At 40.1% G+C, this 62,351-nt stretch overlaps 1 protein-coding gene and 2 pseudogenes across 1 annotated transcript; 2 read left to right on the top strand and 1 right to left on the bottom strand.

Moving 5' to 3' along the window:
- Positions 1-5,246: 5,246 nt before the first annotated feature.
- On the top strand, positions 5,247-8,601 carry LOC146693620 (uncharacterized). Its single transcript, XM_085478624.1, has 2 exons — positions 5,247-5,760; positions 5,903-8,601. The coding sequence occupies exon 2, from the start codon at positions 5,948-5,950 to the stop codon at positions 6,731-6,733; it is 786 nt and encodes a 261-aa protein (XP_085334750.1). The 5' UTR covers positions 5,247-5,760; positions 5,903-5,947; the 3' UTR covers positions 6,734-8,601.
- Positions 8,602-11,405: 2,804 nt separating this feature from the next.
- Positions 11,406-41,377, top strand: LOC146693619 (polypeptide N-acetylgalactosaminyltransferase 17-like; annotated as a pseudogene).
- Positions 41,378-50,287: 8,910 nt separating this feature from the next.
- On the bottom strand, positions 50,288-52,606 carry LOC146693618 (spastin pseudogene; annotated as a pseudogene).
- Between the last annotated feature and the right edge of the window lie 9,745 nt (positions 52,607-62,351).

Here is a 62,351-nt window from a genome sequence, read left to right as displayed (position 1 = left end):
CTGTGGTGCTCACGGTCAGAGTTCAGTCACAAAGAGGGTAACAGAGATGAATTTAAAGTTAAGGTGATGGTGCTTAGATTCATTCACAGACTGAAACCTTCACACCAACTTTATCCTGTGTCTCTTAGTTTTAGACTAGTTGTTTAGTCTATTTTGATGTTTTAAACCATATCACAGGGTTTTTACTTCACCATTTACGGGGTTTTAACAAGCAAACAAAAGACAGATCGTGATGTTTGAAAATGTTTTGGAAATATTCTTTAAAGATTAGATGTAAAATACGCAGAGGATAAATTCAATTGGTTTATTAGTTTATTACATAAGTTGAAAAAAAGTTAAACAAGTAAATAAAGAAACAACATAAAAGAAAAGTAAACAAAACAAATCGGTAAATAAAGGAAAATGGTAATAAGAAGGGAAAAAAAAAGAAAAGAGAAAACCCCAACAATCCCCTCTGAGCAAGCACTAGGCGACAGTGGGGAAGAAAAACTGCCTTTAAACGGGCAGAAACTTCCGGCAGAACCAGGCTCACGAGGGGCAGTCAACTGCCGGGACTGGTTGGGGTGAAAAAAGATGAAGGAGAGAGGGAAGAAGTGTTAGGAGAGAAGGGGAGAGGAGAGGTGAAAATTAAGATGGAACAGAGGTGGAGGGAGACGAGGTGACGTCAGCAGTAGAAAAAATAGAAAAAGTAGAAAAAGCAGGAGTGTCCCTCCTCCAGAAGAAGCGGAAACGTTTTTTCTTCTTTTCCATGAGCTTTTCCACGACCACTTTTTTCTCTAGGATGAGGGTTCTCAACTGATCGGTTGTTTCTTCAACTTCCTTCTCAAGTTTCTGGCATCTTTGCTCCATTTCTTTTAATAGATTGCACTTGTCTGTATTTTGCTGTTGTTTTTCCTTGTGCATCTTTTCTAACTGCTCATTTCTTCTTGTGATTTCTTGAAGCTTACGCTGCAGGTCTTCATTTATTTTCTCTTGTTGCTGCTTTTGTGCAAGCATTTCAGCGTTTTCACACTTCAAGTTGTCTGAGTCCTGGAGAATACGTTTTTTTTCTTCTTCCTGTTGCTCTTTCTCTTGAAGAAGCTCTTTTTTTTTGCACTCTGTTTCATCCAGCCTGACTTTCAGCACTTCGTATTTTTTCTTTATGCCTTTGAGTTGGTCCTGCATTTGTGTGACCCCTTCCTTTTTCTGTCCGAGGATTTGTGCAGTTTGTTCCATAGCTTCATCAAGCGTTCCTTGGAGCGCCTGATTCTTTTGCTCCATGTTTTGGAGATCCCTTTGCATCTCCCCAATAGTAGCATTCGCGCGTTGAAGCTGGGCAGACGTTTCTTTTAATTCAGCACTCTTTGTCTTGTTTTCCTTCATCAGGAACAAAATCTTCTGTCGTGCTTCACCAAACTTTCCTTCCCAGGCCTCACTAATAATTTTTGTGTAAGGCTGGCGTTGCTGTTGTTTTTCCAGCTCTTGATTTCGTGCTTCCAATTGTCTGCACTTCTCCTCCAGTTGAAGCTTCTCTTCTTCAATTTGTTTAATTTTTGCATGTAGGTCGGAGTTTTCCTGTAATGTCCTTTGGACTGATGAGGCACCAATGGATCGTGTCATATCAGGCTTCCCTCTTGAAGTGAGTGGCCGGCCAGACCTCGAAGGAGAGGCAGCAAGATTGTTTATTCTTTGTTGGCATTTTCGTGGATACATTTTTAATCCTGTGCACAGTGACTCTGAAGAGGTTTACAAATACTTTCAAATATAGCTCTGGTCGAACGTTTGAAGGCTGCGAACAAACTGACTAAAACTTGCTGCTCCTGACCCCTATTTATAGAAAAGGCTCAAAGGCATGTGCTTGTGACATCATCACATGTCCTTGTGACATCATCACATGTCCTTGTGACATCATCACTCTTCATGAATCAGATTGTCACATGACATTTTAGAATGCGCCCCCTGCCGCCATCACAGTAGGCCAGACAAAGGATACAGCTTCAGCTATGGTGGTACGTGTGTAGTCGGTTGCAATGTTAGATCTCACGATCGTGAAGGCAAGAAACTGGATTAATCTTTTAATCGTTTTCCATCCTGGCGGCAACGTGAGGGATCCCATGTATCCGATATCACCAAACAAAGACGCCAGGCATGGATTGCAGCGGTGAGACGAGCGGATATCGAGTTCCGTGCAATCCCCAGCTTTTTGTTGGTTTGCTCGCGGCATTTTCTCTCCGGTGAGTTCTAAAGTAATTCATATCACTATCCGATTGTTGAGTCTGACGTCACTAGCCGTGTCTGGGCCTAAACTCTGCTGCAGGTCCATATATCAAATGATCACTGTGGCATTACTGAGAGTTAAAACACTGTCTTAAGTCTTTCATCTTTAATAAAATTATCAGCGTTCTGCTCTACCAGGTGTAACAACTGAGTTAAACATCCAGGCATCCATGACAATGGAATTTATGACATATGAGTTAGAAGTTAGCAGCAAGTTAGCTCGCTAGCTTCTATCTAAATACAATATAGCATGTCCTGACTGCGGGGTTTTGGAAACAAATTAAAACGTACAGCTTTCTTATCACTTCCAACATAAATGAAGACAGAAAACTAAACAGCAGTGACAGTGGCTGCAAATTTTACCAGGGTTTTAGTCAAATGCCCCCCTGTGATTTTACCTGCACCCTGCGATTTGATTTTTAGTTATTTTAACAGCAAACTGAAGAAAAGCCTTGACTCCGTTGCTCCACTCACCACCAAAAAGATTAACGTAAAACATGCATCACCCTGGAGAAACGAAGAAGTCAAAAAACTCAAAAGAAATTGCAGGGCAGCAGAAAGGAGATGGAGGAAAAATAAAAATAATATCAACCATCAAATATTTTCCGAGCAATTTAAAATGTACAATAATACATTAAGGAAGTCAAGAAATTCATACTTCGCCAAAATAATCAGTATTAACAAAAATAATCCCAAGGTCCTCTTTTCCACCATAGATCATTTATTTAACCCTGATTTTAACAGCTCCCAAAGAACCCCCACAGACTCGCTCTGTGAGCAGTTTGCAGACCACTTCAGGGGAAAGATCAGCGCCATCAGATCTGATATTTTATCTAATCGCGATATGATTGTAAACACATCTGAGGGCTCGATTGTACCTGAGGAGACACTGGACAGCTTTGTCCTGGTTAATGCTGAGAACTTTCAGAAGGTTTTCTCCACAGTGAGACCCACCACATGTCTTTTAGATCCAATCCCCTCTTCACTCTTTAAAACACTTTATGGATTTTTTGAGGCTGAGCTTTTATACATGATGAATTGCTCTCTTCAGTTGGGTGTCTTCCCTGCTGCCTTTAAAACGGCGGTGGTGAGGCCCCTTCTGAAGAAGAGCAATTTGGATTGTAATGATTTTAATAACTACAGACCTGTATCCAACTTACCATTTTTAAGTAAAGTCTTAGAAAAACTTGTTTTTACTCAGATTACTGATTTTCTCAATGATAGACAGATCCTGGAGATATTCCAGTCTGGATTTAGGGTGAACCACAGCACAGAGACGGCTCTCCTAAAGGTTTTAAATGATCTTAGATGTAACTGGGACGCCCAAAAGCTCTCAGTCCTGGTGCTGCTGGATCTAAGCGCAGCCTTTGATACAGTAGACCACGCTATTCTTTTAAACAGACTAAAACACATGGTGGGCCTCTCTGGTGCTGTACACAACTGGTTCACTTCCTATCTCTCTGACAGATCTTTTATGGTGAGTATGGATACATGCTCCTCTAAGATCCATAAAATGACATGTGGTGTGCCTCAAGGGTCGGTTCTAGGCCCTGTACTTTTTAATTTGTATATGTTGCCTCTCGGCAGTGTCATCAGGAGGCATGGAGTGAACTTCCACAGTTACGCTGATGACACGCAGCTGTACATCTCCGTGTCTCCTGATGACACCAGACCAATGGATGCCCTTTTTAACTGTATCTTGGATATAAGATCTTGGATGGCAGAAAACTTTTTACAGCTTAACCAGGACAAAACTGAAGTTTTAATTGTCGGTCCTGAAGCTCAGAGAGAGAAACTCTTGTCTAAATTAGAGGCATTTTCACTATGTCCTTCGCTACAAGTGAAAAACCTGGGTGTTATTTTTGACTCTGAGCTTGGTTTTATCCCACATGTTAAACATGTAACCAAAATTGGATTTTATCATCTAAAAAATATAGCCAGAGTCCGCCCTATTCTCTCTCGGGCCAACACGGAGATGCTGATGCATGCTTTTATTGCCAGTCGCATTGATTACTGTAATGCCCTGCTCTCTGGTCTTCCTAAGAAGAATATTTCAACTTTACAACTCTTGCAAAACTCGGCAGCTCGTGTGCTGACGAAGACCAGAGGGCGGGCCCACATTACACCGGTTTTAGAATCGCTGCATTGGCTCCCCGTGTGTTTCAGGATCGATTTTAAAGTTCTTTTATTGGTTTTTAAATGTCTTAATGGTCTTGGGCCTTCTTATCTCTCAGATCTGCTTTTACCATACGAACCCTCGCGGACCCTGAGGTCCTCTGGTACTGGCCTTTTGATTGTCCCTAAAGTCAGGACACATACTCACGGAGAGGCAGCTTTTCAGTGGTATGGTCCTCGTCTGTGGAACAGCCTGCCGGAGGAGCTCAGGGCCGCAGAGAACGTACATGTTTTTAAGAACAGGCTCAAGACCCACCTTTTTAATTTAGCTTTTACTTAGCGTTTATTTATTTTTTATGCTTATTTATTCTATCCTGTTATTCTATTATTAATTTAGGATTTACCTAATATTTTTTGATTTTATTCTTATTCATTTTTTAATCTTCTTACTCTATTTATATTTATATTTATATTGTATCCTGTTCTTATTTATTTTATCATTTTACCCTGTATATATCGTATTGCGTCATATCTCCAGTGTTTCCTCGGAGGGCGCTCTCTGCACCGGGGCTGTTATTGACCGTGGCTGCTGGTCTCTGGGGTCCTCTCAGCCTGGTTGGGGGGCTCCTTGGCCTCCCTCCGGCTGTGTGCCCAGCCCGGAGGCTGCGGTCTGTGACCGGCTCCCGGTGCAGACGGCTCTCTGTTATAATGTTTCCTCACTTGGCTCATGCGAGCCCAGCCCAATTTTTACTCTTTAAGTGTGCGCGTGTGTGTATGTGTGTGTGTGGGTGGGGGTGGGGGGATATATGTGTATTGAGAGTGTGGGGAGTGAGTTGGAGGGTGGGGTGGGCTGCTTTTAACTATGTAAAGCACTTTGTGCTACATTTTTTCTGTATGAAAAGTGCTTTATAAATAAAGCTTGATTGATTGATTTGTAGGGTTACTGAAGTTGGGCTAGCTGGTATATAATGATGTGCTACGTGACCGCTAGTAACACAGCTATGTTAGCACAATATAAACACGCTAACTTTTTTTCCACTCGATAAAAGTTAACGTGAGTGTTCTCGGTGGTCAGGAACAAATGTAATCGCATGGCAGGATGCTGTAAAAGGACCAAACCAAAAGGCTTTTAGTGGGGTTTTTTTCAATGCGCTGCGGTCATAGATAATGAGATAAAACATGCTAATGTGTGATGCTGCAGAACCACGTCATGTCGACTGAGTAGCTTTTGATTTGGCATTATTGCAGGCAAACCAGCATATGAAATGGATGTAACAAATCCAGACTGGGCACCAACACTGCACATGGGGCACGACGACAAACCTGTGTCAGACTCGGACCGGCACGCAAGGCGTATGCAACGGAAGCGAAAAAGAGCACCCATTGCAGGTAAACACCCCCCTCTGAAAACATACTAAATTGCTCTTATGGTACACTAATCCGCACATAACTTAAAGATGAATCACACACCTGTCATTGGAATATTGGTGTACATTAACCTTAAGTCTATGCACTATTTTTTATCTTACAGGCTTGATGATCGATGAAGGTCTGACAGAAGAACAACAACCATGTCATGGAGGCAGTGGACAGCAGTTGTGTTGGACAAGTGGAGGTTGACGTACCAGCTGCAAATGTGGACAGTGGTGATGGGAGTGACAGCGTCACGGAAGCTGAAGGGCAGACGAAGGACTGTGTGTGCAGTCAACAGGGCAGAGCAGAAATAAACCGGCTGTTGGAGGAGAACAGACTGCTTCGAGCACAGTTGCAAAAGACAGAGCTGAATGAAACTTTCTTAAAGGACGATACCGAAAAAGTAAGATATTACACTGGACTATATTGTTATGCTGTCTTAATGTCCCTCTTCAACACTGTCAAAGATTTCCTGCCAATACCGAAGAAACTGACAGGTTTCCAAATGCTCTTACTCACACTAATGCGTCTGAGACTTGATCTTCCAGTCCAGCATCTTTGTCATCTATTCCATGTGTCGCACAAAACACTGTCTTCTGTCTTCACCGATACCATTGATGTTTTGTATGCCCACTTAGGAGCACTGGTGCACTGGCCTGAGAGGCACTGTCTGCAGGCGACAATGCCTCCACAGTTTACTGAAACTTTTGGAAAACGAGTAGCAATCATTGTTGACTGTTTTGAGATTCGAACAGAAAGACCATCTAATTTAAAGGCACGCGCACAAACATACTCTCATTACAAGGGTACACAGACCATAAAATACCTCATCGGGATTACACCCCATGGAGCTATTTCTTTCATTTCCAGGGGATGGGGGGTCGTGCATAGAGCAGGGCGATATGGCCAAAAATATTTATCACGATATATATTTGAAAATTTGCGATAACGATATAACCGACGATATAATTGATGCGAGACAAAATACAACTCCACAACATTACTAGCGCAAAAAGACAACCTTCCATTTATTTTCACCTAAACAAGAAGCTGGTTTTTATGTACATTAAAGCTTTATAAAAATGTAACAGTGCAAATGCAAATTCCTTGCTGAAAGTTTAACCAAAAGGCATTTCCAGTAGAAATGGGCTGACATATCCTGAGCATAACCATGTATAATATCCACTGAAGTTAAAAAGAGGTGCTTTGCAACATTAAACTGCAGTGTGCAGTACGCATTTTTCGGACCATAAGGTGCACGGGATTATAAGGCACATTAAGCGAAACAAAGCAGTCAGATAAATCAAACTTTATTAAACTCATTCTTCTTGCTTCCTCCACTTCTGTACCATTGATTCATTAATGTTGAATTCTCTGGCAGCTGCTCTATTCCCATGTTGTTGCAGTATATTAATGACTAACCTGGTATTGTGGATAGATTATCTCAGTTGTTCTCCTGACTGAAGTTTGGTCCGTTTACAGCATCCTGCCATGCGATTGCATTTGTCTCTAACCATGAAGAACCTTCACGTTAACTTTTATAAGTGGAAAAGTGTTAGTGTTCGTCCTCCAGCTTCACTGTTTATGTTATGCTAACATAGCTGTGTCGCTAGCGATCACGTAGCACATCATTATATACCAGCTAGCCCAACTTCAGTAACCCTACAAACGTCACTGCTGTTTAGTTTCCTGTCTTCATTTATGTTGGAAGTGATAGCAGAGCTGTACGTTTGATTTTTTTCAGAAATCTCTCAGTCAGAACATGCTAAATCATGCTTAGGTAACTAGCGAAACTAGCGAGCTAACTTCCGCTAGCTTCCTGCTAACTTCTAACTCCATTAAATGTAATAACTTTTTGTTTTCATGGAAGTTAAACTTTATAGTTACACCTGGTAAAGCAGCAATGCTGATCGTTTTACTAAAGATGAAAGAATTTAGACAGTTTTTAACTCTCAGTGATGCTGCAGTGTTGTTTGACCTGAAGCATACGGAGTTTAGGACCCAGATTACTCCCAGATTTAAGAGCATCTTAGTCCGACAAATACGACAATAACGACGACCGCTTGCATGTTCTGCAAAAAAATGTGCTTTGTCGTGTATCTGACAGACAAACACCAAACCAGTTCCACATCACGGAAGTTGCACCATTTTTACAAACCAATTCTGGTTCATCTGTTTCACTCAACAATCGGCCATGTGCGTATGAAAACAAAGGCACTGCGCATGCGCGTTTTACTCCCATTCTATCGCGATATTTCATTTTCCTATCGTTGCCTAACATTATACCGGTATTACCGTGAATGGTATAATATGGCCCAGCCCTAGTCGTGCATCAGATAAACACATCATAGAGAGATGTGGCATTCTTCAAAAGCTGTTACCAGGGGACGTAGTATTGGCTGACAGAGGCTTTGACATCAGAGATGCTGTAGGAATGATGTGTGCGGAGGTCAAGATTCCAGCTTTCACAAAAGGCTACTGTCAACTTGATGCAAGGGACGTTGAACAAACGAGAGCAATTGCCCACCTGAGAATTCATGTTGAGCGAGTAATAGGTAGTTTGCGCAACAAGTTCAAAATGTTACACACAGTCTGATTACTCTTATCATGTGAGGCTGAAGACACAACACTTCTTGATAAGATCGTTAAGGTTTGCTGTGTTTTTGTTAATATGTGCCCCAGTGTTGTTGTCAAACCAGGGCCAAATGACACTTGCTCCTGTTGAGTATTCTTAAAGCTGTTCTTTTGGATGTACTGTACATTGTAAATAGTTGTACTTTGTGTGAAGTTGTTTTAATAAAACAAAAAAGAATAGTATATTTGTTTGTTTTTCTTTATTATAGATCTATTCACATGTACACAGCAATCACATAAAAATGAAATGCAAACTATTTACATCGCACCACACAGCTGTCATCAATCTTTAACCACAACATGAAACATTACAGGCTATTTAGAGCAGCACGTTGTTTCGAGAAGTATTTCCCAACAAGTTCAGGAAGGCACATTTTACGAAAGAAGTCTTGTGCTTTCTTTAAGCGCGGTTTCCAGAAATCCACAGCAGGGAAGACGCGAGTCACAGCAAGGTCTCTCTGTGTCCACACAACGAGGCCACAGTGGCTGGCGCCCGTAACAAAGACTCAGCGTCTCTGTTGTGTAAACACGCCAGTGATTGGGGTAATGTGGGTGACTGTGTAGTGTAGTTGGTGTAATAGTTTTCGACTCCACACAGTCACTGCTTTGCTGTGCTTCTGCAGCGTATCCAGTAATGGTGACAAATCCTCCAGCGTTGCAATAGGAAGCTGCTCTTAAGCGCAGAAAGAATTGTTTCCAGGGATTTCTATTTGTATCCAGCTTGGCGTGCAGGATCCTTTGTGTAATCTATGCTTACATATGTATTTTACACACAGACAATGTGAAAAATACAACACATTGCTATGGATTGATGCTGAAAGTGCTAATTGCACTAAAAAATTTAGCTGAAAAAAATAACACCAACTAAATAGATAAGCATGTCTGTTAACAAAAACCCCCAAACGCTTTACCCAACTGGGGTTTTTCAACTACCTCACTGACAGAATGAGCCCAGGTATTGCCAGTGCCACTGATGGAAATGAGCCACAGCAGCTCTTCAGCACCTACAAATGAGACCTGCCCACACCAACAAGCAAGAAGGGAGACCAGGTGGCGAGCATCGCCACACTTTCCAATCCAATAAACTACCATTGCAGTTAGTAGTAAGTGGTTGATTAGTGCAGCAACAACAAAAACACACTGAATGTCATTTTAAAATACACAAAATGTTTTATTTTACATTCTATCGAAGTTCCTGCTGGAAAGTGCTGTACTGTACAAGATGCTTCCCTCACCGCAAACTCAGGTTTACTGCTGGATAAATTTTATTTCCACATTAGTCAACTCAACAACCAAGACAGAGCACAATAGAGACAATAAGGGGGTGGCTGTAGCTCAGGCGGTAGAGCAGGTCATCTGCTGATCGGAAGATTGGTGGTTCGATTCCTGGCTTCCCCCAGTCTGCATGCCAAATATCCTTGGGCAAGATATTAACCCCAAATTGCTCTCCGATGCATCCATCGGAGTATGAATGTGTGTGAATGTTACTTAGAAAGCACCTAGAACAATGTGCTTGTGCGAATGGGTGTGAATGGGTGAATGCACAAGTTGTGTAAAGCGCTTTGAGTGCTCAGAAGAGTAGAAAAGCGCTATATAAGAACCAGTCCATTTACCAATATGTGCACTGGTCTAATGATGTTTATGGCTCCCAAAGTATCGAGTATTGAGGTCTATTGCACTGTTGACTATTTACAAAAGTATTGCACAAAAGGTATTGCACAGTGAGGTGAAGAGGCACTACAGCTTAGTTGTTCCCCCCTCCTTTGTCCTCCTGTTTCCCCTCCCTCTCCCCTCCAGAGAGGAGTTAAACAGTCTGATGGCGTGTGGGACAAAGGAGTTTTTAAGTCTGTTAGTTCTTGTCTTGGGGAGAAGCAACCTGTCACTGAACAGACTCTTCTGGTTGTTAATGGCCGTGTGCAGAGGATGCCTGGCATTGTCCATAATGTCCATCAGTTTCTTTAGTGTCCTTTTCTCTGCCACTGTCACCAGGGTGTCCAGCTTCATGCCGACCACAGAGCTAGCCTTCCTGATCAGTTTTTCCAGCCTGGATGAGTCCTTCTTTGCTGTGCTGCTCCCCCAGCACACCACAGCATAGCACTTTAAGAATCTAAAAGATAACAAAATCTGATAGGTAAAAATAACATTTTGAACCAACTAGGTGGTTCCCAAAAATCTGGCGTGCTGTGAGTCCTTAAAAAAATTGAGGAAACCGGAAAAGTAGCAGGACTAAATAACTCTGTACAGCAGATGAACTGTATCTGGAAATCATGTCCTTAAGATGTAGAAAAATATAAAGAAAAGCAAAGACTTGAAGTACCTGAGAGATGCACTGGCCCTTTAATGGATCCATCTGCTGTTTGCTGAAGCCTCATCAGAAACGGTCTCAGTGGAAGGCTGTCAGGAAGCCATTTTTAGTGAAGAGAAACAGGGAGAAAAGGCTGAGGTATGGTAAATTACACGAGAACTGGACTATATCAGTGGCAACAGGTCTTACAGCATTATGAATTCATATTTGACATTTTTGGTTCAAATAATTGTTGATATGACTCCAACAGAGGGTGTTTACATCCATCTGTAAAACACGATGAAGGCTCTGCCAGTGGTGTTGGGAATCTTGAGAAAGCTGATGGAAATATGAACCAGATATTAAGATTTTCATTAATCATGCAGTCCCAGCTGAAAAGCATCTAGTTGGAAAAGGCATATTTTTATTCATTACGACAATGATCCCAAACACACGGTGAATGCAGTAAACGTATACCTAGATCAGTCATGGATTGGCCTCCCCAGAGCCCAGACCTCAACATTTATTAAAGCAGTGTGTTCCGGAAAGAGAGAGTCCAGGCTATGTTCGATAGTAAAGGTGGCCATACCAAATATTGACTTTCAAGTACATTTTTGCCTTATGTACTGTATTTCCATTTATGTTTGCACGTTTCAGTGAATTGCTCTGCCTATTTCCCATTTTCCCAGCAGAATATAACGAAATGAGGATGCCTCAAGACTTTTGCAATATTGTATCAGAAGGAGAAAAAAGGTGACAAATGTCCCAGTTCTTCGTGGTTAATCTTGTTAATGTTGCCTTCTGTTTTCTAATGGTTTCCTGCCAAAAACCCTAAAAAAGTGTTCTCCAACCTCGTGAATTGAAAACACTGGATTTGTTATAGAATAACTTCTAATTAGCTATTATTTCACAGAGGAAATAAGATAATCGATAAAAGAAAAAAAGACGTGAAAAGGAGACAATAAAAGAAGCCCCTTCCTTTCCCACATGTGCTAAACTTAGAGCCAAAGCCTCACCCTGCCGCTTTCCGCTTCATTAGAGCTGTTTAAACAAAACAAGTTTAAAATAGGGTTTCTATCTGAAACAGCACATGCAGTTAAAAGGCCAATGTGGAAAATAAATCCTTGTGATTATAGTTGAACAGGAAGCAGCACTTGCTCTGCCTTTCAGCCCCATTGAACAAGACGTCAGCAGCTCTATGGAGGTAGTTTAGTCTTTTTTACAAATTCAAAATTAAATATGCGAGCACTCAAAAATTAAGGTTCACTGAGAAATGTCCTCATTTTTTAAAAAGAAAGGCATATTCCTTGTTATTTAATACAACATTCAATTGATCAGAAATGTTAGAAATCATGGTAAATGGGCTCATCAATACAAAATCATGATTGTCTTTTTAATTGTATAACTTTGTAGACTACTTTTCCCAAACCATCACTCTAGTGCTCCACTGGCACCTCGTATTACTTAATGCAAGTAGTTTACAGGTGTTGTGTCGTGTCTTTCTACAGATGTAGAAAGGTCAGCTACTCAAGAGACCTTCCCCAAATCTCCCTCATCTTCATCTTCGTCAACGAGGCTCTGTCGGTGATCCTGCGCTCAGTCCACTCAGCTGTCAATCACACACTTGCTCAAGGAGGTCATCCTGGTGGACGACAACAGCGATGACGGTCAGTATAGATTAAATATTTTCTTCAGCTAATACCAAATAAGAAGAGTGGCTTTTTCGCCCTCTGATTAGAAGATGGTTTATAGTGAGTGAAACACAGAATTTCCATCTAAAATCCACTGAGTCATCAGCAGGATTTCTACTGAAAGCAACAAAATACACATCAAATTGTCATTCAGCATCCCAGAAATAATTATCTTATACAATAAGTGTCATGTAACCTGAATATAATTATATAATTAAGTTTTATATTATTATAAAACTGAAACTAGTGAATAACCTTTGCACTGTCCTCTTCCTGCTGTGACAAAACAAATTTCCCACGTGTGGGACTAATAAAGGTTATCTTATCTTATCTTATCTTATCTTATCTTATCTTAAAAAGGTGGCGCGGTCGTTGATGCTCAGGAAGCAGTAGACCCCCGTTGGTGTTGTTTAGAGTGAGTTGGAGCTTAAAACAGCACCGCAGGGAGCTGAGTGAGAACTTTTATGTCATCTCTCTATTTGCATGTGTGCTTCTGTATTTCTTTATTTATCAACTGTGTTGTTGTGGTGATGAATTTGTATGTTTTTTATGTTTGTTTTCAGCTTTTGATAGTGTAGCAGTGACAATAGTTGGCATACATTAGTGGTTATTTAGGATAGGATGAGCTAATAAGCCATCATGTCTTTGTATTTTGCTAGGAAAATGGGAAATAGATGCAGCAGTTTACTGAAACTTGCAAACATAAGATGCCAGATGCATCTCTCAGGTTGTGTGTCAGTTTTGTGTTATTTCTTAAGGACACAACTTTCAAATTCTGTTCGTCTGCTGTAGATGTTTTTATTTAAGCTGCCAGTTCTTTTGTCCTCTACTTGTTTAGTTTCTTGACATATGTCAAGTTTTTGGCTAATAGCTCTTTGGTAATCACCTTGCTGGTGTGTTATCGTTGTCATTTTTTGTGCAGGAAACAAATTGTGTATTTGTGACAAGCTGCTGGTAATGTGCCAGTAACGAATTTGTCCCTTGAGTTAGGTGCCTTTATTATGTGTGAATGATTCATAGGAACAAACAAATAAAGGACTGCACTGAAAATTATAATAAAATGATGTCCAAAGAAAAATTTGAAGGAGCTTCAGAAAGCCTGAAGAACGTGAAATAAATTACAGAATTAAAAGACAGTTCGGTTCCTTGGAAGCAAAATGTAAAGACAAAATGTTCACACATGGCTCTATGCAACTAAATAAGAGCTTTAGGATTGTCTGAAAGTATTTGTTTGGGTTTTTGCTCGTAATTATCTGCTCCACTCTATGTTCACCTGTTCCTTATTACCCGGCTGCTCTAAAGTGATTTCTGCCAATCTTTGTCAGCTCATCTGTGAGCTTGTTTCACTCATGCGCTCTGCAACAGTCCCTCATGTTATTCTCTGCTTCACAGGTTTTTTACTCATTTTCCACCCCTTGGGCTTTGTTCTCCCAATATCAGCTTTATTTAAATAAGCTTTCTTTATGGTGGTTTTGCTGATTTTCTGTATTCATTTGGAAAAGCTTACAAACCTAACACAAATAATTGGGGTATAACCCTCAATCTCATTGGGCCTGTTTGAGTGCACATATGTCAATGAACTTAAAAAGGGCTAGTATGTGCACTTTGCTAAAGAAATGCTTTGATTATATATATATATACAGTGAGTATATTTTCATAGGTACAGTGGGGCAAAAAAGTATTTAGTCAACCACCGATTGTGCAAGTTCCTCCACCTAAAATGATGACAGAGGTCAGTAATTTGCACCAGAGGTACACTTCAACTGTGAGAGACAGAATGTGAAAAAAAAATCCATGAATTCACATGGTTGGATTTGTAAAGAATTTATTCGTAAATCAGGGTGGAAAATAAGTATTTGCTTGGTGTGCAAAAATCAACTGTGGGAGCAATCATCAGAAAATGGAAGACATACAAGACCACTGATAATCTCCCTCGATCTGGGGCTCCACGCAAGATCTCATCCCGTGGGGTCAAAATGATCATGAGAACGGTGAGCAAAGATCCCAGAACCACACGGGGGGACCTGGTGAATGACCTGCAGAGAGCTGGGACCAAAGTAACAAAGGTCACCATCAGTAACACACTACAACGGCAGGGAATCAAATCCCGCAGTGCCAGACGTGTTCCGCTGCTGAAGCCAGTGCATGTCCAGGCCCGTCTGAAGTTTGCCAGAGAGCACATGGATGATACAGCAGAGGATTGGGAGAATGTCATGTGGTCAGATGAAACCAAAGTAGAACTTTTTGGTATAAACTCAACTCGTTGTGTTTGGAGGAAGAAGAATACTGAGTTGCATCCCAAGAACACCATACCTACTGTGAAGCATGGGGGTGGAAACATCATGCTATGGGGCTGTTTTTCTGCCAAGGGGACAGGACGACTGATCCGTGTTAAGGACAGAATGAATGGGGCCATGTATCGTGAGATTTTGAGCCAAAACCTCCTTCCATCAGTGAGAACTTTGAAGATGAAACGAGGCTGGGTCTTCCAACATGACAATGATCCAAAACACACCACCCGGGCAACAAAGGAGTGGCTCCGTAAGAAGCATTTGAAAGTCCTGGAGTGGCCTAGCCAGTCTCCAGACCTCAACCCCATAGAAAATCTGTGGCGGGAGTTGAAAGTCCGTGTTGCTCGGCGACAGCCCCAAAACATCACTGCTCTCGAGAAGATCTGCATGGAGGAATGGGCCAAAATACCAGCTACTGTGTGTGCAAACCTGGTAAAGACCTATAGTAAACGTTTGACCTCTGTTATTGCCAACAAAGGTTATGTTACAAAGTATTGAGTTGTATTTTTGTTATTGACCAAATACTTATTATGTAGTGTGAAGCGCTTTGGGGTCCTTAGGGACTAGAAAAGCGCTATACAAATGCAGGCCATTTACCATTTAGTGCTTAGTGGGTTGCCCTTTGTGTTCTTATCATGTTGTTTCACACAACCAATACTAAGGCTTGATGTGAGGTTTATAAAGGAGTGCAGGCTGCCAGTGAGAGAAGTGAGACAAAAGAGTTGTCATACTGGGAATGGTTGCTTAAGCTCACTCTGCTGTCCTTTCATATTTATCGACATGAATTCCAATTATTGTGATTGCATGAAAATAATTATGCAAGCTAGGCATAATGTGTCAGGCTTTGATTGTTGCTGCCAGAGGGGACTCTGGAACAGCATTTTTCTTTTTTTCCTCCTTTCTTCAGTAAAGAGGGCTGCAATGGATCTGATGTTAGAGAAGCTAAGAAAAAAATACAAGCACTTTCTTTAGCATGTAGGGATTCTTCTTAAACTCGCCAACTTAGCTGCAATGGTGATATATTCTTTTCAGGCTTTATTAGTCCTGACATCAGATCAAATACTGGAAAACTCCAGCTGGCAGACTGTTCAAGGATAGATGTGCAGATTATAAGCTAAACTGCAGATTCAAAGATCAACTAAAGATCAGTCTTTATAAGCATTTCTGACTTGTTTTGTTTGATGTGTTATCTTCATTTTCTGAACTGTAGAGCAACTGAAAGGTCCACTGGAGGAGTATGTGAACAAACGCTATCCCGGCCTGGTGAAGATTGTAAGGAACCAAAAGAGAGAGGGATTGATCAGGGCCAGGATCGAGGGTTGGAAGGTAGCCACTGCTGAGGTGACAGGATTTTTTGATGCCCATGTGGAGTTCACCCCATCATGGTGAGTGGGTCCTATCATCTAGCGGGAAGCACGGTGTTATTAACAGTCAGGAGTGAATTTTTGGTATTTGGAAAAAGGCTTATTTTAGTGTAAATTAAAGTGAAACACAGCATTCAAAAACAAAAATGACATGTACTCAAAATTAAATCTGGAAAAAAACATATCTTTGCCAAATGTATGAACATTGGAATAACTTATAGAGAGATACTCCCATACGGTTTATGACAAAATTTAATCCAAAGTGATTGATGGCCCTAATCATGACCTTTTGACCTCCCCCCTCCCCCCCGGAAGCGAGTAATGACCGTGACGAATTGCATCCGGAGAAGGGGGGGGGGCGGGAACCCCCCGACATCCGGAGAAGGGGGGGCGAACCCCGGAAGCGCGCCATCTGTCGCTAAGCGTGTCGAATTGCATCCTGAGAAGGGAGGGGGGGTAAACCTCCGGAAGCGCGCCATCTGTTGTTGGGAAAAAAAAAGAAAAAAGTTTTTAGAGGGAGGAGAATAAAAGCAGAGAGGAGGAGTTCACAATTTCTAAGCCTCAGACACACAAGATGGATTTCATTCTGCAGCCCAGCAGCTCTCCTGTGTCTGATGAGATCTGCTCTCCCAAAGAAGAAGGCTTTGAATATGCCATATTCAATTACAGCATATTTACTAAGGAAGGCCTCGATCCGGACCTTATGACACTTCCGGAAATACTCCGGAATTGTCTAGTCATTTTCAGACCTGATGCGTCATGTTCCATATACATGAGGGGAGGGGTTTGGTTCCTGAAGCACAGCGGTGATGCAGCAGCTGATTTTGTGCTGTATAGAGAGACAGAGCGGCAGCTAGTTTTCCGCAAACTCATAGTCTGAATTCTGTTTCAATATTATGACGATTTTCTCTGTATTTCTTAATGGGAATAAAGAGTGACTTCCTGTAGAGATTTCAATAGTATTTTATTTTCCTATAATACAGACGCAGTAAAAAAAACCTTTAAGATGATCTGCCTAGCAACAAATTGCATTTTTAGGCTACACCATAGCTTGTGATGAAAAGAAGAACTTTCTATCCGCTTGTAACCTACAGGCTGCCTACCCCGTATGTGTAAAAATGAATAAATATCCCTTAGTGAATACTTTTCTTTGAATACTACTTTTCCTTTTGAGAATCCCTTTTACAAGGGACTGAAAAAACAAACCATAATTGCCGTGACAGGCGATCTTGTTTCACACACACACACACACACACACACACACACACACACACACACACACACACACACACACCGCGGGTCAAGGAGGAGTGAGATATCAGATATCAGTTTTTTCTCAATGCTTATAACCTATAACGCGCCCCCCAAAACAATATTATTATTATTAAAACATCTATAAGGTAGGTTTTGCGCAGCCTGCTCCTTGTCAGACCAAAGTTTTTTTCTTCATTACTTTTAGCTACTTTTACACTGGGTTTTCTCAATAGACAGAAAATGAAAATGAGGAGTCAACAGCCGATATTATCATTGCTTGTAACCCGGTAAATAATTTCGTACATCTCCCCATAAAATAAGCCTTAGTGGAAAAAAGCTCATATTCGAATAAGTTTATTCCCCTCTGTGGGAAAGAGTTTTTTTCTCAGAGTCAACCATGAGGCGAGTTTTGTCAACAGCAATTGTCCATTTGGTAAAACAAATATCCGCCTCTAAGTCGTATTTTACCGTTGCAGAATGTGGAAAACAGACAGCCCTCACAGGAGGCACCCAGGGGCCCACCTCACACACCATAGTTAAAATATTTAAATTTCAACTAAATTTGTAGTAATGATCGGATTTCCTCACTTATCTACACCACACTCCTTGATTTCTTATCGTTTCTTATCGTTCCTCTGTCCCTTAATAGAAACTATCCTCCCTTTCAGTTGTCTTTTGCACTTCCATATCGCAAAGCAGTTACTGTAGGTTATTTTCTGCTTATGCATTAATGTAATTAATTAACTTATTTATCCTTAAGTACGGTAATGACTTGAGTTCTAATGCTTTTTGTCTCTTGAGTTAGCCGTCAATGTGGGATTTTTTTACCCTTTTGTTCAGTTAAAGCTGCCTTTCATTCTTCAACGCAGCTTAAACTCTAATAGGTAAGCTTTCTTGTAATTTCTTAGTTCTGCAGGCTTCTTGAAAGACATCCGAGACTCTTCTTTGGATGCTGGATGCCTTTTGTTTTGTTTTCTGTCAAGATGATCCCACACTGCTTCGATTATCTTGAGGTTCGAACCCTGGAGAGATCAATCCATGACTGATGCGTTGTTTCATCCAGGCATACTTTGACTACAATGGCAGTATGTTTGCGATCATTGTCGTACTGAAAGTTGCTGCCAATCAGACATTACTTGGTATTACATGGTCGATCAAAATCTGGTGGAACTTTTCTACATTCATAATTTGATTAATTTGGATAAGAGCTCCAACAACACTGGCTGAAATCCAGCCTCAAAGCACGGTAGAGTATCCACGCTGTGTTAAAGACGGCTATAGACATTCACTGTTGTATCTCTCTTCGGACCTCTTCCATGCATATTTCAAATTTGGATTCATTACTCCATAAGACATATTACAGCTGATTTCTTTTTCCAGTCAATTTCTTGTGTAATTTGGCACACCTCAGCCTTATTTTTCTCTGTTCTCCTTCCTTAAGAATGGCTTATTAACAGCCACCCTTCCAACTCAGATAACTTTTGATGAAATGTTTACAGCACTTGAGTTACTCGCCACGGCCATCCTAAATGCTAAGAACACTAAACTTTAATTCTAAATTACGTTAACCAGAAAAAACAAGCCAAAGTCGAGATGTTGCTGAGCTGACCTGTGCTATGCTATGCCTTCTAAAGCACGTATAATGTAAACAGAACTGGTCTTTGCACAGAAGCCTGTGGAGCTTCATAATTAACCTCAGTGTGTGAAGAGCACTCTCCATTTAATAATAGCTGTAATAAAATGTTATGGCCGACGGTGTTAAACGCTGCACTTGGGTCTAGCAGGGAAGATTTCAACTTTTCAATACGAATGAAGGCTGAAAACTGATTAGATTAATGTCTGATGATCTTTTCTGTGCTTCTTCAAGTTTGTAACACCAAACATATTAAAGGATGATGTAAGGCTCACAGGAAGAGTTTAATTAGACACACATTTACTATTTTCTTTATACTCTTTCTTTCTTGACATGTTTAATATGATTACTATCAGAGGAGAAAATGACCCTTGTGTAGTTTAAAAAAGTTTTATTTAATCAAACTGTAATGTTGTTGAACTCTGACGGACGTGTCTTTTAATCTTGTCAACAAATCCTTAATCATCTAAATCTGCCATTTATCATCTAGTAAAATGTTCCCTCTGCTTCTGCTGCACATCTCCCCGGACACTCTCCGCTTCACCTGTCCTGTGCAGGTGGTCCAACCCCTGCCTGCCTCCTTAAACTGGGGTGTTTAAATCTCTTTACCTCTGTTGTGAACTTCACACAAAGTTTGTGGTAACAAAATCAAACTGACGAGGATCTCGTTTGAAAAACACACACTCACGAGACAAAATAAAAACAGACTGCTCAAAGCAAAAGCAGAGCCCTCACAGCTGGTAGTACAAAACACAGCGACAACATGCGTATTAGATACCCTCAGTGCCAGAAGCATAAATATGAAAAAATGTGATCACCAAGAGTATCCTAACAACGGCGTTGAGGTGGGTGTTACAGTAAAAAAAAAAAGTAGCCAAATTTTCATCTGAAAATGTTGAATTTTAGTAAAAACAATGCTCTGTAGTTTGATACTGTCGTTACAGACTAAGCAGATGTTTAAAGCCTTCGGACGCTCATTTGAAACGCACTCATTCTCCTTATCAGCTGGAAACATTAAAGCCGTAAAATGACTTTTTCAAACGGATAAAAACTATTGAACAACAGCAATGTTGAGCCTGTTCCAAAATTTGGATGTACATGTGTTGAAGGTGTGGGTCTTGTTGAATTATTAAACATACATTCTTTAATTTTTCGAGCCACAAAAACAACAACTTTTAATTTTCTTCTGCTTGAGTATCGGCCTCGGGTAGCTCTACTTATCATTGCTCAGTCAGTTGTCTGTTTGTGCTACTTTTTTAAGGAGCAGCGTATTATTGGTAAGGGTGACTTTATGTGTTTAGCTACTTAAGTGGAAGTACTGTGGATAGTTTTACCTTACATACATAGATCTACCAATACAGCTTCTGAGGTAACTGTTTACAAAATGTTATAATCTATTCAAAGGTTCTTTGCAATTTTACATTGATAAACATTATCCTTAACACATTTGGCCCACATAAAGTACTATGGCCATCACACTGTCATTTAGAATTGTTTAAATAACTCCTGTCTTAAGTCCTTCCATCAAAAAAAAAAAAAAAAAAAAAAAAAAACATGGTTCACTTTTACATCACAAAATGTTAGAAATATAAGTCGTTCATAACAAACTGAAAGGTTGGGAGTTTAAAAATCCAAACCGATGGAAGAATCAGAATCAGAATACTTTATTGATCCCTGGGGGAAATTATTTTTTGTTACAGTGCTCCATTATAAACCAACATTAAGACAAGACAGACAATACACTAACTAAGAATAGTACAATATATACATATATATACATACATACATACATACATACATAAGTCACTCATAAATAAATAGCTGGAAAAGAAACATGTGTAGCTGTAGCAGCAAACAGTGTGTTAAGTGGATGCGTTGTACAGGGAGATGGCCACAGGCAGGAAAGATTTCCTGTGTCGTTCAGTGGTGCTTTTCGGTAATCTCAGTCTCTCACTGAACGTGCTCCTGTGACTGACCAGCATGTCATGGAGTGGGTGGGAGGTGTTATCCAACATTGTCTTTATCTTGGACAGCATCCGCCTCTCCGACACCACCTTGAGGGTGTCCAGCTCCATCCCCACAACATTGCTGGCCTTACGGATTAGTTTATCGAGTCTGTTGGCATCTGCGACCCTCAGCCTGCTCCCCCAGCATGCAACAGCATAGAGGATCGCACTGGCCACAACAGACTCATAGAAAACTCATAGAAAATAGGAAGCAGAAGTAGAAGACTATAACGTCTCAGAGCACACGGTGTCTATTATTGTGTAGACATGTATAAATAAGAGCTTAATAAAGATGCTTAATTTCTTAAGAAATAAACAGGTGGAGTGATCTTTATCAAAAGTGGATGTTGCATCTGTGGCTAAACCACTGTACCCAAAAAAACTTTAAAAATCTACTGTGTGTGAGGCTGTGTAAGTAAAGCTTGCCCTTCACACCCGCGTGTAATAAACCATTTGTTGGGGGGTTGTGGATTTGGCACCTCAGCATTGTGAAAGTGGGGAAACATGTTTCTGGCTGTGCATAAGATTTCTGCTTACAAATTAGAATCTCAGTTCTAAATGAAATTCAGATGTTTTTTTAAGTATGGCTAATGTATTATTTGACTTCTAAGACACACACACACACACACACACACACACACACACACACACACACACACAAGAACAACACAGAGAAGAAGAAGAGGGGGTCGTTTTACTACGCATCATAAAAACGCAATCATTCATAACATGGACAGTGAGAAGTAAAACTCGTCGTCTTACCACATGTTATATTCTGTAAACTTAAAATAATCCGCAGAAATTAGAGTTTAGTGTTTTAATTCATCTATTAAAAAACACGAGTCAACATTACTGAAGTGACGCTTTAACGATGCGTCTTATCATCGTGTTTATGATGATAAAACATGTTCTCTCGTTAGTAGATGTCTGCGCTGTCACTTGTCACGAAAATGTTCAGAGCCAGGGTTCCTCTTTAATTACCATTGATCGTTAATAGGGTCACAAAAGATTTGTCGCATTATCCCCATAAACAAAATGCTTTTATAGAAATCATTGTGATACAAATATTTAGATTCTTGATTCACAATGTGCACGAACTCAAAATCTTTAGAGGTTCATATTTATAAAGTATCGCAAATAATACATTTATACCATTGTATGAGCTACACTTCTTGTAAAAACTGATTGAAAAAAGCTCCTGTCGTGACCTTCCTTCTGTGAGGACACACACACACACACACACACACACACACACACACACACACACACACACACAGAGAGAGAGGGAGAGGGGGGGGGGGAGATCATTAGGATTGGAGGCGTTTTTTGGATTTTCACTTATTGTCGGCTTTACAGTCACATAAAATTCATTCCAATTTTTTGCCTTTGCTTCAATTAAGGTGTTTCTTTAAATCTACAGCAGCTCCCTTTTCAAAAGGTTTACTGACAACTGACAACGATCAATAGCAGCATACGTGGGGGGAAGAGTATGAGTCTTACGGTGACAGCGGGGCCGTGGGAGCCGGAGGGAGGGGTGAGGGTCCGCGCTAAATTTGCAAAGTTACTGATTTAAAAATTATATTTTTGAATTTTTAATTGCATGACAAACATACGATAGACTCTTGAGCATATTTATATAGCTAAATACACAACGGTATAACCGTGCTAAATAAAAGAGGTCCAAGTACCAAAGCACTCTAATGCAAGCCTCTAAACTGCATGTTGATAAGTACGTGAAGCGTACCTCTACAGCTGAAAACAGATTGTATCCATACTTTGAGGATCTGCTGAATTGTTTTTTTTTTTTGATGAACTGCAGATGATGATGAATTCCTCTTTATTGTAGAAACAGTCCCTAAGCTGTTGTTGCTCATACTTACCGAGTTCCCTAGCTACTTCCTTACTATGTCAGTAAACCTTTTGAAAAGGGAGCTGCTGTAGATTTAAAGAAACACCTTAATTGAAGCAAAGGCAAAAAATTGGAATGAATTTTATGTGACTGTAAAGCCGACAATAAGTGAAAATCCAATCACAGAAGGAAGGTCACGACAGTATCAGTAAATATGAACCTCTAAAGATTTTGAGTTCGTGCACATTGTGAATCAAGAATCTAAATATTTGTATCACAATGATTTCTATAAAAGCATTTTGTTTATGGGGATAATGCGACAAATCTTTTGTGACCCTATTAACGATCAATGGTAATTAAAGAGGAACCCTGGCTCTGAACATTTTCGTGACAAGTGACAGCGCAGACATCTACTAACGAGAGAACATGTTTTATCATCATAAACACGATGATAAGACGCATCGTTAAAGCGTCACTTCAGTAATGTTGACTCGTGTTTTTTAATAGATGAATTAAAACACTAAACTCTAATTTCTGCGGATTATTTTAAGTTTACAGAATATAACATGTGGTAAGACGACGAGTTTTACTTCTCACTGTCCATGTTATGAATGATTGCGTTTTTATGATGCGTAGTAAAACGACCCCCTCTTGTTCTTCTCTGTGTTGTTCTTGTGTGTGTGTGTGTGTGTGTGTGTGTGTGTGTGTGTGTGTGTGTCTTAGAAGTCAAATAATACATTAGCCATACTTAAAAAAAACATCTGAATTTCATTTAGAACTGAGATTCTAAGTTGTAAGCAGAAATCTTATGCACAGCCAGAAACATGTTTCCCCACTTTCACAATGCTGAGGTGCCAAATCCACAACCCCTCAACAAATGGTTTATTACACGCGGGTGTGAAGGGCAAGCTTTACTTACACAGCCTCACACACAGTAGATTTTTAAAGTTTTTTTGGGTACAGTGGTTTAGCCACAGATGCAACATCCACTTTTGATAAAGATCACTCCACCTGTTTATTTCTTAAGAAATTAAGCATCTTTATTAAGCTCTTATTTATACATGTCTACACAATAATAGACACCGTGTGCTCTGAGACGTTATAGTCTTCTACTTCTGCTTCCTATTTTCTATGAGTTTTCTATGAGTCTGTTGTGGCCAGTGCGATCCTCTATGCTGTTGCATGCTGGGGGAGCAGGCTGAGGGTCGCAGATGCCAACAGACTCGATAAACTGATCCGTAAGGCCAGCAATGTTGTGGGGATGGAGCTGGACACCCTCAAGGTGGTGTCGGAGAGGCGGATGCTGTCCAAGATAAAGACAATGTTGGATAACACCTCCCACCCACTCCATGACATGCTGGTCAGTCACAGGAGCACGTTCAGTGAGAGACTGAGATTACCGAAAAGCACCACTGAACGACACAGGAAATCTTTCCTGCCTGTGGCCATCTCCCTGTACAACGCATCCACTTAACACACTGTTTGCTGCTACAGCTACACATGTTTCTTTTCCAGCTATTTATTTATGAGTGACTTATGTATGTATGTATGTATGTATGTATATATATGTATATATTGTACTATTCTTAGTTAGTGTATTGTCTGTCTTGTCTTAATGTTGGTTTATAATGGAGCACTGTAACAAAAAATAATTTCCCCCAGGGATCAATAAAGTATTCTGATTCTGATTCTTCCATCGGTTTGGATTTTTAAACTCCCAACCTTTCAGTTTGTTATGAACGACTTATATTTCTAACATTTTGTGATGTAAAAGTGAACCATGTTTTTTTTTTTTTTTTTTTTTTTTTTTGATGGAAGGACTTAAGACAGGAGTTATTTAAACAATTCTAAATGACAGTGTGATGGCCATAGTACTTTATGTGGGCCAAATGTGTTAAGGATAATGTTTATCAATGTAAAATTGCAAAGAACCTTTGAATAGATTATAACATTTTGTAAACAGTTACCTCAGAAGCTGTATTGGTAGATCTATGTATGTAAGGTAAAACTATCCACAGTACTTCCACTTAAGTAGCTAAACACATAAAGTCACCCTTACCAATAATACGCTGCTCCTTAAAAAAGTAGCACAAACAGACAACTGACTGAGCAATGATAAGTAGAGCTACCCGAGGCCGATACTCAAGCAGAAGAAAATTAAAAGTTGTTGTTTTTGTGGCTCGAAAAATTAAAGAATGTATGTTTAATAATTCAACAAGACCCACACCTTCAACACATGTACATCCAAATTTTGGAACAGGCTCAACATTGCTGTTGTTCAATAGTTTTTATCCGTTTGAAAAAGTCATTTTACGGCTTTAATGTTTCCAGCTGATAAGGAGAATGAGTGCGTTTCAAATGAGCGTCCGAAGGCTTTAAACATCTGCTTAGTCTGTAACGACAGTATCAAACTACAGAGCATTGTTTTTACTAAAATTCAACATTTTCAGATGAAAATTTGGCTACTTTTTTTTTTTACTGTAACACCCACCTCAACGCCGTTGTTAGGATACTCTTGGTGATCACATTTTTTCATATTTATGCTTCTGGCACTGAGGGTATCTAATACGCATGTTGTCGCTGTGTTTTGTACTACCAGCTGTGAGGGCTCTGCTTTTGCTTTGAGCAGTCTGTTTTTATTTTGTCTCGTGAGTGTGTGTTTTTCAAACGAGATCCTCGTCAGTTTGATTTTGTTACCACAAACTTTGTGTGAAGTTCACAACAGAGGTAAAGAGATTTAAACACCCCAGTTTAAGGAGGCAGGCAGGGGTTGGACCACCTGCACAGGACAGGTGAAGCGGAGAGTGTCCGGGGAGATGTGCAGCAGAAGCAGAGGGAACATTTTACTAGATGATAAATGGCAGATTTAGATGATTAAGGATTTGTTGACAAGATTAAAAGACACGTCCGTCAGAGTTCAACAACATTACAGTTTGATTAAATAAAACTTTTTTAAACTACACAAGGGTCATTTTCTCCTCTGATAGTAATCATATTAAACATGTCAAGAAAGAAAGAGTATAAAGAAAATAGTAAATGTGTGTCTAATTAAACTCTTCCTGTGAGCCTTACATCATCCTTTAATATGTTTGGTGTTACAAACTTGAAGAAGCACAGAAAAGATCATCAGACATTAATCTAATCAGTTTTCAGCCTTCATTCGTATTGAAAAGTTGAAATCTTCCCTGCTAGACCCAAGTGCAGCGTTTAACACCGTCGGCCATAACATTTTATTACAGCTATTATTAAATGGAGAGTGCTCTTCACACACTGAGGTTAATTATGAAGCTCCACAGGCTTCTGTGCAAAGACCAGTTCTGTTTACATTATACGTGCTTTAGAAGGCATAGCATAGCACAGGTCAGCTCAGCAACATCTCGACTTTGGCTTGTTTTTTCTGGTTAACGTAATTTAGAATTAAAGTTTAGTGTTCTTAGCATTTAGGATGGCCGTGGCGAGTAACTCAAGTGCTGTAAACATTTCATCAAAAGTTATCTGAGTTGGAAGGGTGGCTGTTAATAAGCCATTCTTAAGGAAGGAGAACAGAGAAAAATAAGGCTGAGGTGTGCCAAATTACACAAGAAATTGACTGGAAAAAGAAATCAGCTGTAATATGTCTTATGGAGTAATGAATCCAAATTTGAAATATGCATGGAAGAGGTCCGAAGAGAGATACAACAGTGAATGTCTATAGCCGTCTTTAACACAGCGTGGATACTCTACCGTGCTTTGAGGCTGGATTTCAGCCAGTGTTGTTGGAGCTCTTATCCAAATTAATCAAATTATGAATGTAGAAAAGTTCCACCAGATTTTGATCGACCATGTAATACCAAGTAATGTCTGATTGGCAGCAACTTTCAGTACGACAATGATCGCAAACATACTGCCATTGTAGTCAAAGTATGCCTGGATGAAACAACGCATCAGTCATGGATTGATCTCTCCAGGGTTCGAACCTCAAGATAATCGAAGCAGTGTGGGATCATCTTGACAGAAAACAAAACAAAAGGCATCCAGCATCCAAAGAAGAGTCTCGGATGTCTTTCAAGAAGCCTGCAGAACTAAGAAATTACAAGAAAGCTTACCTATTAGAGTTTAAGCTGCGTTGAAGAATGAAAGGCAGCTTTAACTGAACAAAAGGGTAAAAAAATCCCACATTGACGGCTAACTCAAGAGACAAAAAGCATTAGAACTCAAGTCATTACCGTACTTAAGGATAAATAAGTTAATTAATTACATTAATGCATAAGCAGAAAATAACCTACAGTAACTGCTTTGCGATATGGAAGTGCAAAAGACAACTGAAAGGGAGGATAGTTTCTATTAAGGGACAGAGGAACGATAAGAAACGATAAGAAATCAAGGAGTGTGGTGTAGATAAGTGAGGAAATCCGATCATTACTACAAATTTAGTTGAAATTTAAATATTTTAACTATGGTGTGTGAGGTGGGCCCCTGGGTGCCTCCTGTGAGGGCTGTCTGTTTTCCACATTCTGCAACGGTAAAATACGACTTAGAGGCGGATATTTGTTTTACCAAATGGACAATTGCTGTTGACAAAACTCGCCTCATGGTTGACTCTGAGAAAAAAACTCTTTCCCACAGAGGGGAATAAACTTATTTGAATATGAGCTTTTTTCCACTAAGGCTTATTTTATGGGGAGATGTACGAAATTATTTACCGGGTTACAAGCAATGATAATATCGGCTGTTGACTCCTCATTTTCATTTTCTGTCTATTGAGAAAACCCAGTGTAAAAGTAGCTAAAAGTAATGAAGAAAAAAACTTTGGTCTGACAAGGAGCAGGCTGCGCAAAACCTACCTTATAGATGTTTTAATAATAATAATATTGTTTTGGGGGGCGCGTTATAGGTTATAAGCATTGAGAAAAAACTGATATCTGATATCTCACTCCTCCTTGACCCGCGGTGTGTGTGTGTGTGTGTGTGTGTGTGTGTGTGTGTGTGTGTGTGTGTGTGTGTGTGTGTGTGTGTGAAACAAGATCGCCTGTCACGGCAATTATGGTTTGTTTTTTCAGTCCCTTGTAAAAGGGATTCTCAAAAGGAAAAGTAGTATTCAAAGAAAAGTATTCACTAAGGGATATTTATTCATTTTTACACATACGGGGTAGGCAGCCTGTAGGTTACAAGCGGATAGAAAGTTCTTCTTTTCATCACAAGCTATGGTGTAGCCTAAAAATGCAATTTGTTGCTAGGCAGATCATCTTAAAGGTTTTTTTTACTGCGTCTGTATTATAGGAAAATAAAATACTATTGAAATCTCTACAGGAAGTCACTCTTTATTCCCATTAAGAAATACAGAGAAAATCGTCATAATATTGAAACAGAATTCAGACTATGAGTTTGCGGAAAACTAGCTGCCGCTCTGTCTCTCTATACAGCACAAAATCAGCTGCTGCATCACCGCTGTGCTTCAGGAACCAAACCCCTCCCCTCATGTATATGGAACATGACGCATCAGGTCTGAAAATGACTAGACAATTCCGGAGTATTTCCGGAAGTGTCATAAGGTCCGGATCGAGGCCTTCCTTAGTAAATATGCTGTATTTGAATATGGCATATTCAAAGCCTTCTTCTTTGGGAGAGCAGATCTCATCGGACACAGGAGAGCTGCTGGGCTGCAGAATGAAATCCATCTTGTGTGTCTGAGGCTTAGAAATTGTGAACTCCTCCTCTCTGCTTTTATTCTCCTCCCTCTAAAAACTTTTTTCTTTTTTTTTCCCAACAACAGATGGCGCGCTTCCGGAGGTTTACCCCCCCTCCCTTCTCAGGATGCAATTCGACACGCTTAGCGACAGATGGCGCGCTTCCGGGGTTCGCCCCCCCTTCTCCGGATGTCGGGGGGTTCCCGCCCCCCCCTTCTCCGGATGCAATTCGTCACGGTCATTACTCGCTTCCGGGGGGGAGGGGCGAGGTCAAAAGGTCATGATTAGGGCCATCAATCACTTCGGATTAAATTTTGTCATAAACCGTATGGGAGTATCTCTCTACTTATTCATGATAACAACAATGACAATAATAGAGCTTTGGGTATCAGTGTTAAAAGAGTGCTACAAAGTGCAAAGAAACCATGGAAAGAGAAGACAAAGGATAGCTGAAGCTGCATAAAAGGAAGAGCCAAGCTATTTCACGCCTGAGAAGTTTTAAAATGAGACACTTGAGGCTGTGGGATCAGGTTGAACGGATTTTATTTAAAAAAAAACATCACAAGCACACATAAAACACACACCAAAACAGGACCCCTCTTGGAGAACTTGTCGTAAAAGTAAATTTTTAGTAACCATAAAAAATGAAGGTTTTGTACTAATTCAAAAAAGCTGAGCGCTTGGTGGTGAACTGAATCAAAGGCTAAATACTGTCAAGAAATTAGCATGCAATGAGGGACCTTATTAACCCCGCTAAGACAACTGCCACATCCTGTTGATGTCTTTTTGTGGATCTCATTTTCGAGCTCAGTGCATAACTTAAGGTATACCGTGCAGTTCTCTCACTGCCCCCTGCAGAGCTCAACTCGGCTGAATCAAACAGAATTAGTGATAAAACTGGGACGACACAAGGAACTTTCTATTTGACTGAAGTGGATGAAAAAAGTGGTGCTCTTAAAAGATGTTATAAACTTTGTTTCTGCACAAAGTAAAGTCAACTAAATGTGTGAGTGTGTGTGTGTTTGCACTTTTTTCAGGTCAGAACCAGTTCTAGCTAGAATAAAAGAAAACCACAAGAGGATTATCTTGCCGTCAATCGACAACATCAAGCACGATACCTTTGAGGTGGAGCGCTATGAGAACTCTGGCCATGGCTACAACTGGGAACTGTGGTGCATGTACATTAATCCACCCAAAGAGTGGTGGGAGGAGGGAGACATGTCTGCACCAATAAGGTATGCCAGCTTCTCCCATTTAAACGTGAACACAGATCTCACACTTCTGAGATGTATTTTTTTCCACTTCTTTAAGATTTTCAATAAAACTGCCACCAAGTTCTTTTTTTAGTTTTGGGGAAGATTAGGGGAAAACAAGAAAAAAAGCTCCTGATGGGAAACCAGACTTCATTAAAGCAATAAAAAAATTACAGCCTAAATTAGAGAGTGGTGAAAATAGGATTTTAATTATCTGATTATCACCCATATATTTGTGTTAAATTGGATTTCCTTCCATTCTTTAATTAAAAATAAGAATAAATTGCATGAGTATGCACAAAAATGTTTAGATTTACCCTCCACATAATAGGCTGAAATATAAAGTGTGAAACTTTGCATAGTGGAGATTTGGGTTGTAGAAAAGTACTCCAAAATAAACATCAGATAAAGCCACAAAAAAACACATTCTGGTGTTTGCAAACGCTCAGTGTCACATGATAGTGTGTTTTCCTGGCTGCAGGACGCCTGCCATGATTGGATGCTCCTTTGTGGCCAATCGGGACTACTTTGGAGAACTCGGTCTACTCGACTCAGGCATGGACGTCTACGGAGGGGAGAACATCGAACTAGGCATCAGGGTTTGTGTGTCACCCAGTTTCCTCTTGTTCCTGCTCCCTCTTTACCCCTGTAGGTTTTAAGTGGAGCAGTGGCCACCGTAGCGTGGCACCACTGATGAGGCCCCATTAAGAGTCCTGGAGGACCAGTCCTGTGTGAGCAGCTCACAGCAGGGCAATGGAGATAAATAGGTCACGTAGAGCAGAGCAGGAAGGTTGGAGTTTGTTTCTGTACATTTTGAGAGATTGGAGAGTCTTTTGTTTTTCTGCAAGGTTATTAGATTTTTCCTGAAAAAATAACGTCAAACATTTTCACAACCCGAGTGTGTTGGCTTTTATCCAGCAAGCTAAACAATCAAATATTTTTAGAAAGACAAAAACGGTTGCCTTGTCTTTGAGTTGACTTGGTCATAACTTGAATCTGAAATGGAAAGTTCTTATATCTTGTCATCAAAAATATCAAGATTCCCCCCAAAATTAAGTCTAGATAAGTAAACGTGTACAGATGCAATAAAACAGCTAAAATTCAGCTTCAACGCACCTATAAATATATTACAACTGCTGGAGATGAAGTATTAGCAAAGACATGAATCTAGCCCACAATGTCACATCTCAAGAACCACATTTCTTTCTGTTCCTCTTTTACTACAAAGCAGTGGGACACATATCCAGAGTTGCCCTGCGACAACAACATTTCTACATTTCACTACAACCCTTACAAGAGGATTGTTTGGATGTGTCCAGGGAGAAGGCCCTCATTCAGAGAAACTCTTTCATAACAAGCACTTGAATCAATGACTGTTTGGGTTTTAACAGGATTCTTGGGATAATGAATGTTAAGCGGTAGATATCAGCACCTCTATGGGGCAATTTTGCATGGTTGTTGTCCAACATCTTTTACATGAAATCATAGTACTGCTTATTTATCTTAGAGTGTGGCAGAGAGCAGTAAAATGTTTTTTTTTGGCATACCCTCTGTTGGTTAGCACCCGTGTCCTTGGGTAACAGAAACACATAGGTTATCTTTAAAACCTATGTGCCCATTTTCTGTTTGTAGTGCTCCTTATCTGTGGATGGAACATGTTTCATATTGTTCCCAGTGTGAAGAAAGACTGACGGACCTACTTTTTATCCAGTAGGAATGTTTGTCAGGAGTGAAATAGGTTGCATCTGTGCAATTGTTTGGCGACCTGTCAGTTTGAAGTTTCTGTTACGCTCACATCACTTTGACGTGGGTTCAGATAGCTTGGATATCCATGTCTTCATTATGTTCACAGCAGAAGGCTCGTGGGTTGGACACACTCAGCAGATACTTTATTAGATACACCTTGTATGGGGCGATCGTGGCTCAAGAGTTGGGAGTTCGCCTTGTAATCGGAAGGTTGCCGGTTCGAGCCCCGGCTTGGACAGTCTCGGTCGTTGTGTCCTTGGGCAAGACACTTCACCCGTTGCCTACTGGTGGTGGTCAGAGGGCCCGGTGGCGCCAGTGTCCGGCAGCCTCGCCTCTGTCAGTGCGCCCCAGGGTGGCTGTGGCTACATTGTAGCTTGCCATCACCAGTGTGTGAATGTGTGTGTGAATGGGTGGATGACAGGTTGTGTAAAGCGCTTTGGGGTCCTTAGGGACTAGAAAAGCGCTATACAAATACAGGCCATTTACTTGTCAGTATTAGGTTGGACACTCTTTTGCCTTCAGAGCTGTTTTAATTCTTCATGGCATAGATTCAACAAAGTACTGGAAACATTCCTCAAAGATTGATCGTGGCATGATGGCCTCATGCAGTTGATGCAGATTTGTCAGCTGTGCATTCACGATGGGAATCTCGTGATCTATCTGATTGAGATCCCCTGACTGTGGAGACTTTCCTGTTAGCTCACAAGAGTAGCACCTGATATGGTCCTCTGCTGCTCTAGCCCAAATTCTTCAAGGTTCACGGTTCAAAGTAATGCAAAAGTGGTTTTTAAGAAGAAGTTATCTGTTTTACTGTTGCCTTCTTGTCAGCTCAAAGCAGTCTCTGGTCGGGTCTGGTATCAACAAGATATTTTCACCCAGAGAACTGTCTCTCATTGGATATTTCCTCTTTTTTGGACCATCCCTTGGGATAACCCTAGAGATGGTAATACAGAAATATCCTAGTAGATCAGGAGTTTCCAAAATACTCAGACCAGTCCTTCTGTCAACAACAACCATGCCTAACGTGTCTTAAATCTTCTTTCTTTTCCATTTTGATGCTCAGTTCTTCTGTGAGTACCCTGCCGAGATCCACTTTCTGGGTAAATTATTCATTATGAGAGCAGTTAATCTCCTTTTGAAGCTTGTGGATGTGCACAACAATTCTACCTAACAGTGAGAGGTCAATTCAGGGTCCAGTGGTTTGATCTCACTCACAGTCCTGCATGAATGAATTCACAGCACCATGTCCTGTTCTCATCTGTTCTTCAAGGGGTTTTCCTCTGAAGCCTCTGTGTTTGTTTAAGGGCTGTGTTTTTCTGTGGCTGGGATAGTTCCTAATTGGTCAGTTGCTGGCTTTGCACATTTGTTCTCCAAACCTGCAGAGGATACCTCAGTCTTGACCTGCTGATTTTGATGGCTATCATTGTGAATGAAGTAAGGATTACAGCTAGGTCATTGGATTCCACCACTGATCAACTTAGAGATTGTAGCTACATGATGCCCTTATTTGGGCATGTCCATTTTTCCTGAGGTTGTGTAGAAGCTTTTGGAAAAAGGGATGAGTACCACTGGCTGTTTCCAGAGAGGATCCTGGGAGGAAGTTATCTTGTTCAGCTTCCTATTTCTTCAATAGCAAGTCTGCTAGGTCAAAAAGCTCTTTTTTAAAGTTTTGCATTAAGAGCTGTTTCAGTAGCTCTAGATGCACCATAACATTGTTCTAGCCATTCTGATATCATTTTCAGCTCAGCTGCTGGGTGGTTTGTATGAGGAGATAATTGATTCAACCTTCATGCTCTGAGGTTTCTTTTCTAAACCACTTCACAAGCAGGTGAAGCTCTTCTGCTGCAGTTAATTCTTAAACCTTTAGCACCAAAAATGAATGATGTCCAGTAGTTCTCCACTTTATCATTATACTTTCTTTGACCTCTGTTAATGAGAAGCAACAAAAGGAACGAATCTTGGTCAGGAAGAAGAAATACTCTTGTACACATTTAAGGCTATTCATCATCTCTCTCCTCCATATCTCTCTGATCTGGTTCAGATCACTGCCCCATCTCGATGTCTTAGATCTTCTTCTTCCCTTTCTCTCTCCGTCCCTTCCCCCCGTCTTGCCACCATGGGGAGCAGGGCTTTCAGCTGCTCTGCTCCACGACTCTGGAATTCCCTACCTCCTGATTTAAGAAATATCTCTTCCATCTCTCTCTTTAAGTCCCAACTCAAAACTCACTTGTTGTCTTATGCTTTTATGATTGTGTAAACTGCTTGCTTTTATGCTTCTTTTTTTATTCTGTTGTTGTGTAGCTCTTGGGGCTATGCTAGCATTCATGTCTTATTGTTCTGGCCCGCTGTCCTACATCAAAGCTGGGAAATAGCATGGTGAACTGTAGAAGATGTTTTGGCCACATCTTCAAGCATGACTTGTGCTTCTGACCGTCTCTTCTTGTTGATCTTTAATGACATGCCTGGAATCATCATGGTGTATTCGCTGACTGGGAGAGTGCTCTGGATGATACGTTGTCACAGCAAACAATATAAGTAAAAAAACATGCATTTATGTATGTATACTCACAGTTGGAGCTTAAAAGTTAACCCAGTGCTGAAGTGCCGAAAACCTCAGCTCCTCTTGATGCCCCTTAAGGTTGGCTAGAAAAAAATGAATAAAAGCAACAATTAGATATTTTTTATATAACAGAAAACAAGAAGAAAAACCGAGAAGGACTTCTAAATGTACAGATTTAGCTTTCATTAGTTCCAGCACAAAGAAAACACGTCCTTCCAGGTGCTCTATGCTCCAGCTGTTAGCTGTAATTGACTTTATAAATCAGGACATCGCGGCGACTGTGCATCTGCCTATTTATATTTCCTGCTGCCCAGCAGCCAGCAGTATATTATTGTGAGCTTTAATTCATACTCCTACTACCCACAGGTGTGGCTGTGTGGAGGCAGTATGGAGGTGCTGCCTTGCTCCAGAGTGGCTCATATTGCACGAATGAAGAAACCTTACCACAGTAACATAGCTTTCCACACACGCCTTAATGCCCTGCGTGTGGCAGAGGTCTGGATGGATGAGTACAAGTCCAATGTCTACCTGGCCTGGAACATCCCCATGGAGGTGAGAACGGCATTTTTCTGCACCAAGACCTCTCTTAGAGAGGATGCTGTCAGTCATGCTTGTCTGTTTGTGACTATCAGATGTCCATGTTCAGAGCCAAACAGTTTTTCTTTTGGTTCCACAATTTATGTAGAGACTTTAGGCATAATAACTTCCTTTGCTCTTGCAGAACCACGGTATTGATTACGGAGACATATCACAGAGGGTTGCACTGAGGAAGAGTCTGCAATGTAAGAGCTTTCACTGGTACCTAGACAACGTTTACCCAGAGATGAGGAGGTACAACGATACGCTGTTCTACGGTGAGGTGAGCCATGAAGGACAAAGACACAGGAAAAAGTAAGTTTGTAGATGTAAGATCTGATGTACAAATTAAACCACTGAAATTAAATAAATGATACTTACACAAAGTCCTAAGAAACTTGTATCTCCTCCACAGACCAAAATATAACAAGAAAGCAGGGACTCAGACAGCATGTACATCCACATCTTCTCAGCTGTTAATAGAAAATAAATGAGATTTAGAACTTTGTCTGATCCACACTGACACATCCTTGTTTTTAGCCTTTATACATTTTTAATCGGTAATTATTTTGGGGAATATTCATATTTTATGAATTAAGTCTGACTCTTTTTTTTTGTGTATTTAAGGTCCGCAATTCTAAAGCAAGCCACCTGTGTATGGATCAGGGTGTGAAGGAGAACCACACAGCCACCCTGCACCCATGCCATGGGTGGGGTCCTCAGGTACAACACTCTTCCTCACCACCATACTAAAGAGTATACTCCATCTTTTTCCAGTTGCTTTGCTTTCTCATGAAAACATACAGTGAGCTTCTCCGGTGATGTGATTTGCAGCTGTGTCTCAATCACAGGCTCAGCTGAAATCCTCCAAGGAGCGAGTTCTGCTGTCAGAATAAAATTGTGTCTTGCACTTTTTGTGTTGAAGCCCTGAGTCAGCCAGTGTCAGCTCTTCATCCCTTCAGCCCTAAGGGCCTCTCTTTTTAGCTCACAGTGGTAAACAGGTGCTTTAGGCAGAAAGTCAAGGCTTCAGTGGTAAAATGCTAAAGGAGCTAAAATTTCAATTCAATTCTGGAAAAATGAGTGCCGCTGATAGGTTTGTAGCTTGAACCCATCCGCTGGAACGTTAAAGGCAATATAATTACACTGCAAAGCAAGACACGAAGTAGGCAAGCTTCATGTTACTCGTGCACGGGAGAGAACCGGACAATCGCCGTTCCTTCGCTTGGCCCCAGTTGCTCTCGTCCGTCCTCCCGTACCACTGTCCTTTTATTGAGGTTACATGAATATGCATAAGTTCGTTAACATATGACGTCTACATACACACAAAGAGTAATAAATTCAAATTCAAATTTTATTTGTCACATACACAGTCATACACAGTACGATATGTAGTGAAATGCTTGGACAACTGCTCGTGACCTAAAGAAAACAAAAAAGGAAAGGCTATGAATAAGGTAGGAAATAAATATGAAAAATTAAAAAGGGGTAAATTTAACTAGGAAGGAATAAAATATAAATTAAGGTTAAAAATGAAATAACTGTACAACACAAATTAGAATGAAGGGTAAATTTAACTGGGAAGAATAAGATAAAATATATAAATTAAAGTTGAAAATAAAATAACTGTACAACAAAATACACCAATACACAGTATAGAACTATATAAGAATGTATGAAGAAATCTAAATATAAATAAATATATACACAATAACAGCAGCTGTACAAGTATTAACCGGAAATGAAGAATATAGTGACCAGTGTTGTGCAAAAACAAAGTCCAGAAAGTCCAGTGTGTGTGTAAGAACTGTATGTGTGGGTCAGTACTGTGTGGTGGTGTGATTGAGAGACCGTATCGCCTGCGGGAAGAAGCTCCTCCTCAGTCTCTCTGTGTTGGTCTTCAGGGAGCGGAATCGCTTTCCTGACCTCAACAGAGAGAACAGTCTGTTGTTGGGATGGCTGAGGTCCTTCACGATCTTCCTGGCCTTGGTCCAGCACCGCCTGCTGTAGATTGAGTGCAGGTCAGGGAGCTCGGAGCGGATGGTGCGCTCAGCTGACCGCACAACCCTCTGTAGAGCTCGTCTGTCCTGCATGGTGCTGTTCCCGAACCAGGTTAAGATGTTTCCCGCCAGGATGCTCTCTATGGTGCACGAGTAAAAGTTCCTGAGCACTTTGGAGGGCAGTTGGAAGTCTCTCAAGCGTCTGAGGTGGTAGAGACGCTGACGGGCCTTTTTCACCACGGTGTTGATGTGACAGGACCATGACAGGTCCTGCGTGATGTGAACTCCGAGGTATTTGAAGCTGTCCACTCTCTCCACTGGGCACTCGTTGATGACGGGGGTCTGGTAGTTCCTCTCCTGCTTAGTGCTGAAGTCCACTATCAGCTCCTTTGTCTTACTGACGTTTAGAAGGAGGTTGTTCCTCTGGCACCAGTTCTCCAGATTCCTAATCTCCTTCAGGTAGGCCGTCTCGTTGTTATCAGAGATCAGGCCCACCACGACGGTGTCGTCAGCAAACTTGATGATGGTGGTGGAGCTGGTAGTGGCCACACAGTCATATGTGTACAAAGAGTACAGCAGGGGGCTCAGAACACACCCCTGGGGGGCTCCAGTGCTGAGAGTGGTGGAGGCTGAGACATGTCCGCCCATCCTTACTGCGTGCGTGTGTGTGTGTGTGTGTGTGTGTGTGTGTGTGTGTGTGTGTGTGTCTGTGTGTGTGTGTGTGTGTGTGTGGACTGCTGATCAAAGGGTCAAACATCCTTGGTCAGGAAGAGGGTAGCCTCCCCCTCACCCTAGATGGTTCATCCTAGATAACACGGTGAGGAAGTCCTGCAGTTCATCTAAACAAAGACTAGACTAGAACAGACGCAACTACGTTAATCCTACCATAAAACAATAAAACACGGTATGACCTCTCATGCTCCCAAAGTGCTGTCTAATACACACACAGTTTGCAGACTATCAAGGATCAAAACCTCTACCAATCTACAATTAATTACAAAACTCTAAGCATATATAAGTAAATATTTCTAAGCATAAATGACAATCAACAATACAAATCTAACAGCCGCATCACACTTTCTTCACAAGACATGCTTCAGTTGCATTTTTTAAAGTTATCCTTTTGATGGAACAAAAAGTCTTCAGTTTTTATTAGACCACCAGTTTTTCACACTTGCACTTCCACGGAGATAAAAGCGACCCCATGGTGTCTTAGCGTGGGTTCTCTCCAGGTAGTCCGGCTTCCTCCCACAGTCCGATGACATGCACGTTAGGTTAAATGGTGACTGGCTGTAGGTGTGTATGCAAAACAGATAAAGCACATAAGTGCATAAAATAAAGTGCGATATGAATATCTGTGAAAAGATGAATGTAACTTGTAGTGGTCAAAGATACTAGAAAAACATTTTAATAAATACTCTGTTCTTAAGAAGAAGCAGTGACATCTAGGGACCACAAGTGGGATTTTTTAAGATTTTGAGTCCAAACGCTGTTAAATCACCTAACTTTTGTATGATGTACTGCAAACAGGATGCAGTTACTCTGCAAAAAGACCCAAACTGGGCTGACTGGGTGGTTGATGGAAAGCTTTATCTTTATATCTTTTGCAAGGCATTGCAACCACTATTCATGCTTTGTTAGGAACAGAATGCGATATAAACAATTTCCCAATCAGTCTTTATCGTCAGCACACTCAAAGCCTCAGAGCTAGATGCAACCAAAGGAACTGTTTTATCTGCACTGCTAAAGTGGAAATTACTATTAATCTGAACGAAAAAGCTGAAGTGAAAGACACAAAGGTTAGAAAACAGAGCGGGAAGAATCTGACTCACTTCTGCTTTTTCTTTCTGTCAAGTTGAGAAAACTGCAGAATTTGGTGTATATAAAATGTTAGGGCTATATGTGGGTTAGAACTCTGCTGAAACAACACTGTGATTAGCAGTGATGTACAGGAAAATCTTTGTGTTTAGCACTCAGTGAAGAACAAAGACATGTTTTGCCTCTCAGCAGTATTGGGAACAACACCATCCTCTTGTTCAAAGCAGCAAAAAAAAAACCCAACAGCTTGCATAATCAAGGAAAATTCCTGCCAGGTTACCTTCAACTTGTACATCATCACATACTTATTTCATCGTTAGCTAATAAAGAGAAGAGTATTCACTCAGCCAGTTCAGTAACTTTCCGTTTACTGTATGTGTGACGTATCTGTTTTCCTCTTAGTTAGGACGCTACACTAAAGAAGGTCAGCTGTTTCTGGGACCCCTAGGCAGCACTGGTGAGGACACTCGTTGTGTGGTGTACGATCAGATGAGCAACTTTCCTCAGCTCCTCAATTGTGAAAAGGTGACCAACGTGAAACAGAAGACATGGCATTTCTCTCAGGTCAGAAGTGTAAAGAAATCTCTTTTTCAATGATATAACTGAGTGTTTATAAGAGAAACTAAAATTTACTGGCATAGAGTTGAGAGGAAAAGTATCTATATGTCAGATTTTAAAAGGGACCTATTGAGCTCATGTCTGGGTCCATTCTTTTTTCTCTTGGACTCTAATATGAGAGTAGCTTTGCATGAATCTTCATTTCTCTCATACTCAGCATTGCTGCAGCCCCGTAGTTCATGCTTTATCTGACAGAACCGCCTTTATATTCCGAATACCTCCGTTGAAGCCACCTTTCTTTGTGTTAAAACCCTCACAAACAGAAGGTTTTAACACCGGGGCCAGTAGGACTTCACAGATAGATCTGTCTGTTTGTGATGACTATATTAGGATATCATCTCTGCTATTACTGAAATCAAAGCAGTCTGGTTAACGGGGATTATTTGCACATAAATTGAGACTTTGGCTATGATTAATATGAACAATAACTGTTGTAAAATTATATTTATGCTAGAAAATAAGGGGTCCTCTTAAGACAACTAAACCCAGACTGCTTAAAGGGTAACAAGCGACTCAATATACCTTTTACTTTGGCATTGATTCTCTTTTTCTTTTAATGTGAAAAACCTTTTGTAAGTCAATTTTCTGTTGGTCTTTTAGTTCTGTTTGGGTAACCTTTAAAAACTAAAGAGTTACAGCCTGTAGCACGGGAAGAGGAGAGCTTGAACAGTGATGCTGCAGACCTTCTGCCACATCGATTCTTTGTCACACAGCAGGACAAGCAGTGAAGAGTCCTGCAGACGTAGAAGTCTTAGGGAAATAGGGAGACCTTACTTATTTTATATAGATGTAAGGTAAAAAGTTAGTGCCATTTGTTTAAGAAAGAGGTTGCAACAGTTCACATAAGGCCCGGTCTGGTTACATACTGTTCTGTCACCATCACGCATTGTTCACAGACCATCTGTGAAATCTGTTAAAACCAAAGTATTGTATCTCCTTCTGCCTTGCAGAACGAATCGATCATAAATCGGGCTACTGGACGCTGTCTGGAGGTGGTGCCGGCTAATGTTTACTCCGGCCACCTGCTGGTCCTGCAGCCCTGCTCGGGGCAGAGGTGGACCATCAAGAACACTATGAAGCAGTGATCGCCTGGCCAGTTTCATTGGGACCAATTACAAAGGCTATTTCCAAGAGCTGTCACCTGACGTTACCTTGGCCAGTGGACAATCAATGATGCGGGGGCTCCTTAGCTTTTGAAATAAGACTCAAAAATAGATGGCTTTAAGGAGACGAGTGATGAGGTGGTTTGGAAACAATTGATGTTTTTTTGTTTTTGTTAGTTTTTTTTTAAAAACATGGACATTCAACGTGGTGAAAGTTTAGCATGAGGACCATTTCTCTATATGAATTTTACAAACTTTCAATGTGATGTTGCCATAATTCCTGTGTGCCACTTCTTTACAGTGTTTAAGTTTTAGTAGACATTTAATCGACCAAAAGCGTGTTCTTTCTTATGTGAAGGGGAAAAAAAGTTTCCATCTTCCATCAGTCTTTCTGCAATATTTCATTCATTTTGTGCCACGGACCGGCCCTAAATAACTAAAATGTGTTCATAACACACGGGAAAAGACACAGGGGAACTGAGGTAACGATAAAAACAATAAATATGAACGATAAAACGAAGAAAAAAACCCCCGGTAAACCATAAATTGCACACCTGAACCTCAACACTCGCGGCCCGGTACCAAACGACTCACGGACCGGTACCAGTGCATGGCTCGGGGGTTGGGGACCGCTGGTCTATGGTACTTAGAAATTAAGGAATGGCTACTCGTGACAGGAGAAAATTTTACACAGTTTAGCAAAAATGCCTGAAAAGTGATTCTTATGTTTTTCAGAAAATTCAAATCCTTGTAAATATTTATAATTTGAAGAAAAATATGCTAAAAATATTACTTGGTGTACTTTTTTTTTCAAATCACCCCAACAAGGACTCTGGGCTAAATCTCACTTCTATGTTTTATGGATTCTGACTTTTATTGCTATTTTTCCACCAAGCATTCTGTAGCATCAGATGCAATATATCTCGTAGCATGAAGTACTGTAAGCAGTTGGGTACAAAGTTTCTTTGCGCTAAGTTAATTTATTTGGTTAACTGCTGTGTGCCATAACTACTGAAAACCTAGTCAAACATAGGAAGCACTTTTTTGGACAAAGGGTTGGAACATGAACGAGAGAGGAGGATTGAATCAGGAATGCACAAAAGTACCAATAGTGGAAATGCAGGAGGCCTTAAAGGCTGAAATTATTAACGTACTGAGATGTATATGATGTCATATATTAAATTGCATAAGTGTGATCAGCTGGATTTTTGCTCCCAAGATTGTCTTCCAATAAACAACTGGTTTCCTGGGTTGTGCTTTGTTACTGTGTTTTAGGATACATCTGCAGTCTTTAAATTTGTCATACTTTAATTAGTATGCTTATTTTTTTCAGTTTAATTTTATTTTCAAGCTTGTTTGTAATTTTTTGCTGCTAAACTCATGCTTTATTTTGCTTTTCTGGACTATAAATAAGGTAGAGACAGCAAAGATGAGCTACCATGCTGGCCTGCTCTCCTTTTAACTGCTCCATCCATTTTCATGGTTGTGGTCAAAATATTTTCGGCATGCTGTGAGATTAGTCCTCAAAATCATCCCCCAAAATAGACTACTTCAAAAGAGATTTCACCCTCAGCTTCCAGCTGCATGGCATCTGCTGTAACTTACACCAACTCGACTTAAGAGTACTTTCATCACATTTTTTATAAAAGCGCTTCTACACAATATTACCCAGCCACAAATAAAGCAGCCAGGTGGCCGAACATTAAAGGGACTGTTCTATAAATGACAAGTTATGGGTTCAATCCTGAAGCAACCATATGTCCTGTAAATAGTGTCCTTGAATCAGACACTGACCTCCTACTGCTTACTCTCGCTAAACTGCTCTGGATGAAGCATCAGCTTAAATGCTTAAGATGTAAATAAAACAGGAGGAGACTGCTGGGAGCACAAGGGCCTGTTTCTAGCAGAGAGGGGGAGAGAGGAGTGAGGCGGCTCTGAGGGACAGAGCCTGCATGCTAACATAACACTGAATGCTGATCAGACTCTTAACGAAGAGACTGCTCATCGTTCTCTGGCGTGAAATAGGATTACCATATGTTGGTTAAAGTCCTGCTAAATGTAAGCCAGCAGTAAATGCTAACAAGGACAAACTGATCAAATAAACTCACTGCGTTACTTAGATAAGGTTGTATTTATGGGGATGGAAATTTGTATAATTTGTAGATTTTAGCATGTAAAAAAATGGAGCTATTTTTAAAGGATGACAAAAAATCTAGAAAATGAATGTAATTCATTGACATTATTGTATCATAGTTTGCATTGTTCTGACCAGCAGTGTCCTGCAGCTCCCTGTGAGCACTTAATGAAAGAGGTTATGGTTTAATGTCAGAGCAGAGAACTCACAGTTGTCAAATATGATTTTGCTCTAATATGCACCATGTGGCGCTGTATGTTTTCTGTGATTGGAGGGTAGTGTCACTGCAGCTGTCACCCCAGCCTGCTCTCTGCTCTGCCTCGGGAAAAAAGCAGCAGAGATACAGATGTAATTACTTGACAGAACAGCAACACTGTATGAAAATGTGACAATTTCATAAAACCCACTGCAGCAAGGGTAACAGATGATACAACACACAATACTGTGCACAACTCTTTAGGCACAGATGTTGGCAGCGAAGCATGGTGAAGCATCCCGCTGTTTTAGTTTTTGTTGTTTTGGGGGTTTTTTTGCAGAGAGCATGTCAAAACTAGAGACTAGAACTACAATTAGATCTTTTATCATGCAAAATAATCAGATCGCTTAAGTTCATTCTGTAGCGTGACAATGACCCCAAACAGAGCCAGAGTAATAGCTTCAGAACATGTACTGAATGTGCTTTATTAAAGGGTTTTTATCAGACTGTGATTTACGTTTACTTCACCTTATGTGTTCATTGTTGAGTAAAAGCTATTGATACCAATTATTTTTATACTATATCCTCACTTCACAGTGAGAATCAAAATCTGTTTCTTCTTTCTTTTGTACTAAACATGTTCTCACACTCTGGAGCCATTTTGGTAACATCTCCAGGCACTTATTTGTCCAATTATTTTTAAGCTATATCTATATTAACTTTAATTTCAGTGATCATAAAAGTTATATACTAGAATAAAAACAGTTTTAAAGTTTTAGAATAGAATAGGATAAACCTTTAATACTGCACAGATGAGAAATTTGGGTGTTACCCAGCTCTTATGGCAAGGGGAATATAAAATATAAAATTGAAAAATTTATAAATTATAAAATTTGCTGACTTTGCACCAAAATGGCTCCAGAGTGTGAGAACATGTTTAGTACAAAAGAAAGAAGAAACAGATTTTGGTTCTCACTGTGAAGTGAGGATATAGTATAAAAATAATTGGTATCAATAGCTTTTACTTTTACTTTTACTGTTAGCGCCGGTGTCCTTCTATTATAGTGATACTAAACAAGGCAGGAAATTATATTTTTATTCTACAAAATGAAATGAATGTATCTACTCTGCAGAAGTGTTTGTGAATTTCAACAGATCGATTAGCTTGCTGCATTATATGTATGAACTGCATTTTTATCAGTTGCAGTTTCACCATCTCAGTGCCTAATGCTTCCCTCTTGTGGTGTCATGGTGGTTAGAAATAAATATGATATGTTATATGAAGTATATAATAAAAGCAAAGGCTTCACGTAAAGAGGGATTGGGACAGCTTTTAAGCAGGGTGACCTGCAGTATCCCACTGATTAACAGCCTCAACTGACACGTTCATGATGACTTTTGCTTTGTTCCCATTCCTCAGATCGATTTTCCCTTTATAAGGTTTGCTAAACCAGATGCTATATTTATGCTAAAAGTGGCCATAAAGAGTAAGGTCAGAAGGAGGAAAGGTAATACAGCAATGAAGAATAAAGGCAAAGTCAAAGACCGATTCCAGCTTTAAAAGCTATCTATGTATTTTTTTGTACATAGATTTATATGAAAAAGATGATCTGATTTCTAGCAGCAAAGGGCACATGCAAAAAAGCATTGGCAGGATAAATTCAGTTAAAGCAGTTAAATCAGTGCAAAGGTACAGAAAAATACTTATATTAGTTTGGAAATCAACAAGCAAAGAAATCCAGATAGATGTGATTTTTCCCATTCAATAGTACTTTTAATGTTCATAATTAAAAATGCTTTTGATTAATTTTGTCAGTAGGAGTAAAAGTTTGATGATTTTTTTCTCAGTGTTACTGCTCCATTAATAATAAGTGTTTAATAATTAATAATAAGTGAATCCAAGTTTTACCCCAATGTTTCCACCATTCCTCTCACCTAACCCTCATTTCCTCTTCAGGCCTTGCCTTTCAACCACACACACCCTCTACAGCAAATTAACAATATCTGAAAGTCATGTCCTTAAGAAATAAGAGGGGAAAATCGAGTTAAGACCCAACACAGGACCTGAAAGGTGCATCTAGCCCTTCAGCTGATTCATCTACCGTTTGCTGAACCCTTGTCAGAAATTGTTAGAAGAAGAAGAAGCTATTCTTAAGGATGGGAAACTCTTGATTGATGGAATCTTGAATATAGAAAAGTAACAATGGATTTTAATCCACAATGTAATGCCATTGGGAAAGCATGTGATTGGCAAATGCATCATTTTTCAGGATAGCAATGATCCCCAAAATACTGTCAGTACAGTAAAAGCATACCTGGATAGAAAAACATACAATAGAACAGCATCAGTCATGGCTTGGCCTCCCCAGAGCCCAGACCTCAATATTACTGAAGCAGTGTGGGATCATTGTGACACGAGAACGGAACAAAAGGCGGACAACACCCAAAGACGTGCTCTGAATATCCTTCAAGAAGCCTGGAAAACTGTTCCTGTGGAAATGACAAGAAAACTAGAACTGAAGAATAACAGTTACAATGCCAAATATTGACTTTCAAGCTTGTTATATTGTTATAAACTCTATTTTACGTATATTTCCATTTATGTTTGCACATGTTCAATAAAATCATTGCTCCTGAGGCAACGAGGAATGGCTAAAGATTTCTGCCACTACTCCATAACAAACATCAACTAAAAGTGTTTGATAAATGCATTCTATTTGCTTTTTTAAAAATCACAAAGTGAGAGATTTTTTTTCAATTTAAGTGAGCATTATGTTAATGTTTTAAATGTCATGGCATAGGATCAGATCGCTTCAAAGTAAATTATATTTTGAAATGTACAATCCCTTAAACACTGTGTCCTGATCTTGAACTAATAACTACTGAGATCTCAAGTCTACTGCATAATAAGACAAACAGCACCATTTAGAAAATTTCTTTTTATTGCAAGTATTCTTAATGCTTTGATGTTTTGTACAGATTTTCATATTTACAGTGATAATTAGTATTCGTCTAATAAATAATACAACTGAAAGTCATTCTCTAGCCTACATGTTTAAATATTGCACGTGCAAAGTATGTATAATATGTGCTTGTCCAATAGATATGCTGTCTTAGCAGCTATTTACAATGTTACATAAGAAACAAATGTGGGATCCAACCACCATGCTACTAAAGAGACACTGTGCGTTTCCCCTCCAAAGCAAACCCTCCACTTCAGTGATGGAGTCATGCAATTATTCTACTGGGGTGAAGACAGTTTAATTACAGCATCACTGCAATAACAGTATCCATCCAAAAAAAAAAAAACATCAAATAAAATTTTAATTATTTCTAAATAAGAAATTCGTGATAAAACAGTTTTCCAATTAACCACTACATAACAGTAGTGTCTAGTTCTTATTTGGTAGGAAATGTCCACCAGTGCTGTAACGTTTTCAAAAATAATAGTAAAAGAAAAAAAGCATTTTGATGAAAAACTAAACCAGCGTGACCTACTGTACAAGTTTGTTTAGGCTGCTTTTGCAGCAGTGCTCTTTATAAAGTCTCCAGGGTGTGATAGTAATAAATCATCTGTGAATGAAACCTTTTACACGTTTAAAATCACTTTGTCTGCCATAGGCAAGAAATCTGTTCCTATAAATACACCGTTTAATTATGTGTTCGCATTGCAACTGCTGCTCTGCCAGAAGTGTAGGTAGAGCAAAGTCAACCTATACATTATACATATCCTCATATTTGAACATTCAATATCAATATATTTTCCACATATTGTGAATATAACGCTGAGTGTGCAGAGAGGGAGAAACACGCAAACACCGTGACGAGACAAGAGCACGGGCAGTGTGATGTTACTTCACCTCTAGATGGCACTATTGCACAACCTACAACCTTCTGCATCGTTTCACTGGAATGGATGACAAGTACAGTGCAAAAACAATAACAGGAACAAACTGAGTCCGATATGATATACATATTTATGCCAAAAAAAAATGCCCGTTTGATCTTGTGTTTCCATGTAGGAACAGGGAAAAATGTCTATATTGTGTTGTCTGGTTCACCTCGGCAGAGTTCTATGGCTTTGGCAGGAGGGTTGAGAGGAAACAGAAAGGGCCTTTACCGCCTGCACCTGGCATGTTTGTGATGAAGCAGCTGCCTCTACTCCTGCTGAGCCTCCTCCCTGTACCTCTGAACCCGAGTGAGCAGAGAGCACCGACGGTCATGCACACACACAGATACTGTACACTTCAACAGACACTGGAGATACAAATGATGGGCCATTTGCTAAACCTGCAGCACACACTGCTTTCTATGTGAAAGAACCATTCTGTGAGAAAAACTCTACTGCTCATTTGATCTATGACCTCTGAAAAACAGTTCATGATTTCCATTACTATTCAATTATAAAAAAAAAAAAAGTACATTCCCTGGGTTATACAGCACTGATATGCAAAGCTTAATTGTATATCTGTAACTCTAGAACTGCAGTATTTATAGTTTTCTTAGTTTAATATTTCAATTTCATATTCTTCTTCTAAGTATAAAATCCCTTTTGTTATATTTGTCTCATTAATTTAACTGAAATACACTGAAAATTGCTCACAAATTAAGGTTTATGTGTCAATACAAATGCAGGTTTTATTGCTGGGAGCTTCCCGTGATGCACTGACTATTTCTTCTTCCATGACACTAATGTTTTGTCTTTGCTTCATCATTTATGTACTGTACTGTATCCCCAGTTTTCCAGCGAGGGCTGCGTACATTTTGATTGCATTAACGTTTTTATCCAGCCTTTATGTGCAAGCTTGAGCTGCAAAATTCAAATGTAGTTACTGACAGGCCAAAGTGCAACAGGGAAGAGATTAAATGGGATCAAAGGGAGTGGCATTATAAATTCCTTCCTTCCTGAGATTCAAATCCTCCAATCAAAACGGTGCCAGCAATGCAAAGACAGATTTCTTTAAAAGATTGGACACAATAACAAAGTCAGTCGTTTATTTATTAAAGCACTGTTAATAATTTTAGTTGCTGCTATTTCAAATAAATGTTTGGTACAACAAATTTCTCCGTGTTCTGTCTCAGGCTTTATTCGGGCCCTGGTACTAGAGCTATGGTCTGTTCTTGAGTGCAGCAGTGACGACATCAGAGTGGTCCGTCCCAAACCAACTCCCATTGACCCCACAGATAGGAGTTGCATTAAGGTATTGTATGTATGTGCGTGCGTGTGTGTGTGAGAGAGAGAGGGAGAAGGAGAAACTTCCTGGAGCCCACAATGCCCCAATTTTTAGATATCTACATAATAGTACAGACACAGATCTCTTAGAAGTTTTGCTTTTCCATCATGTTTTTAGCTCACTGGTTACAAAGGTGTTTAAATTGATTAAAATTAAATTGATTCCAATTATTATTAACCCAGGACTCAGAATAGTGGTCCATGTGTTGCTGTGATACCAGCAGCCATGTAGAAAATTCACTTGTGAATATTCATATTTAAGAAACTGGCAATAGTGATTTTGTTAACAAGAAAGGCTTTTTGCTGATTGGTTTATGGGTGTCTGGGCAAATAAGCCTTACTTTCATAAGACTGCATTTTTAGTTATGTTTTTGGCAGAATTTCTCTCAGGAAAGCTTCAACAAGCTCCAGCGTGAGCCTGTCTGTGTGTGTCTGATGCTTGGCCTCTGACAGCAGCCAAGTCATCTCTCTCAGAGAGACTAGCCAAGTGAATACGGACAGCCAGTGATGTGTAAACTGTGTCCTGCCACAGGCGACTTTAAAGTCTGCCTTATCAGTGGGTTATACATATATGCTGAGGTCAAAGGAAAACTAAATATACACACACCAGCACTTTGGTGAATTAACTCGAGTCTTTGCTTTAATCTGTGCTAAGTACAGTAGGAGGTTTGGTAGTACATATGAAGATAAGTTCACACATGCACAGAAACATCAGAAGACACATGAAAGTATAGATATTTCTATTTTAGAAAAAAAAATCCATCGTATCTTGTTTTTTTCTTTACGTTTCTTTGAAGCTGTTTAATATAATCTAAGTTGTAGCTCGTTTGTGCAAGTGTCTCTCTTTTTTTCCTTTGATGCTTTTGATGATATGTTTTCCCTGTTCTACCAGACCCAGTGAAAAATGCAGGGAGCTTTCCTGTAGTTTAATATTCTTCAGGCTGCAATAGGTTTCTGCTCAACCACTCTGCTCAGAATATATGTCTTATTCAGTTTTGAGAGTGTGGTAAACCATGTTTTATCTTTGCAATCATAAATTCTTTTTACATTTTGTTTTGCTTTGAATACTACAGATATTATTTGTCATATTATCGGTAGTGTTTGTAGTTGAATAGTGTTATATTATTATTATGTGTTAGGATTTGATCAATCCATGACGTGCACAAATGCATTCACAATGGTCTTTAAAAGCAAATACATTTTTTCTCTCTAACAGCTGCTGTATTTACTTTCCTCTTCAGTCCTTCCTGTACTTGGTCAACCTCCTCTCCTCTTCCCAGTCGGTGTGGCAACTGCTGGGCCGACAGTCTTTGGCCAACAAAAGCGAATACACCCTGAGGGAGATGCCAACCTCCATACCTGTAAGTGTTTTTCTTCTTCTTCTTTTCCACACACTGCAGTTTTTTTTTGTCATCCATCTGAGGGCATGTTTGCACTTTTTATTTGGCCTCCAAACACCACCCACCCATTTGTTTTACTTCAAACGCATTCAAATAAACCCTCTCACACTGAGACTGATATACGTTCTCCACCTTACCCATTGTAAATTTCCACACAGTTTTCGTTTTGCACCCTATCCGGTGCATTCTTGTTCAAAGCCTCTCATTTTACTCCACAGGATTTGATTGACAGACTGATTGCCGTGAATTCGGATGGGAAGATTCATTCTCTCTTCCACTACGAAGAGAGTCACACATTCGGCCTAAGGTGGGATTCATTATTTTTTTCATATTACTTAACATCAGTGGGGAAGTAGACGATATCAGATTATCACCTGGTGACTGCACACACACTTCAGCCTCTGGCAATAGGAGACTGGCATGGTGACGTAATCGGCCTTAAAATGCGGCCTTTAAGGCTGCAGACCCTGAATTGGGATACAGCCTCTGAATCGCTGCATCTTGTAGCTGTGTCGTCTTAAATTGGTCATGTGATTTTGACGCGCCGGCGCGTCCGGCAACCCCAGAGGTTTAACTTAATATTTAAGTGTCTCTTGGTTTTAGACTAGTTGTTTAGTCTAATTTGATGTTTTAAACCAGAAAAGGAAGAAGAGGGCTTAGAATTACAGGTAAGAACTGCTCAGTGGTATGTGATAAACTGTAAATGTAAAGCTTACAGGTCAGTCCTCATGTTTTTAAATCAGATTTTGAGTCTGTACATGGCACATTATGCTTTTGCATGTTGTGAAATGTGCTGCAAAACAAACTGAGGTAAACTAACTGGTTTACTGTGATGGATTTAAAGTGCGTGTGACTGGTGCGCAGTGGCTGTGGTGCTCACGGTCAGAGTTCAGTCACAAAGAGGGTAACAGAGATGAATTTAAAGTTAAGGTGATGGTGCTTAGATTCATTCACAGACTGAAACCTTCACACCAACTTTATCCTGTGTCTCTTAGTTTTAGACTAGTTGTTTAGTCTATTTTGATGTTTTAAACCATATCACAGGGTTTTTACTTCACCATTTACGGGGTTTTAACAAGCAAACAAAAGACAGATCGTGATGTTTGAAAATGTTTTGGAAATATTCTTTAAAGATTAGATGTAAAATACGCAGAGGATAAATTCAATTGGTTTATTAGTTTATTACATAAGTTGAAAAAAAGTTAAACAAGTAAATAAAGAAACAACGTAAAAGAAAAGTAAACAAAACAAATCGGTAAATAAAGGAAAATGGTAATAAGAAGGGGAAAAAAAAGAAAAGAGAAAACCCCAACAATCCCCTCTGAGCAAGCACTAGGCGACAGTGGGGAAGAAAAACTGCCTTTAAACGGGCAGAAACTTCCGGCAGAACCAGGCTCACGAGGGGCAGTCAACTGCCGGGACTGGTTGGGGTGAAAAAAGATGAAGGAGAGAGGGAAGAAGTGTTAGGAGAGAAGGGGAGAGGAGAGGTGAAAATTAAGATGGAACAGAGGTGGAGGGAGACGAGGTGACGTCAGCAGTAGAAAAAATAGAAAGAGTAGAAAAAGCAGGAGTGTCCCTCCTCCAGAAGAAGCGGAAACGTTTTTTCTTCTTTTCCATGAGCTTTTCCACGACCACTTTTTTCTCTAGGATGAGGGTTCTCAACTGATCGGTTGTTTCTTCAACTTCCTTCTCAAGTTTCTGGCATCTTTGCTCCATTTCTTTTAATAGATTGCACTTGTCTGTATTTTGCTGTTGTTTTTCCTTGTGCATCTTTTCTAACTGCTCATTTCTTCTTGTGATTTCTTGAAGCTTACGCTGCAGGTCTTCATTTATTTTCTCTTGTTGCTGCTTTTGTGCAAGCATTTCAGCGTTTTCACACTTCAAGTTGTCTGAGTTCAACAACATCTCATTAATGACCTCTGAGTGTTTTTTCGCCATTTCATTGATCCTACGCTGCATCTTTGAACGTCGTTTTTCCAATACTTCTCCTTCCAGTTCAGGTGTTCTGTCCTTCATTGTATTAATTTGTTCAGTTGTAGATTTCTTCTCTCCAAGTCCTGGAGAATACGTTTTTTTTCTTTTTCCTGTTGCTCTTTCTCTTGAAGAAGCTCTTTATTTTTGCACTCTGTTTCATCCAGCCTGACTGGATTTGGATTTATTGAAGAAGGACCACCAAAATCTTTGTTCTATTTGGTGTACATGTTAAGAGTTGCTGGACTAACAGTTGGTTTGATTTGCTTCAGAGAATCCTCAAAGTCTTTCATCTTAATGTTGCGCACCTCAGCAGCAGCTATAACACGGACTTGTTCTGGTGCCAACTCTCTTATTGGGCCAAGTGCAGCATCTTTGGCTAATGCTGTCAAATCGCTCCCTGAATATCCTTCAGTCACTTTTGCAAGACAGGACAGTTCGTCTTGGCTCAGTGGACTCCCGTGCGTTCCCAAAAGATTTTTCAGCAGCGTAAATCTTGTCTTCTCATCGGGTAAGGTCACATATACTCTTTTTGCAAAGCGCCTTAATATTGCTTCATCGAGCTCCTGGGGCCTGTTCGTTGCTCCCATTACAAGTACTCTGTCATCCTTTCCTGACTGCAACCCGTCAAACTCAATGAGGAACTCAGTTTTTAAACGGCGAGAGGCGTCGTGCTCCCCCTCCCTCCTTTGACAGAGCAAGCCGTCCACTTCATCGATGAAGATTACTGAGGGCTGTCTCTCTCTTGCAACTGCAAAGAGTGCTCGTACGAGCTTCTCGCCTTCTCCCACATATTTGGAGGTCAAACTAGCAGCACTGATGTTGAAGAATGTTGCATTAGACTCTGCAGCAACTGCTTTGGCGAGCATGGTCTTCCCATTTCCTGATGGGCCAAATAAAAGCAAGCCACGTGCAGGAGCTCTCAGACCAGTAAAGAGATCAGGTCTTAAGGCAGGAAGGATGACAATTTCTTGAAGTGCTTGCTTTGCCAGATCCTGCCCTGCGATGTCATCAAATGACACAGTCGCTCCACTGTATACAATTTCATTTGTAATTAAGCTGACCAGTTTACTGTCCACATTCTTTTTCATATCCCTCTTCGGGGGCTGTTTCACAGCTGCCGGTCTTCCATTCTGAGTTTTTCCCACCCGAGTGGTTTTCTTTGCATCAGTTATTCTTAATGGAGGTCTTACAGAAGTGGAGGGTCTGATGGTGGTGGAAACACCTGCGGGTTGACTTTTAGGAACTGACTTTGGCTTACTTGCAATTGTTTTGGTCGACATTTCTCTTGCGCGACTTCCCCCCTGTTCACAGTCATAACACGGTAAACTAGTCATAAACGAAAACGTTTAGGCTATTTATCGCATTTAAAGGTCTTTCTTTGGGACAACGTCACAGAACACAGAAACGTCACAGGGCTTTGGAGCGTGATGTTACAGAGGTTTACAAATACTTTCAAATATAGCTCTGGTCGAACGTTTGAAGGCTGCGAACAAACTGACTAAAACTTGCTGCTCCTGACCCCTATTTATAGAAAAACTTCAAAGGCTCAAAGGCATGTGCTTGTGACATCATCACATGTCCTTGTGACATCATCACATGTCCTTGTGACATCATCACTCTTCATGAATCAGATTGTCACATGACATTTTAGAATGGGGATGTTTTTTTTTAAACCGTTTTCAAATTTAACCCTCTGTGGTCCAGGGTATAATTGGCCGTTCTTGACTATTTTTGATTTTACCTCTATATTTCACCTTTAAAATATGTTTTTCTTGCCTTATTTGGCACCATTATTTTCAGCACAACCTCAAATATCTGAAATTTGAGTTATTGTTTTCATTTTGGTATACTATATTAGCACAGTTGATCTAAATTAATAACACAATAAATTGTGTGTGCATCTCCTGTTTTGTCATGGTTGTATGTCCCGGTTCGTGACAGGCTGCATGAGCTCATCTGGTGGGAGTGTAGTACTGTAGTATTTCAGGCATAAAAACGTGGTTTTCACAGACCTTGTCACAGGGTCTGAGTCTAAGATTCAAATTGTAAACACACAAACACTCAGGCTTGCTGCAAACCTTAGCTGATCCCCCGTGGGCTTAATTTACTGCCATTGTTTACGCACCATTGTAATTGCTTCTCTAGTTTGGCATTACACTTTAATTATGGAATGTAATTATATTTTGTCTATTTTTAGTTGTGGCATTGTGTTGTAATTAATGAAGGGCCTGCACACTCCAATATCAATTTACAATTTAAATTCTCCACAGCATGTTTAACTACATTATGTTGTGCCTTTCCAGAATCCCAGATTTACTTACACATCTCCCTTTATGATACATTAGTACTACATTTGACCTAAACCTTTTCCATCCTTTTTCCAAACTCTCATTCATTTTTTACCTGATAACCAAAAACTGTGATAGTGAAAGGCTGAAATATTTCTAGGGGTATGAGATTTCTGTGTGTTTTCTGTAGGTGAGCAGCTGCGAGAAGTTTGGCTACGGGGTGATGGTGACACAGGTGGCAGCAACTGCTCCGGGAGTTGTGGCTCTGCACAGTTCAGGTACTATTGCAGTTATTTGGACACAACAAACACTTGTCAGCTGTGATGCTTAAGGCTTATATTATAAGTTGTTGTTGTTGTTTTTGTGTTGTCGGTATAAAGGAGACTTAAGGCAGCTTAGGGAGAAATGTATTTGTCAAACCGTTTTTGTTTGGGTAAGAAAGAGTAAGAAGAGGCGTTCTTTTTTGATAAATGGATTCACATATCAGTTGTATACTGATACTAGGTTTATCCATATGCAAAAGGCTCCAGGAAATACCGTACTCTTGTCAAAAGAGGTCAAAAAATGAAGCTAGTGAACAAATATTTTAATCCTGCATTCTTTCTATTGGCTAGAAGGGGCGACTCAACTGGTTATGGGAAAAGAAGTCTGATTACTTATCAGCCCTTCGCTTATAACAGCACCGCTGCGTTCTGAAACCTATTCTCTCCTATGACTTTACCCACGCAAGAACAGTTCCCTGCTGTGTTGAGCAGCGCTGGCTGTGGAGCACTCATGTGTTCCATGATGTGACATATGTTTGTGCCATCGATAAAAAGGCAGACTGACAGAAAGAAGGATGACCTCAAAAAGTGATATAGTCCAGACAGAGCTTACAAATGATGGGCCATTTGCTAAACCTGCAGCACACACTGCTTTCTATTAAATACTGCACGTGCAAAGTATGTATAATATGTGCTTGTCCAATAGATATGCTGTCTTAGCAGCTATTTACAATGTTACATAAGAAACAAATGTGGGATCCAACCACCATGCTACTAAAGAGACACTGTGCGTTTCCCCTCCAAAGCAAACCCTCCACTTCAGTGATGGAGTCATGCAATTATTCTACTGGGGTGAAGACAGTTTAATTACAGCATCACTGCAATAACAGTATCCATCCAAAAAAAAAAAAAACATCAAATAAAATTTTAATTATTTCTAAATAAGAAATTCGTGATAAAACAGTTTTCCAATTAACCACTACATAACAGTAGTGTCTAGTTCTTATTTGGTAGGAAATGTCCACCAGTGCTGTAACGTTTTCAAAAATAATAGTAAAAGAAAAAAAGCATTTTGATGAAAAACTAAACCAGCGTGACCTACTGTACAAGTTTGTTTAGGCTGCTTTTGCAGCAGTGCTCTTTATAAAGTCTCCAGGGTGTGATAGTAATAAATCATCTGTGAATGAAACCTTTTACACGTTTAAAATCACTTTGTCTGCCATAGGCAAGAAATCTGTTCCTATAAATACACCGTTTAATTATGTGTTCGCATTGCAACTGCTGCTCTGCCAGAAGTGTAGGTAGAGCAAAGTCAACCTATACATTATACATATCCTCATATTTGAACATTCAATATCAATATATTTTCCACATATTGTGAATATAACGCTGAGTCCTGCCTGACAGCACATTCCCATGAGTGTGCAGAGAGGGAGAAACACGCAAACACCGTGACGAGACAAGAGCACGGGCAGTGTGATGTTACTTCACCTCTAGATGGCACTATTGCACAACCTACAACCTTCTGCATCGTTTCACTGGAATGGATGACAAGTACAGTGCAAAAACAATAACAGGAACAAACTGAGTCCGATATGATATACATATTTATGCCAAAAAAAAATGCCCGTTTGATCTTGTGTTTCCATGTAGGAACAGGGAAAAATGTCTATATTGTGTTGTCTGGTTCACCTCGGCAGAGTTCTATGGCTTTGGCAGGAGGGTTGAGAGGAAACAGAAAGGGCCTTTACCGCCTGCACCTGGCATGTTTGTGATGAAGCAGCTGCCTCTACTCCTGCTGAGCCTCCTCCCTGTACCTCTGAACCCGAGTGAGCAGAGAGCACCGACGGTCATGCACACACACAGATACTGTACACTTCAACAGACACTGGAGATACAAATGATGGGCCATTTGCTAAACCTGCAGCACACACTGCTTTCTATGTGAAAGAACCATTCTGTGAGAAAAACTCTACTGCTCATTTGATCTATGACCTCTGAAAAACAGTTCATGATTTCCATTACTATTCAATTATAAAAAAAAAAAAAGTACATTCCCTGGGTTATACAGCACTGATATGCAAAGCTTAATTGTATATCTGTAACTCTAGAACTGCAGTATTTATAGTTTTCTTAGTTTAATATTTCAATTTCATATTCTTCTTCTAAGTATAAAATCCCTTTTGTTATATTTGTCTCATTAATTTAACTGAAATACACTGAAAATTGCTCACAAATTAAGGTTTATGTGTCAATACAAATGCAGGTTTTATTGCTGGGAGCTTCCCGTGATGCACTGACTATTTCTTCTTCCATGACACTAATGTTTTGTCTTTGCTTCATCATTTATGTACTGTACTGTATCCCCAGTTTTCCAGCGAGGGCTGCGTACATTTTGATTGCATTAACGTTTTTATCCAGCCTTTATGTGCAAGCTTGAGCTGCAAAATTCAAATGTAGTTACTGACAGGCCAAAGTGCAACAGGGAAGAGATTAAATGGGATCAAAGGGAGTGGCATTATAAATTCCTTCCTTCCTGAGATTCAAATCCTCCAATCAAAACGGTGCCAGCAATGCAAAGACAGATTTCTTTAAAAGATTGGACACAATAACAAAGTCAGTCGTTTATTTATTAAAGCACTGTTAATAATTTTAGTTGCTGCTATTTCAAATAAATGTTTGGTACAACAAATTTCTCCGTGTTCTGTCTCAGGCTTTATTCGGGCCCTGGTACTAGAGCTATGGTCTGTTCTTGAGTGCAGCAGTGACGACATCAGAGTGGTCCGTCCCAAACCAACTCCCATTGACCCCACAGATAGGAGTTGCATTAAGGTATTGTATGTATGTGCGTGCGTGTGTGTGTGAGAGAGAGGGAGAAGGAGAAACTTCCTGGAGCCCACAATGCCCCAATTTTTAGATATCTACATAATAGTACAGACACAGATCTCTTAGAAGTTTTGCTTTTCCATCATGTTTTTAGCTCACTGGTTACAAAGGTGTTTAAATTGATTAAAATTAAATTGATTCCAATTATTATTAACCCAGGACTCAGAATAGTGGTCCATGTGTTGCTGTGATACCAGCAGCCATGTAGAAAATTCACTTGTGAATATTCATATTTAAGAAACTGGCAATAGTGATTTTGTTAACAAGAAAGGCTTTTTGCTGATTGGTTTATGGGTGTCTGGGCAAATAAGCCTTACTTTCATAAGACTGCATTTTTAGTTATGTTTTTGGCAGAATTTCTCTCAGGAAAGCTTCAACAAGCTCCAGCGTGAGCCTGTCTGTGTGTGTCTGATGCTTGGCCTCTGACAGCAGCCAAGTCATCTCTCTCAGAGAGACTAGCCAAGTGAATACGGACAGCCAGTGATGTGTAAACTGTGTCCTGCCACAGGCGACTTTAAAGTCTGCCTTATCAGTGGGTTATACATATATGCTGAGGTCAAAGGAAAACTAAATATACACACACCAGCACTTTGGTGAATTAACTCGAGTCTTTGCTTTAATCTGTGCTAAGTACAGTAGGAGGTTTGGTAGTACATATGAAGATAAGTTCACACATGCACAGAAACATCAGAAGACACATGAAAGTATAGATATTTCTATTTTAGAAAAAAAAATCCATCGTATCTTGTTTTTTTCTTTACGTTTCTTTGAAGCTGTTTAATATAATCTAAGTTGTAGCTCGTTTGTGCAAGTGTCTCTCTTTTTTTCCTTTGATGCTTTTGATGATATGTTTTCCCTGTTCTACCAGACCCAGTGAAAAATGCAGGGAGCTTTCCTGTAGTTTAATATTCTTCAGGCTGCAATAGGTTTCTGCTCAACCACTCTGCTCAGAATATATGTCTTATTCAGTTTTGAGAGTGTGGTAAACCATGTTTTACCTTTGCAATCATAAATTCTTTTTACATTTTGTTTTGCTTTGAATACTACAGATATTATTTGTCATATTATCGGTAGTGTTTGTAGTTGAATAGTGTTATATTATTATTATGTGTTAGGATTTGATCAATCCATGACGTGCACAAATGCATTCACAATGGTCTTTAAAAGCAAATACATTTTTTCTCTCTAACAGCTGCTGTATTTACTTTCCTCTTCAGTCCTTCCTGTACTTGGTCAACCTCCTCTCCTCTTCCCAGTCGGTGTGGCAACTGCTGGGCCGACAGTCTTTGGCCAACAAAAGCGAATACACCCTGAGGGAGATGCCAACCTCCATACCTGTAAGTGTTTTTCTTCTTCTTCTTTTCCACACACTGCAGTTTTTTTTTGTCATCCATCTGAGGGCATGTTTGCACTTTTTATTTGGCCTCCAAACACCACCCACCCATTTGTTTTACTTCAAACGCATTCAAATAAACCCTCTCACACTGAGACTGATATACGTTCTCCACCTTACCCATTGTAAATTTCCACACAGTTTTCGTTTTGCACCCTATCCGGTGCATTCTTGTTCAAAGCCTCTCATTTTACTCCACAGGATTTGATTGACAGACTGATTGCCGTGAATTCGGATGGGAAGATTCATTCTCTCTTCCACTACGAAGAGAGTCACACATTCGGCCTAAGGTGGGATTCATTTTTTTTTTCATATTACTTAACATCAGTGGGGAAGTAGACGATATCAGATTATCACCTGGTGACTGCACACACACTTCAGCCTCTGGCAATAGGAGACTGGCATGGTGACGTAATCGGCCTTAAAATGCGGCCTTTAAGGCTGCAGACCCTGAATTGGGATACAGCCTCTGAATCGCTGCATCTTGTAGCTGTGTCGTCTTAAATTGGTCATGTGATTTTGACGCGCCGGCGCGTCCGGCAACCCCAGAGGTTTAACTTAATATTTAAGTGTCTCTTGGTTTTAGACTAGTTGTTTAGTCTAATTTGATGTTTTAAACCAGAAAAGGAAGAAGAGGGCTTAGAATTACAGGTAAGAACTGCTCAGTGGTATGTGATAAACTGTAAATGTAAAGCTTACAGGTCAGTCCTCATGTTTTTAAATTAGATTTTGAGTCTATACATGGCACATTATGCTTTTGCATGTTGTGAAATGTGCTGCAAAACAAACTGAGGTAAACTAACTGGTTTACTGTGATGGATTTAAAGTGTGTGTGACTGGTGCGCAGTGGCTGTGGTGCTCACGGTCAGAGTTCAGTCACAAAGAGGGTAACAGAGATGAATTTAAAGTTAAGGTGATGGTGCTTAGATTCATTCACAGACTGAAACCTTCACACCAACTTTATCCTGTGTCTCTTAGTTTTAGACTAGTTGTTTAGTCTATTTTGATGTTTTAAACCATATCACAGGGTTTTTACTTCACCATTTACGGGGTTTTAACAAGCAAACAAAAGACAGATCGTGATGTTTGAAAATGTTTTGGAAATATTCTTTAAAGATTAGATGTAAAATACGCAGAGGATAAATTCAATTGGTTTATTAGTTTATTACATAAGTTGAAAAAAAGTTAAACAAGTAAATAAAGAAACAACATAAAAGAAAAGTAAACAAAACAAATCGGTAAATAAAGGAAAATGGTAATAAGAAGGGAAAAAAAAAGAAAAGAGAAAACCCCAACAATCCCCTCTGAGCAAGCACTAGGCGACAGTGGGGAAGAAAAACTGCCTTTAAACGGGCAGAAACTTCCGGCAGAACCAGGCTCACGAGGGGCAGTCAACTGCCGGGACTGGTTGGGGTGAAAAAAGATGAAGGAGAGAGGGAAGAAGTGTTAGGAGAGAAGGGGAGAGGAGAGGTGAAAATTAAGATGGAACAGAGGTGGAGGGAGACGAGGTGACGTCAGCAGTAGAAAAAATAGAAAAAGTAGAAAAAGCAGGAGTGTCCCTCCTCCAGAAGAAGCGGAAACGTTTTTTCTTCTTTTCCATGAGCTTTTCCACGACCACTTTTTTCTCTAGGATGAGGGTTCTCAACTGATCGGTTGTTTCTTCAACTTCCTTCTCAAGTTTCTGGCATCTTTGCTCCATTTCTTTTAATAGATTGCACTTGTCTGTATTTTGCTGTTGTTTTTCCTTGTGCATCTTTTCTAACTGCTCATTTCTTCTTGTGATTTCTTGAAGCTTACGCTGCAGGTCTTCATTTATTTTCTCTTGTTGCTGCTTTTGTGCAAGCATTTCAGCGTTTTCACACTTCAAGTTGTCTGAGTCCTGGAGAATACGTTTTTTTTCTTCTTCCTGTTGCTCTTTCTCTTGAAGAAGCTCTTTTTTTTTGCACTCTGTTTCATCCAGCCTGACTTTCAGCACTTCGTATTTTTTCTTTATGCCTTTGAGTTGGTCCTGCATTTGTGTGACCCCTTCCTTTTTCTGTCCGAGGATTTGTGCAGTTTGTTCCATAGCTTCATCAAGCGTTCCTTGGAGCGCCTGATTCTTTTGCTCCATGTTTTGGAGATCCCTTTGCATCTCCCCAATAGTAGCATTCGCGCGTTGAAGCTGGGCAGACGTTTCTTTTAATTCAGCACTCTTTGTCTTGTTTTCCTTCATCAGGAACAAAATCTTCTGTCGTGCTTCACCAAACTTTCCTTCCCAGGCCTCACTAATAATTTTTGTGTAAGGCTGGCGTTGCTGTTGTTTTTCCAGCTCTTGATTTCGTGCTTCCAATTGTCTGCACTTCTCCTCCAGTTGAAGCTTCTCTTCTTCAATTTGTTTAATTTTTGCATGTAGGTCGGAGTTTTCCTGTAATGTCCTTTGGACTGATGAGGCACCAATGGATCGTGTCATATCAGGCTTCCCTCTTGAAGTGAGTGGCCGGCCAGACCTCGAAGGAGAGGCAGCAAGATTGTTTATTCTTTGTTGGCATTTTCGTGGATACATTTTTAATCCTGTGCACAGTGACTCTGAAGAGGTTTACAAATACTTTCAAATATAGCTCTGGTCGAACGTTTGAAGGCTGCGAACAAACTGACTAAAACTTGCTGCTCCTGACCCCTATTTATAGAAAAGGCTCAAAGGCATGTGCTTGTGACATCATCACATGTCCTTGTGACATCATCACATGTCCTTGTGACATCATCACTCTTCATGAATCAGATTGTCACATGACATTTTAGAATGCGCCCCCTGCCGCCATCACAGTAGGCCAGACAAAGGATACAGCTTCAGCTATGGTGGTACGTGTGTAGTCGGTTGCAATGTTAGATCTCACGATCGTGAAGGCAAGAAACTGGATTAATCTTTTAATCGTTTTCCATCCTGGCGGCAACGTGAGGGATCCCATGTATCCGATATCACCAAACAAAGACGCCAGGCATGGATTGCAGCGGTGAGACGAGCGGATATCGAGTTCCGTGCAATCCCCAGCTTTTTGTTGGTTTGCTCGCGGCATTTTCTCTCCGGTGAGTTCTAAAGTAATTCATATCACTATCCGATTGTTGAGTCTGACGTCACTAGCCGTGTCTGGGCCTAAACTCTGCTGCAGGTCCATATATCAAATGATCACTGTGGCATTACTGAGAGTTAAAACACTGTCTTAAGTCTTTCATCTTTAATAAAATTATCAGCGTTCTGCTCTACCAGGTGTAACAACTGAGTTAAACATCCAGGCATCCATGACAATGGAATTTATGACATATGAGTTAGAAGTTAGCAGCAAGTTAGCTCGCTAGCTTCTATCTAAATACAATATAGCATGTCCTGACTGCGGGGTTTTGGAAACAAATTAAAACGTACAGCTTTCTTATCACTTCCAACATAAATGAAGACAGAAAACTAAACAGCAGTGACAGTGGCTGCAAATTTTACCAGGGTTTTAGTCAAATGCCCCCCTGTGATTTTACCTGCACCCTGCGATTTGATTTTTAGTTATTTTAACAGCAAACTGAAGAAAAGCCTTGACTCCGTTGCTCCACTCACCACCAAAAAGATTAACGTAAAACATGCATCACCCTGGAGAAACGAAGAAGTCAAAAAACTCAAAAGAAATTGCAGGGCAGCAGAAAGGAGATGGAGGAAAAATAAAAATAATATCAACCATCAAATATTTTCCGAGCAATTTAAAATGTACAATAATACATTAAGGAAGTCAAGAAATTCATACTTCGCCAAAATAATCAGTATTAACAAAAATAATCCCAAGGTCCTCTTTTCCACCATAGATCATTTATTTAACCCTGATTTTAACAGCTCCCAAAGAACCCCCACAGACTCGCTCTGTGAGCAGTTTGCAGACCACTTCAGGGGAAAGATCAGCGCCATCAGATCTGATATTTTATCTAATCGCGATATGATTGTAAACACATCTGAGGGCTCGATTGTACCTGAGGAGACACTGGACAGCTTTGTCCTGGTTAATGCTGAGAACTTTCAGAAGGTTTTCTCCACAGTGAGACCCACCACATGTCTTTTAGATCCAATCCCCTCTTCACTCTTTAAAACACTTTATGGATTTTTTGAGGCTGAGCTTTTATACATGATGAATTGCTCTCTTCAGTTGGGTGTCTTCCCTGCTGCCTTTAAAACGGCGGTGGTGAGGCCCCTTCTGAAGAAGAGCAATTTGGATTGTAATGATTTTAATAACTACAGACCTGTATCCAACTTACCATTTTTAAGTAAAGTCTTAGAAAAACTTGTTTTTACTCAGATTACTGATTTTCTCAATGATAGACAGATCCTGGAGATATTCCAGTCTGGATTTAGGGTGAACCACAGCACAGAGACGGCTCTCCTAAAGGTTTTAAATGATCTTAGATGTAACTGGGACGCCCAAAAGCTCTCAGTCCTGGTGCTGCTG

The sequence above is a fragment of the Copadichromis virginalis genome, linkage group LG14, assembly GCF_057382275.1.
Source record: "Copadichromis virginalis isolate Kocher_CV1m ecotype Utaka linkage group LG14, C_Virginalis_male_GT1.1, whole genome shotgun sequence".
Lineage (NCBI taxonomy): Eukaryota > Metazoa > Chordata > Actinopteri > Cichliformes > Cichlidae > Copadichromis > Copadichromis virginalis.
Note: the sequence above shows the minus strand (reverse complement) of the source record. Positions and strands in the feature narration are given on the sequence as shown.

Coding starts and splice junctions, on each gene's coding strand:
- LOC146693620 (XM_085478624.1), top strand. CDS start 5,948: ATGGAGGCAGTGGACAGCAGTTGTGTTGGACAAGTGGAGGTTGACGTA.